This window comes from Electrophorus electricus, chromosome 8, assembly GCF_013358815.1.
Source record: "Electrophorus electricus isolate fEleEle1 chromosome 8, fEleEle1.pri, whole genome shotgun sequence".
Taxonomy (NCBI): domain Eukaryota; kingdom Metazoa; phylum Chordata; class Actinopteri; order Gymnotiformes; family Gymnotidae; genus Electrophorus; species Electrophorus electricus.
The window spans coordinates 4637561-4709649 of NC_049542.1; the positions used below are offsets into that span (position 1 = coordinate 4637561).

At 40.7% G+C, this 72089-nt stretch overlaps 2 protein-coding genes across 6 annotated transcripts; both read left to right on the forward strand.

The window, feature by feature from the left end:
* The first annotated feature begins 11335 nt into the window (after window positions 1-11335).
* Window positions 11336-39590, forward strand: LOC118241875 (polymeric immunoglobulin receptor-like). 5 transcript variants are annotated; one of them, XM_035529299.1, is made up of 9 exons: window positions 11357-11424; window positions 11867-11917; window positions 19393-19710; window positions 24154-24471; window positions 26097-26414; window positions 30732-31049; window positions 37137-37235; window positions 38992-39090; window positions 39170-39590. In XM_035529299.1, the coding sequence occupies exons 2-9, from the start codon at window positions 11872-11874 to the stop codon at window positions 39184-39186; spliced, it is 1533 nt and encodes a 510-aa protein (XP_035385192.1). In that variant the 5' UTR covers window positions 11357-11424; window positions 11867-11871; the 3' UTR covers window positions 39187-39590. The 5 variants fall into 5 exon arrangements, with proteins under 5 accessions (XP_035385193.1, XP_035385192.1, XP_035385191.1 ...); XM_035529298.1 differs by having other exon boundaries at window positions 39221-39590; XM_035529300.1 differs by lacking the exon at window positions 11867-11917 and having other exon boundaries at window positions 11336-11424; window positions 39221-39590.
* A 22916-nt stretch (window positions 39591-62506) lies between these two features.
* On the forward strand, window positions 62507-66764 carry LOC118241853 (cell surface A33 antigen-like). Its single transcript, XM_035529164.1, has 2 exons — window positions 62507-62944; window positions 66445-66764. The coding sequence occupies exons 1-2, from the start codon at window positions 62611-62613 to the stop codon at window positions 66762-66764; spliced, it is 654 nt and encodes a 217-aa protein (XP_035385057.1). The 5' UTR covers window positions 62507-62610.
* The last annotated feature ends 5325 nt before the right edge of the window (window positions 66765-72089 follow it).

Here is a 72089-nt window from a genome sequence, read left to right on the forward strand (position 1 = left end):
CTAAGTAATGAAACCAATACCCTGGGTACTGGGTAAGCAACCACGCTTTTAACAATGGTGGGCACATGTGCAGAACAGTTAGATCCTGGATCAGGTAAAACAAAAGGTAAATAACTAAACACCATTCTGAGCGTGGAAAAAGGGAGAACAAAGGACATGACAGGAAAAAATGGAAACCTCGATGCACTGAGGAAAACCAAACTAAAACTTCCCAAACAAAACCAGAAAACAGGGAGGAACTTGAATGGCTAAGGGAAGCCTTGGGAGAGAGACAGACTCCAGATGGAAAACTGGAGAGGGGAGGGGACACATAAAAACACAAACAACCTCACAGACAAGAAATGAGGTGTAGCACGAGGGCTCACAGACTTGAATACCCAAAGCTAGTGGCTAGGAGCTTGGATCAAAACTTTAGGAAATACCCAGCACTGAAAGACGGGGTCAAGGGGCTTTTATAAGGTCTAACCCAGCTGTTGGGTGTTAATCCTGATTAATGGCGTGGTTCATTTGAGGCCTCCCTCTGGTGGCCGGAGGGGGTCTTGGCCTGGTGCCAACCCTTACAGTATCCTATATGAAGTGAACTGCATTAAGAAATTAATTGTTGATGTCACTTACTATTATCATTGTTAGTAGTAGTAATATTTAGTGGGGAATCATTTTATGGTGTTGATTGGAGAATACTATTAAACAAATTAATCTTACCATCAGTAGTAGTTGATGAAATTAATAACTTATAACCATTTGGAGATGTCATTGTAGTAGTAGGTTTAGTTGAAGCTGTTGGACTTGATGTGTCAGTGTCCACTGGAGTAAGAGTTACAGGTTTATATGGAGCCTCTACAAGAATAGAAAAGTGTGGTCAGTTCTAAGTATGAACTCTGTTTCTGTACTGTTCACTCTCACTGGAGATCACTTCCCATGTGTTTCTGTTTGTGTTGTATTTATACCAGGTTAAACTCTCAGGTCTGGTCTTTATATCAGTGCAGGAACAGGGCAGCAGTACCGAGTCTCCTGCGTATACAGTGATCTCTGTGATTATGTGATGTTCCAGTGTACAGCCTTCAGCTACACCAGTTGAAGTCCTTCACTGTCAATGTCTTCAGCACATGTGTGTTTCAAATTAAAAATTCAACATTGATTTTCTTTTTGACATGGTTTAACTACCTCAAGCACACAGTGAATTGTTTTAAGCACATTATTATATGTAGAAAGCCTAATTATCTTTTACATACTTGTAAGTTACACTATACTGTTACTTCCTTTAACTAGTAGAGGGATTGTTGAGAGTAAGATTTACTCCATCACAGTATAACGATTGCTTTCTTTGCTCTATTATACTCTAGCCTGAGTGCTGCAGCTGATATGCATGAGATTTAAGTTCACCACAATAATACATTGATTTCAATATTTACGACCGATGGCAGTCTAAAAAGCAAATCGTAATTGTTCAAATTCTACCTTATATGTTCAGATAACATGGAGTGCCTCTTATACGTTATCAGAAATATATGACATGTCGCCTCTAACTGGACTCCTATTAGATGTTTCCAGTGTTTCTTATAAAGTAGCTACTGAGTAGATATTTGATGATCTACAGAAGTAGAGAGAAGGTAACACTCACCATCAGCAGTGTGGAGCACAAGGAGCAGATAAACACACACCTGCATTCGTACTGGGTTACACACACACTACACACAGCTACAGCAGGACTGATGATACACACTGTACACACAGTCAAAAATACAGTATACTGAATGTTCTGACAACTACAGTTACAGTGGAGATGAAGTGTATTCAAATGAAGCTTTGACAAACTTCTATCCCCAACATACACAACAAACATAGGGAGGCAGTAGGGTTTTATAAGTTTTTAAAAGTCATTTGGTGTGTCCTCTTTCTTCCTTAACAGCCTCACATCATAAGTGAGAATGTCCTCATTCTTACTTAAATTGGCTTGGTCCGTTGTCACAGAGATGTGGCGGCCCAGTGGGATGGACCCAAAATGACTCCCTAAGTGCTATTAGTTCAGTCCAGCACATCTGCCCCTTGTCATCTACTACCACAGTGCTGACTGCTTGCAACCCTAACGGCATTCATTACAACAAATGGTGCATTTGAGTAACATCTGGTTAAAGTACTGCTCTAAACACAGTTTAACACAGAAGGTCTGGAACAGTCAAAAGTTGTGGGTTCAGTCTAATGATGACAGTATCACTGTGCTTGATAGAGATTTAATGGTGAGTACGGTGTCTTTATATTCTCTCCATTTAAGATAACACCTTTACACTCCCCCATCCCCTTCAGTCAGGTGTGATATGAGGAGAGAGAGATTTCCTGGAGCATGAACAGTACCCAGCTGAACTCTGTTTCTGTACTGTTCACTCTCACTGGTGATTACGTCCCATGTTTGTCTTCTTGTGTTGTATTTTTGCCAGGTGAAACTCTCAGGTTTGGCGTGTGGGTCAGTACAGGAGCAGGGCAGCAGTACTGAGTCTCCTGTGTATGCAGTGATGTAGTCTGTCTTCTGATTATCTGCCAAACTGCAGCCTGCAGAAACACACAGAATAAAGGCCTTCACTATTAAATATGGCTGCACATGTACATGTAAAATGGTTATTATTATATATGACATACTCCATTATTATTATTAAATATGACATCATTAATTATTATTAAATATGACATACTCCATTATTATTATTATTATTATTATTATTATTATTATTATATATGACATACTTAACTATTATATATGACATACTTAATTGCTCCAGGTCCAGTCACCTGATGGTACTGATGGTACCAGCCAACTGATGATGGTACTGGAAATCACTAAGAGATTTCCCAATAGATGTTGGTATGATGGATGCATGACCATCAAGTTATAAGATGTAAATGTCTGATTATACTGATTATAGATTGTCTCCCTTCCCTCCCTCCATCTCTCTCCCTCCCTGCCTCCCTCCCTCTCACTCACTCACTCACTCACTCACTCTCCCTCTCTCCTCCCACTAAAGTTACTATTACCACTAACATTACCACTAAAGTTACTAATAACATGTGACTAATCTTGTTTGAAGCTTCAAACATCACAGATGCACAGGATGAGGTTGAGACTGTTTCATAAGTTTGGCACTGTCCTATAATTTGGAAGCTTTATCTTTTTACTGAAAAATTGGAAATGTGCAAATTATAGAACCCAAAAGGGAGAGTAAATGTTTCATAGCGTCAACCTGTTGTCTCCCAGTATAGTTTTGTACTGTTTTTAAATAAAAAGGGAAAAATTATTTTAAACAAATTATTGCAGAACTTTAATGTGTAAGCAGCATTACTGATCATCAAATAAATATTTCTTCTTCTTTTTTTATTAAATATGAAGGCGATGCAGTGTTGTATTGTTTATAGTGCTGCGCACTTTTGAATCTATGGCTGCTATAATTTCTGAGAACCACCAGGTGTCGCTGTTTTGTCACCAGCTTTCAATGCTCCAACGCTTCGAATCCTTTAGCAGTACAATAAGGAAGAACCTCAAACGCTTCACAGGATTTCGTCTGCACATCATTACCAAGAAGGAAGTTAAACAGTAAACACTAGAATAACGAGCAGGCTAATAACGTTACCAAACAACAATAAACTCACGGGAGGACGAGAGAGCGCACATTCAAAGACCCACAGCCAAGACGATAAAACAAGGGATATTTATATAAAGACTAACGAATGCAAACTAGACAAAGATGAAAACAGTGAAAACCAAACGAGGGGTCGAAACAGAAAAACCAAAACAAAGAAGCACCAGACACGAGCGAACAGAACCAGGAAGAACACCTAAACAAAGCACGCGGGAAAGAATCACCCAATTTAGATTACATCAAGGTTATGAAATAAGCTGTAAATCGGTCTATGTTGGTGCCCCACATTCCTGCATACGGTGTATCTATATAACTGATTACGTACAATAGCAGACAAAATGAAACACACTACACACAGCTACAGCAGTAACGCTGCTACACATCTTATACACTCTACAAAACTACAGTGTACTGAACACTCTGAAAACTGCAGCCCAGACTACAGTCTGGGAATCACCACACAACTATGACCTGGAACTCTACAACTCTCTCAGTAGAACTCCACTGAAATTCACCACCCACTAATATCCACAGTAGAGAGGAAGTGTGTTCAAGTGCAAAATAAATTATTCCTCCACTTCTTTCTCTCTCACATACAGACTAAATCTAACAGTGACACTGTCTTTCTAGTGTCATCACTTCCTCCTGAGCTTCCCAGTGTTCAGTCCCCATCCTCAGTAAAGTGATCCTGCAGTAAGAAGTAGTGCTACACAGTGATCCCCCTCAGCACTGTTTGGACACATCATTTCACTCCTGCACTTAGTGATCAGAGGACCAAACTGAATGTGTATCTTAGCAAATATTAGAGAGATCAGACAGGAAGAGCTCTAGACTACATGCTGATCAAAATAAACATTGATCATTTAATCAGGTAAACATGAGGATGGTCTGATAACATTCATATTATTCATAGAGTACAGGTGGAATGCAGCAGTCTATGATCATGTTGTAGTTTTCATACTATTGAGAAAAAAACTACTTAATTGAAGCTGTGAAATCCACCCACTGACACAGAACCACTAAAGGAGTCACCAAAGTAAAGACCACTTTGGATGTAGACAGTACAATGTCATCACAACCCAACAGTTATCACAGGAAGTAGAAACATTTTCTCTCCTTTTCTCTTTGTTACTTTGTTCTTTTTGTTGTTAAAGCTGTCAAAAGCTGTTTAACAACTGTTTGCTAAATGGTGAATATCTGTAAAGTAACTAATTGAGGCTGTAGGCTAGTGTGCACTGCACTGTAACAACAACAACAACAAATAAAAATTAAAAAGACAAACCCCCCCCCCCCAAAAAAAAAAGTTAAAATAGTAATAAAAAATGTATAAATATAAGAACTGAGAACAGCAATAGAGAGAGTGGGCTTCCTTGCCTAGTACCTCTATTCACATTTTGTGGTGTTATTACATTAATACTGACTGTGGCCTTAGGTGTGGTGTTAAAGATTTTATGCAATGTGAAGAGAAAAACTTCCAGTTTTCTTTACTGAAGGCCTTCTCTGCATAGCAGTTTCTAATATGTGGAGTGAGGTGTGACGTATTTGTCACGGTTGGCCGGGCAGCCAGAGGGAGGGACACGCCCACTCCTGCTAGGGATCACACTAAACACCTGCCTCATTCCCAGTCTCCTGCCTACTAATCACCTTCACCTGTTCCTTGTTCATTCTCTCTATTTAAACTCACAGGTCAAGAGAGAGTGCAGCACATTAGTGGCCCGTTGGACTGCTCACGCACAACGTGTACATCGCTACAAGGACTATTGGAACAGAGTAGTGTTTGTTAGTAGCGGTATCGTCACATATTGACAATGGAAAATAAAGAGAACTTTGGCGCAACCTTGCCTCTCGCTTCCTCTGAACTGCCACCGTCACAGTATTAGGTTAAGTAGTCTACCCTGTTAATGGCTGAGTGTCTCCTCTGATGAAACCAGTTTGATCAGGGTGTATCAGTGATGGAATAATATGTTCTAATCTAATGGCTAATGCTTTGCTATTTTTTTTTTTTTTCATTTTTTATTTCAATGTTTCCAAGAGATGATATAGAGTTTTACTTAGAGATGGGGTTTGTACTTAAAGATGTAGATTTAATTAAAAGGACCAAATGAGGACTTACTTTAGTAAAACATGTTTAGAGTTGTAGACCAATACCACAGACCAAATATCTTTCATCTCCAAGGCAGCGTGACTGATGTCCAAGATGCTCAACCTGCACCCTTCAGCCAGGTTCAGAACCTGTGCTGTACACAGCTGCCCTGTATATGGCTGCCCAGTGAGACCCAGACAGGAGCCCCTGGTGCTTCCTCAGCTGTAGCCACTCACCTTCCCATCTCACCAAATGGTCTTCAGAGGGCGCATATCCTACATTTTTCCTTTTTTTTATAGTTTGGTTTGGTGTCCTCTTATGTTTTTGCATTAGTGCACTTATAGTGGAGAGGAAGTGTATTCAAATGAAACTCTGATGAACTTCTATCTGCAACACATACACACTGCTGTGTGTGATGGCCAGAACCACATTTGAAGGACTTGGAGAAAGATATCATTTTACAAACATAGTAAATGTACAAAGTGATAAACCTGCAAAAGTCATACACCCCTGCCCACCCCAAAACACACACATGCACCCACACTCACAAATACATGCTCCCATACACACACACACGCACACGTCACTGATGTCACTGTGGAAACAGTTACCAGTTTACAGATGTGAGAGTTCCCAGCATACATCTCTTCCTCCTCACATATGTATTGCTAATCTGGGTACACTGGGTGCAATGTGTGAAATGTGCTTTACTTACTTACTTGCAACCCCACACTGACCATGATGCTGCATCTGTGAAACCATATAGGAGACACACATGCTCATTATAAAGCAAAGGGGGTGGAGTCTGATGTAGAGGAGAGAAACAAGCAGTATTATCCCGTCACTCTATTCTCAAACTCCTATTTCTAAGTTTATAGTTTTAAAATGTAGTTTACAGACATGCTTTTTGTTTGGTGATTTTTCAGTTTCTACTTCACAATAATTTGTGGACCATTGCTTATGTAGAAAGGTTCTTTAAGATTTTTTGTGAGTAATATGAAGTTCTGGATTTACTGAGTGAGTCGAAAACAAACAACAAAAACCTGCATTACTCACAATAAGAACCTATTTGAATTTTGATAAACTCTATTAATCACCCTTTGAACATAGACATGGTTTGGGTAGTACATGAGCAGTCCCTTTTCTCAGTGAAGTACTGACATCTCTCCTCACAGTACACAATATTCCCCAAATGATCAGTAACCATACCAGTCCTACTCATACTAAACCTGTTTTGTACTAAATTACAGTCAAACTGGACCTGCCATTGAGAACACATTGGAGCCTAGTCCTAGTTTTAGTCTGTGTTTCATCATCCTTTATCCCAATTTTACACTAGTATAGACCCAGCAGTCAGAGTTGTGCTGTTTTGATTATTAAACTACACATTACAGAATAAATGTAGTATTTTGTACTATTTCTAGCTAGAAACCACTGATAAGCCTGTCATGGTATAAGGCAAGAAATAGACTAGAACAAAATTGAGCTTGTGAGTGTGTGACCACAGCTTAGCTGCAGAGGTGCAGAAGCAGCATGGTTGTCACTTCTGGTCTAAAATGGGCTTTAGATTCTGCTCTGGTACCCACTGCCCACTGCTTGGAACTGTGAGAAATGAAACCACAGCAGACGTCAGACATCCTGAGCTCTCAGACCAGAACAGTCTCCTCCTTCTTCTGGGGCGTTCATAAGGTGTATGGAGAGCAAAATGTTTACTGATTTTAAAAACTGCACATATTCACATTAAGATGCCATACACTTATCAAATACATTTCTACCACGATTTAGTCCACAAACCATATTTTTCTCACACCACTAAAATTAAGAACACTGCTTGTATGTTATATTTGATGTATTCACTGAGCTGAGTTATTTCATGACACAAGTATTTACATGAAAGTAGGGTCATACACTGACCATGACTGCAGACTGCATTAGGATATTTATACAGCAGGAGACAAACAGGGAATATCTGGGAACAATTAGTGGGAGGGGTAAGAGACAAAACTCACATGAGACACATGTCAAGGGGCAGAGCAGGGGAGGAGCTACAAACTAAAACATACAAAAGCACATGGAGACAAAGACATACTAAAGCAATAACATGTAATTGTCTTCTACACTTTACTACAGTGTAGTCTATAGAAACGTATACCAGAAAATATAATATAATTATATTTTAACTATATTAAAAAGTACACAGACTTCATAAGATGGAATCATAAGATATGCAGAAATATTTAATAATTATTTGTTAAGTAAAATATTTTTCCAGTTCCCTGAAAAGTCAGCTTGCTTAAATAACATTTTTATATTAACAAATAAATGTACAATTTCATGCAATTCAGCATTAAAAGAGAATTTTACACTCACTTTCAGTGAAGAGAATACACAAACTCAGCAGCATTGTCACTATGGAAACACCACTAACCCCCCAGCACACACTGACAACTCTACACCCAGAACTCCACTACCACTGTGGACACACACTGACTCCAGAGATCAGTCCAGAACTCTCTCAGCAGTACTTCGCTGAAGTGCACAAGGACTTCACTACGTCCCCCACAGTAATGTGGTGTCTTGTGAGTCCTGAGAACACCTGAGGTCTGTTTTTTCATTGTGTAGTTTCACAGAGCCCACAGGGCCCCTGGTGCCGCTGTGAACCAGACATGCATGTTGTGGTTTCAGTGTGGGGGGGTCTGTAGGGGAAGAAAGACGAGGCTTGAGAAGCCACCTGAAGGCTGAAAAAGCCTCCTTGTTGACAACTTGCCGTTAAAGCAGCCATGTAACACAACCAGTCTACTGGTGGACAAAAACTGAATACACTACTTATAGTGTAGCCATAACACTTTATAAACATAAAATACATAAATACAGCAAACATCATACAGCATAAATACATAAAATCAGCAATAGAGTGGGTTGTTTTTTTGGTAATGAATGGTGTTTTAAACTATGGATGTCCCCTCCAGCACAAATCCTTTTTTCTTGTAATAAAGTGTAAATATTTGTATTATTCTATTTATTATGTATTTGAAAGACATTTGACAAGCCAGTTAAACAGAGCCTGGGTGATCAGTTATAATTAGACTCTGCCTTTGCTAGGAGCCGTTACACTTAATACTAAAAAGCGCTGGTTAAAACCACAAGGACCAAAACCACGACTAACAGCTCGCTCAGGCCACGTGTGTTTCTTTTTAAAAACAGCTCAGCTAGCACAGATGTTCTAAATCCAGTCATTGTGGTCCACAGAAACATCATTATTTCCCATGTTCCTGTGCCTCATACACATTCACTTGGGCCCAATCACATTTCACCCCTTGACCCTACCACTTAACCCTGGCCCTCCATATGCGGTGTTCATAAGTAAGGGTTGGGTGTCCGATAGAGGGCTAGGGTGCACTGTTAGTGCTAAATGGCCCTCCAAACTGAAGGTTTTCAGAGTCACACTCCAAATTGAGTGTGAAATGTCTCAGAATCCCTTGTGAATCATTGATAAATGGATGCAGAAGCAAGGGGGAAGATTTCAACCACTACCCTTTGTAACTCAGTCCCAAGGGGCAAGATGACACTTGAAAACAAGGGGTAGGAGGAAAAATGAGAGGGGATTGGGCCTTGGCAAAAATCTAAGCACTAAATCTAAGAATAAAATGGTTTAAAACATATTACATTTAATACGCATGGTTTTACCTAATCCTAGAGATATATAATAAAGTTATCTGTTACAGGACAAGGGGGTTTTCAGATCCAGTACAGACATTAAATCCTATAAGATCAAATACATTTGAAAAAAAGAACTAAAATTCTTACTCTCTAATTCACCATCTTAAAAAAATGAGATCCCCTCTAAAATCCTCAATGTCAGACCTAGCTACCATACATCGTACATTCTTTAAATTGAGAACAGCATTTTGAAGTCTGATTTCTGACTCAGTTACTGCTCAAATGGTCAAACCAGAACTGTATACATATTTTTACAATTATGGCCCCTCCACTTACTGGCTTAGTAGCAGTGTTACTGTGATTCTTATTACTTTATCTGACACCAAACCAGAGGTGATAAATCTGATTTTGAACGCTGACAGACTCAGAAGGGCCTGGATGTTGCACCAACTGCTGTGATCAGATCATCATAGTGAATCAACATACAAGACAACACACCGGGAATGCACACCTTGGGACAAGAACAGGACCTCTAGAAAGTTGGACTAGACATTAATTGCTTATTTTTTAATTTGTTACATTTATTTTTCTTTTTAAATTGTTATTATTGTGGTGACCATTGTTGAGCAGAGGAGGATGGGCCCCCCTTTTGAGTCTTGCTTCCTCTCAAAGTTTCTTCCCCTTATTTCTTCTTCTAGAGAGATTTGTCTAGAACTGTTGCCCTTGGCTTGCTCCCTGAGAGCTTGGACTTGATCATTTGTAAAGCTGTCTTGTGACAACATCTGTTGTAAAAAGCGTTATATAAATACACTTTGATTTGAAAGAACTCATTTATAAATGAGTCACAGGTAAGTCAGAGAGTTTCGAGGTTAATGTATATTTGTCACATTGCCACATTTGTTTTAGAATTACATAGTTTCCATAATTTAAGTAATATGTGTATGAAACAATGACAAATATCACCAACATGCCTAATGTTATAACTGCCCCTGATTTGTGTGTTAGAGACTGCTATGATTGGTCTGTCAAAACAAATGAAGACCGATTCAGGTCTCACTCAAATCCTTTATTACCATTCAGATGCCTGAGTTTGTTGACAGTAAACACAGCACCACCCAGGGCCCAGGGCATGGTAAACATTGTGCCACCAGGGCAGAGGGGACGGTAAACACAGTGCCATGTAGGCCCAGGGCACAGTAAGTCCTTACGATGACATTGTTTCTTAATGGTGAGGCCAAGGTTTCTGTCAGATAGTGTAGTGGACAACATACATTCTACATAGTGCAGCTTTCACTTTATTTGGAGAATTAAGTCCATGATTGTAGACATTTATTTAATAGTCTATAGACTGTCAAATTGGTTATTTTAGCTTTCATTTTAATTGGACAGTCCAGTCTGAAAGCAACAGTACATTTGTGGTGTGAGTAGAGTTCACATCTCTAGTGGTGGAGTGACATTCTTACAGAAGGAGGACCAGTTTTTTGGCCAACAAACACGTTACTCCTGCAAACAAATTCCATATCAAATTTGAAACTGAACCACACTAATCAAACTGAACATGTGCAATTAAAATACACCCTGACTTATGTTTCATGCACTGCATTATGTATAAATAAATAAAAAATAATGCTCTGAAATTAAATGCTCCTTTAAATATCTGTTCAAACTTTTTGAAAGTCTCAGGTAGCCAGCACTGTGGCTGCTGTAATTCCACATGCTCTTGTAACAGACACAGTTGTACTGCGTCTTTAAGAGGGAGCTTTATGGTAATGTGAATTGAGTAACTGAGAGAGTGTGTGTGTGTGTGTGTGTGTGTGTGTGTGTGTGTGTGTGTGTGTGTGTGTGTGTTTGTGTGAAGGGAGAACCGTCACCTTTCTGCTCGCCTTCTCTGTTTCCTTTACGTGTAAATACAATGAAGGTAGCCGTGTGACCTGGCTTGAAGTGGTCCAGGAGAGAAAAAAAGTCTTTCAGATTGTCCACACCAGTGTGTGTGTCACTCCATGTTAACTCCACGCATCGCGGTTACCCCGTAGCACCTGTTCCTCACTCCAGGTAAGAAGCGTTAGACTTTTTTCATTAATAAGCCTTTGAAGTACTTTGGGTGTCGTAGTGAAATGAACTGACCAAACAGCAGTGAGGGAAGTTATGTTGGGTCTCACCCCCTGAGCTTCTACATCGTTTCTCTGTGACAAAGGACGGAGCCACTTAACTAAGAACGAGACCGTCCTCACTGACAATGTGAGAATATCTGATAGATCACTGACTGATAAGGAAGAAAGAGGACGTACCATATGACATCTTACAAAACCTACCGCATCTCTATATTTGGTGTGTGTTGTGTTGAGCTTAGTTTGTCAGTTTCATCTGAATACACTTCCTCTCCACTTAAGTGTAGCTGTGAAGTCATTCAGTAGACTGTATTGAAGAGTGTGTATGGTGTGTATCAGCAGTCCTGCTGTAGCTGTGTGTGTGTGTGTGTGTGTGTGTAACTCAGTAAGAATGCAGGTGTGTGTTTATCTGCTCCTTGTGCTCCACGCTGCTGATGGTGAGTGTTACCTTCTCTCTACAGGTGTTGTCATCCTCATACATTCATTTGCACAAAGGTATTTATATCTGGGAGCAGCAGAGAGCAGCAGCTCACCACTTACCCCAGATTCTGTCTATCGACCAAGAAATGTTTGAAGTCCAAATTTTGCCTCTTTAGTTTAGAACAAAAGCTGTTAAATGCTAACATTGCTAACAAACACTGTAAGTCAACAGCAGCTCAAATATAGCCTTCGTAAATACATGCCCACAGACTTCTCTCAAGCCGGTCAAACCGCATCCAAGTGTTAATAAATGTCTCCCAGACTAGTCGGTGTGTCGTATAACTCACTGTGAACTAGACAAGTGAAGAAACACGTCACCGGGAAGCGACCTGGATGAGGTTTGAGGACATGTAGCTCGATATCTGACTTATTTACAAATCCTATTAGCTGTCGTTGCTGTTGGCTTCCAGTGTTTGTTAGCAATGTTAGCAGCTATTTGTTCTAATGGAGCGAAATATGGACTCCAAACATGTCTTGTCCACCCGGGTTAAGGGAAAATAAAGTAAATTTGTTGACTTTATTTGTTAAGTGGCACTGAAATCTGCGCTGTGGTTCGGTCCGGTAGAGAGGAACCGCTGCTAATTACTTGCTAATTGCTAATTAGTTACTTCAGACCAGCATAAGGTAGGAATTGTAGGGACATTACTAAGACTGATGAAATTAAGAAAAAGAGTATTGTGACTCTTACAAGCATCATTTTTCCCTATAAGTCTATACATTTACAAAAACAATTTATGTTTTGTTTTGTTTTTTATTATGGTGTGGTATGTGAAATGTGCTCACTTGTTTATTTCTGTGTGTGTTATTTATTCCTCTTGCTCATTCTGTGTATAATGCAGCTCTTGTCCACTACACACTTCTGTATCCAGCTGCCTGCGACAGAGGTCACACCTCATTGTGGTTGATTGAATATGTGGTACAGTCCTGTACATGTGGTGTGTGATGTATGTGTTTGGTGCTTCTGTGTGTTTGCCCAAGTGGGGAGTGTGGGTGGGTTTGGGGGAGAGACTAAAGAGAATTCTGATCTCATGAATTTTGACGTACCAATAATATCCCTTATTGAGCTAGCAATCAAACAATTTGGTATTACTCTATTTTACTGTGGAGACCAGAGGAGGAGCAGAGCTCACTACCTGCAGGTTAAAGAGTTGGACTGGTACTAAATAAATCCATTTCCATTAGGAGGTCTCAGCTATCAGGACTTCCCAGAGGGTTTTAGCCAGACAGCTGTCTCCCACTGTGAAGACAGTTTTTTACTTGTTATGGTTTAACAAGTAAAATGGTTTATTATGGTTTACCCCCGTGCTGCTCAGGGACACTGACTATAGTACTTGCTGACACTTCCTACAGTGTAGTGACTCCAATTAGGCTAGAGCTTTCCTGAAACACAACCCATGCTTAACGACATGGTCAACTAAAGTGGCCCAGATCTCATCCGTGATGGTTGCTCTTCCTCCCGCTCATCCTCTTCCTCATCCTCGCTCTCCAATACTGACCTCCATTGATATCCAATCAAGATATCGAGCCTGTGGCCTCTTTATAGTGCTCAGGTTCTGATTTCTAAGTGTCATTAGTAAAATTCGTCAAGTGTCTTCACCTATGAGTACTGGGTTTGGTTAATTGATAAATGGATGCATCAATTGCATTTGAGGGTTTTCCATAGGAAACACACATATTTCTGTTGAATGATGTGTCCAATATAGAGAATTGTGTTTAACGTATTGGAAAAAGAAATGTGTTTTAGAAATACAAAATGAGTGTAAATCAGAGAAGGTGCTTTTGGTTTAGTATAACAGGTCAGGAGTTGGGCTACATGAGTTAGTGGTTTCAATTATTGTGTCACATGTCCCTGTTTTTGTGTCTTGCAAAAAACTGTAATATCACAAAAACAGTACAGTTTCCCAGTAAGCACCTCTTCCTCCTAGCAAACTTGGAGCACTGTTTAACAATTTAACAATACATAACTAACTATCTCTCTCTCTCACTCACACACACACACACACACACACACACACACACACACACACACACACACACACACACACACACACACACACACACACAAACATGCACAGCTGCTGCAGGATGGCCAGATCCACATCTGAAGGACTTGGAGAAAGACAATTCTACACACACAGTAAATGTACATTCAAAGTGATACTTGTAGATGCAAAAACACCCCCTCCCCCACCCTGCCCTGCTCTCTCTCTCTCTCACACACACACTCATTCACTCACTCTCTCTCTCACTCTTCTTGTTGGGTGTTTGGGCTTCAAGTTCTCCTATGTTGTTCCTCTTATCTTAGATGCTTAGAAAAATTTACAAATAAAAAATGAACAAATGAGAAGAAAAAATAAAACCATAAAGACAGTACAATTTCCCAGCATGCATTTCTTCCTCCTCACATATATATTACTAAACTTGGTGCACTTTAGCAATACATAAATAACACACACACACACAAACACAGACATGCATATGTGCATGCTTCCTTTATGGGTTCGTGAGCTTAAAATGCTGCTGCGCTGTTCTCTGAGTGGTGTGTGAATGACATGTTTACTTCTTTCACTCACCCATGAAGACTGTCAAACAGTCTCCAAATCCTCTTCAGTGTCAGTTATCCAGTTCTAAACTTCAAGGTTTAATCAGTCAAACACTAACTGACTCTGGCAGCAGAAATTCACTCCAGTGACTCCAGTTTAAAGACTTTTCTTATTTAGTGCTAAGTTATTCTGTCACCATAGTCATAGCTACCAGTTTACAGATGTGAGAATTCCCAGCATGCACTGCTTCCTCCTCACATATGTATTGCTAATCTGGGTGCACTGGGTGCTACGTGTGAAATGTGCTCACTTGTTTATTTCTGTTTGTGTTATTTGTTCCTCATTTGTTCATCAATTGGTCATGAGGCTTGGACAGCCCATGCTGCTGCGCACACACACACACACACACACACACACACACACACACACACACACACACACACACACACACTGTTTCTGTTAGTACTATTTTTTCCTCAGTTGATCATTCTGTGTATGATGCAGCTCTTGTCCACTACCCACTTCTGTATCCAGCTGCCTGTGACAGAGGTCACACCTCATTGTGGTTGACTGTATATGTGGTACAGTCCTTTATGTGTGGTGTATGATGTAACTGTTTGGTGCTTCTGTGTGTTTCACTAAGTGGGGCATGGGGGTGGGTTTCAGGGAGAGGCTACAGTGAGTTCTGATCTCATGAATTTTGACATACTCATCAAATGCAAGACAATACTACTCTGTGTTACCATGGAGACCTGAGTAGTGGCAGAGCTCACTACCTACAGGATAAAGAGTTGGACTAGTGATGAATAAATACATTTGGCAAGACAAGTGAGGTATCCAGGTCCAGTTCTATGGTGGGTGTGAAGACCTATTGTGCAGAAAATGTAAAAATAAAAAAAGCAAATTCATTAGAATGGAAATATGTGCGCTACAGTTCCGAAATACAGAGCAACTTCAGAAATGCTGCAAACTCAGTCACAACATAACGGAACTGTTTTCGGAAGTTGCCTCGCATTTCCAAAATATAGCACACGTCATTTTGAATAAAGTGTTTTCTGAATTTGTATAAAGTTCAGGAATTTGCATCAAGTTTGTAAACTGTACCACATGTGTTTACCTTCTGTGTTCTTGAAAAGAAACAGTAAATCAAACATAATGTGGAATACAAGTGTAGCAACAAGAGTGAAGGTGAAGTAGGTGAGACACTGATTCAGAGATGGAACTGCACCTTAACAATCACAGAACCACAAAAGGTACCAAATACAAACAGTGCAGACTGACTCTGCTTATTGGTTTTGACAAAGTCATATCTGGGCCCATGTCCTTAAAGGGCCCCTACCATGGAAAACTGAATTTCACTCACTTTATTTAAATAAATAATTTTTAAGTAATATGTAAATATTGTTACATTTTAAAACACATTGTTTACTCTCCCATTTCTTACAGTCCATATATGGAATATAATCTGTAAAAATAGCCTGTTTTGAAATCACTGTTTCTCTGATGTCATGAGAACCAGCTCATTTACTTATCTCTGCCTCTTTGGCCTACAGCAGTTTAACCCCTAACACCTACATTGCAGTTCTCAGGCATATTTCAGCTCTTAGTGCTTTTTAAATGAAGCACAATACAGGGCAGCCAATCAGAACAGAGCTCATTTATCTTGCATCTCAAAGGCACAGCAACAGAAACTGCCTGTTTAATTCCAAGGGATAAAGAGAGGATGGAAAATAGTTGTGTAAAATTGAATTATGACTCTTTTTGAAAGATAACGCCACAAAAACATTGTAAGAAGACACCTAAGAAAACTATAAAATAAAGGAAACATGTAGGATATGTGACCTCTAAAGACCTTTTGGTGTATTTGGTGAGGTGGGAAGGTGAGTGGCTACAGCTACAGCTGAGGAAGCACCAGGGGCTTCTGTCTGGGTCTCACTGGGCAGCCATATGCAGGGCAGCTGTGTACAGCACAGGTTCTGAACTTGGCTGAAGGGTGCAGTTTCAGCACCTTGGACAGCAGTCAGGCTGCCTTGGAGGTGAAAGATGTTTGGTCTGTGGTATTGGTCTACAACTCTGAACACGTTTTACTAAAGTCCGTCCTTATTTGGTCCTTTTAATGAAATCTACATCTCTAAGTACAAACCCCATCTCTAAGTAAAACTCAATGTCATCTCTTGGAAACATTGAAATAAAAAATGAAAAAAAAAAAAAAGCAAAGCATTAGCCATTAGATTAGAACATATTATTCCATCACTGATACACCCTGATCAAACTGGTTTCATCAAAGGAGACACTCAGCCATTAACAGGGTAGACTACTTAACCTAATACTGTGACGGTGGCAGTTCAGAGGGAGCGAGAGGCAAGGTTGCGCCAAAGTGCTCTTTATTTTCCATTGTCAATATGTGACGATACCACTACTAATGACAAACACTACTCTGTTCCAGTAGTCCTTGTAGCGATGTACACGTTGGGAGTGAGCAGTCCGACGGGCCACTAATGTGCTACACTCTCTCTTGACCTGTGAGTTTAAATAGAGAGAACGAACAAGAACAGGTGAAGGTGATTAGTAGTCAGGAGACTGGGAATGAGGCAGGTGTTTAGTGTGATCCCTAGCAGGAGTGGGCGTGTCCCTCCCTCTGGCTGCCCGGCCAACCGTGACAAATACGTCACACCTCACTCCACATATTAGAAACAGCTATACAGAGAAGGCCTTCAGTAAAGAAAACCTGAAGTTTTTCTCCTCACATTGTGTAAAATCTTTAAAACCACACCTGAGGCCACAGTCAGTACTAATATAATACCATCACAAAATGTGCATAGAGGTACTAGGCAAGGAAGCCCACTCTCTCTATTGCTGTTCTCAGTTATTTTATATATACATTTATTTATTACTATTTTTGCTTTTTAGGGGGGTTGTCTCTGTACAGTTTTTATTTTATTTTGTTGTTGTTGTTACAGCGCAGTGCACACTAGCCTACAGCCTCAATTAGTTACTTTACAGATATTCAGCATTTAGCAAACAGTTAAACAGCTTTTGACAGCTTTAACAACAAAAAGAACAAAGTAACAAAGAGAAAAGGAGAGAAAATGTTTCTACTTCCTGTGATAACTGTTGGGTTGTGATGACATTGTACTGTCTACATCCAAAGTGGTCTTTACTTTGGTGACTCCTTTATTGGTTCTGTGTCAGTGGGTGGATTTCACAGCTTCTCTTAAGTAGTTTTTTCTTAATAGTATGAAAACTACAACATGATCATAGACTGCTGCCTCCACCTGTACTCTATGAATAATATGAATGTTATCAGACAATGCTCGTGTTTACCTGATTAAATGATCAATGTTTATTTTGATCAGCATGTAGTCTAGAGCTTTTCCTGTCTGATCTGTCTAATATTTGCTAAGCTACACATTCAGTTTGGCCCTCTGATCACTTTAAGTGCAGGAGTGAAATGATGTGTCCAAACAGTGCTGAGGGGGATCACTGTGTAGCACTACTTCTTACTGCAGGATCACTTTACTGAGGATGGGGACTGAACACTGGCAGCTCAGGAGGAAGTGATGACACTAGAAAGACACTGTTTCACTGTTAGATTTAGTCTGTATGTGAGAGAGAAAGAAGTGGAGGAATAATTTATTTTGCACTTGAACACACTTCCCCTCTACTGTGGATATTAGTGTGTGGAGAATTTCAGTGGAGTTCTACTGAGAGAGTTGTAGAGTTCCAGGTCATAGTCGTATGGTGGTTCCACTAGACAGACTGTAGTCTGGGCTACAGTTTTCAGTGTTCAGTACACTGTAGTTTTGTAGAGTGTATAAGATGTGTAGCAGCGTTACTGCTGTAGCTGTGTGTAGTGTGTTGTGGAATGCAACTGTGTTTTTATCTACAGATGTGTTTTTACTTTCTTTTTGGAAATGATGTGCAGACGAAGTCCTGTGAAGCGTTTGAGGTTCTGCCTTATTGTACTGCTGAATGATTCGAAGCATTGGAGCATTGAAAGCTGGTGACAAACAGCGACACCTGGTGGTTTTCAGAAATTATAGCAGGCATCGATTCAAAACTGCGCAGCATTATAAACAATACAACACTGCACCGCCATCATATTTCATTAAAAAAAAAAAGATGATCAGTAATGATGTTTAGTAATTATATTCTACAATAATTAGTTTAAAATCATTGTTTCCCTTTTTATGTGAAAACATAATACAAAACTGTACTGGGAGACAACAGGTTGATGTAATGAAACATTTACCCTCCCTTTTGGGTTCTATAATTTGCACATTTCCAATTTTTTAGTAAAAAGATAAAGCTTCCAAGTTATAGGACAGTGCCAAACTTATGAAACAGTCTCAATCTCATCCTGTGTATCTGTGATGTTTGAAGCTTCAAACAAGATTAGTCACGTTATTAGTAACTTTAGTGGTAATGTTAGTGGTAATAGTAACTTTAGTGGTAATGTTAGTGGTAATAGTAACTTTAGTGGGAAGGGAGAGGGAGAGAAGGAAGGAGGGAGGGAGTGAGTGAGTGAGTGAGTGAGTGAGTGAGTGAGTGAGAGGGAGGCAAAGACAATCTATAATCAATATAATCAGACATTTACATCTTATAACTTGATGGTCATGCATACATCATACTAACATCTATTGGGAAATCTCTTAGTGATTTCCAGTACCATCATCATTTGGCTGGTACCATCAGTACCATCAGGTGACTGGACCTGGAGCAATTAAGTATGTCATATATAATAATTAAGTATGTCATATATAATAATAATGGAGTATGTCATATATAATAATAATAATGGAGTATGTCATATGTAATAACAGCCATTTTACATGTACATGTGCAGCCATGTTTAATAGTGAAGGCCTTTATCTCGTGTGTTTCTGCAGGCTGCATGTTGGTAGGGAATCTGAGGACAGACGTCATCACTGCATACACAGGAGACTCAGTACAGCTGCCCTGCTCCTGTACTGAACCACACGCCAAACCTGAGAGTTTCACCTGGCAGAAATACAACACAAGAAGACAAACATGGGATGTGATCACCAGTGAGAGTGAACAGTACAGAAACAGAGTTCAGATGGGTACTGCTCACTCTCCAGGAAATCTCTCTCTACTCATATCACACCTGACTGAAGAGGATGAGGGAGAATACTGGTGTTATCTTAACCAGTGGAACTATAAATACATCAAACTCATCATTAAAGGTAAAACACGGTATTTGATCCAAATCCAACTGCAAATGATAAATCCAGCTTTAAGGTTTTCTTATGTATCCACACTAGCAAAGTCTTGGTTGTCTGAGTTACTTGTAGACTTTCTGCTGTTATATTTGCTGTTGTGCTGTCATCTGTGCACATTACCAGTAACGTTTAGTTCAGTGATGGTCAAATACTCCTTTAATTGTAACAAATATCTTGGGCAGTTCAAGTAAGAATGTCTCAGGTTTTTAACACACATGCTTCTTTGTTTTGGTTTTTCTGTCACTGTTTTCATCTTTGTCTAGTTTGCATTCGTTAATCTTTGTATAAATATCCCTTGTTTTATCATCTTGGTTGTGGGTATCTGAATGTGCGCTCTCTCGTCCTCCCGTGAGTTTATTGTTGTTTGGTAACGTTATTAGCCTGCTCGTTATTCTAGTGTTTACTGTTTAACTTCCTTCTTGGTAATGATGTGCAGACGAAGTCTTGTGAAGCGTTTGAGGTTCTTCCTTATTGTACTGCTGAAGGATTCGAAGCTTTGGAGCATTGAAAGCTGGTGACAAACAGCGACACCTGGTGGTTTTCAGAAATTATAGCAGCTAAAGATTCAAAACTGCGCAGCACTATAAACAATACAACACTGCACCGCCTTCATATGTCATTAAAAAAAAAAAAAGGATGATCAGTAATGATGTTTAATAATTAAATTCTGAAATAATTTGTGTAAAATCATTGTTTCCCTTTTATGTAAGTACAACAGGTTGGCGTTAGGAAATGTTTACTCTCACTTTTGACTTCTATAATTAGCACATTTCCAATTTTTTTTAGTAAAAAGATAAAGCTTCCAAGTTATAGGACAGTGCCAAACTTATGAAAGTCTCACCCTCATTCTGTGCTTCAGTGACGTCTGAAGCTTGGACCATCATTAGTCACGTGTTGTTAGTAACTTTAGTGGTAATATTAATGGTAATATTAACTTTAGTGGTAATAGTAACTGATACAAGCTTCGGTACACTGTGTGATACGAGCTTCGATGTCTTAGTATCAAATGTTACATCACAATTTTATTGTTTCTGCACAGTTCCTGTATCATTTTTCTCCCTTTTTGGTGTTCCATTTAGTCATTGCTTAGTTTGCATCATTTTGTTAATTTTGCCGTTGTGTCTACCTGTTTTGCAAATGAAGAACTTTCGTTTACACATGTGCGTCAAGTCCTGTCTGCCTCTGCGCTACATTATCGTTCTGAAAACTACACAGTGTGCAGATCATTAATGTTGGTGGACCAGCTGGATCAAAATCACTAATGTGTTCTTATTTTAGATTTTTGATTTAAAACATCTAAAATAAGAAGCAAGGCTTTACTATGACAAGTTGCAAATGGGCGTAAACAAACAGTCATAAAAGTTGATTTAGTCAATGTTGATGTCAGCTTGACATTACAAGTGACATATTTGGAGCTTGTTACTGTAATTATTTACCCCTGTCCCACTTACCTACAACCAAAGGCAGAGGTGCCGGCAAAGGTTTAATGCACATAAAATTACAAAATGTATCTGATTCCAAATTATTCCTGTAATTATAATTTATATTCTGAAGAGAATGCTCTACTGCATTGTCTAGCATGTGTTATGAGAATATACATAACCACCTTTCTGAAATTCCTGTCTTAATGCATCCTGCTTTTTCAGTGGTTCTGTCAGCCTAACATAGGATTTGACCTACTAAACTTATAGTGCAGAGATTGGATACTTTACAGGAAACTGGTGTCAGCACTCTAAATATATATAAAAATATAGCTGGCTCTTCACTCGGCCTCAATCTACCAGTGTAGAGAATTTTGACTACACCTTTGGATTTCCCCTCTCTTCATAAATTATCAGTGATTAACATCATCTGCGAGTGTCTGGAGTCCATCAGTCTCATTACAAATACTACGCGGAGAGCCGAGCTTCATAAGTTCAATGTAGCAAAGGGTTAAAGAAGGTGAAGTGGGTGGCCAGGCCGGGAACAGTAGAGCATGTCTGCTGGAGCATCGAGAGAGAGAGAGAGAGAGAGAGAGAGAGAGAACAAGCCCAAGGGAGAGATTTCTCCAAATGTACGTCTTCAGTCCACCAACTCTGCTCCAGCTCCACTCTCAGCTCTGCTCCAGCATTAACTCCATATGGTTCAGAATTTCTTTAGTCTGATCTTGATTGATCAACAGCCGAGTTTGTCCAACACTGACTAATCAAAGAGTGACCACATACGAGCAGCATCCCTGTCATAGCACATCTGAGAGGAACCCACAGCTGGTAGAGTGATTTACTGTCCTGAATAGCATTTGATGAATAACAATATCTCTGCAAGAGACCACAGATGACCACAGCAGTTGGGGCAAACAAGAACAAGACTTCATAGTTGAGAGTTTGGCCTACACATATAAATATGTTACAATTTTCTTGGTTGAAATGACATAGTATGCCATGACAAATGACGCTGTAGCTCAGTCTCTCTCAGTGTACACATATCTCAGCTACCTGTATGAGGGCATTATGGAATTTGTAGTTCATGAAGCATTTATGTATAAAGTCTTGTAATTTTGCTCTTTTTTTATCTTAATTTTGTAGCTGCTTGGGTTGAGGCTTTAGATTAGAATTTTCTGGAATGTCTATGGAAATAATGACCAATATGCTTCCAGATCCAAGACTGTTGAATAAATGTGTGATCACTGTTCTCCCTCTGACATATGCTGCCTGCTAAGGCATCTTATTTAGGTTCAATTTAAAGGCAGCATCAGACACTAAATCTGCAGTATAAATAATCTTTCACACCGAACACGAGAAAAATCTGCCTGGTGAAAAACCTCATTCACTTGAAGGGGCAAGAGCTTTACTTGCTTCTTTCTGAAAGAAAAGCAGCTGCTATTCTTATACTAATTATTAAAACAATGTCACAAGTAGTGTTAGCTGTTTTCTGAAGGACTACGTTCCCCAAAATTACACAATACCAAGACCGCCCATAATCCCCTCATTTTGCTCCACCCATGTGAAAACATGAGCGAGGTGGCAGTTAGATGTGACCGACGCTTAAGTCTTCATACATGATGGGAATGGAAATCTAATTAGAATGGGAATCTAACTGGATCATTTCTGTTACTCAGACCTTTGCCTGTACAGACAACACCAGACCCCTCACTAGACACACAGACAAACTCAGTGAGATCAGGTGGAAAACTGAACAAACATCAGCATTTCAAGAATCTGTAGCATTTGTTGTATGTGCCACTTGACTGCTGTAACAGCTGGAGAACCGCAGGGCGCGGAGCAGGACGCACAGACTCCCTCGACTTTGACACACATTTATTAACACGTAACGCTTACGACGACGGCACTCACACAACATAAACGGATAACATGAATACACGTAACACTGGCAGGAACATGACAGCAACATGAACATGTACGTTTAACATGAATACACGTAGGACTAGCAACACAAACAATGACCAACACTAATGCACACACCAACAGGGGTTTAAATACACACAGACACACACAACATTAAACCAGGGGCAGGTTTGTGCCATCATGGGGGCGTGGTTACAAAACAAAAAATCATTTCAACTGCACTCAGTGGGCTGTACTGCATATAGCGACTGGTCTGTACCAATAACTACTGTACTACATAAAACAAAAAATCTATCCAGCAGCAGGATCTGCAGTTCTACTTCTGTCTGTTTCTAGTTACATCTTCTGTTTGTATTTGTATTTCATGCCTGTAGTTAATGACTCTTGTCTTCTGTCCTTTTTAGGTTCTAGTCAGTTATATACCCATATTACACACAACTTGTTTAGTTTCCTTATTTAGTTACTACTGTTCTCATTTGCTCTAGAGAGAGGGGGAGAAAAAGAAAGAGGGAGAGAGAGAGGAGGGAAGGAGAGAGAGAGAGAAAGGAAGAAATAGAGAGAGAATGAGGGATAGAGAGAGAAGGAGAGAAGGAGGGAGGGAGGGAGCGAGGGTGGGCAGAGGGGGAGAGAGAGAAGGAGGGAGGGAGAGAGACAATATATAATCAGACGTTTACATCTTATAACTTGATGGTCATGTATCCATCATACCAACATCTATTGGGAAATCTCTTAGTGATTTCCAGTACCATCATCAGTTGGCTGGTACCATCAGTACCATCAGGTGACTGGACCTGGAGCAATTAAGTATGCCATATATAATAGTTAAGTATGTCATATATAATAATAATGGAGTATGTGATATACAATAATAATTAAGTATGTCATATATAATAATAATAACGGAGTATGTCATATATAATAATTAAGTATGTCATATATAATAATAATGGAGTATGTCATATATAATAATAATGGAGTATGTCATATGTAATAACAGCCATTTTACATGTACATGTGCAGCCATGTTTAATAGTGAAGGCCTTTATCCTGTGTGTTTCTGCAGGCTGCATGTTGGTAGGGAATCTGAGGACAGACGTCATCACTGCATACACAGGAGACTCAGTACTGCTGCCCTGCTCCTGTACTGACCCACACGCCAAACATGAGAGTTTCACCTGGAGGAAACGCAACACAAACAGAAACACATGGGACGTGATCACCAGTGAGAGTGAACAGTACAGAAACAGAGTTCAGATGGGTACTGTTCACTCTCCAGGAAATCTCTCTCTATTCATATCACACCTGACTGAAGAGGATGAGGGAGTCTACAGGTGTTATCCTAACCAGTGGAACTATAAAGCCATCAGACTCATCATTAAAGGTAAAACACTGTATTTGATCCAAATCCAACTGCAAATGATAAATCCAGCTTTAAGGTTTTCTTAGGTATCCACACTAGCAAAATCTTGGTTGTCTGAGTTACTTGTAGACTTTCTGCTGTCATATTTGTTGTTGTGCTGTCATCTTTGCACATTACCAGTAACCTTTAGTTCAGTGATGGTCAAATACTCTTTTAAACAATGTCACAAGTAGTGTTAGCTGTTTTCTGAATGACTACCTTCCCCAAAATTAAACAACATGAAGAGCAGCCATAATCACCTGATTTTGCTCAACCCATGTGAAAAAATTAAATCTTAAATTTTAAGTCTTCATACATGATGGGAATGTAATTAGAATGGGAATCTAACTGGATCATTTCTGTTACTCAGACCTTTGCCTGTACAGACAACACCAGACCCCTCACTAGACACACAGACAAACTCAGTGAGATCAGGTGGAAAACTGAACAAACATCAGCACTTCAAGAATCTGTAGCATTTGTTGTATGTGCCACTTGATTGCTGTAACAGCTGGAGTGCCGCAGGGCGCGGAGCAGGACGCACAGACTCCCTTGACTTTGACAGACATTTATTGATACATAACGCTTACGACGACGGCACTCACACAACATAAACGGATAACACGAATACACGTAACACTGCAGGAACACTAACGACGCAACACAAACATATACGTTTAACATGAATACACGTAGGACTAGCAACACAAACAATGACCAACACTAATGCACACACCAACAGGGGTTTAACTACACACAGACACACACAACATTAAACCAGGGGCAGGTGTGTGCCATCATGGGGGCGTGGTTACAAAACAAAAAATCATTTCAACTGCACTCAGTGGGCCGTACTGCATATAGCGACTGGTCTGTATCAATAACTACTGTACTACATAAAACAAAAAATCTATCCAGCAGCAGGATCTGCAGTTCTACTTCTGTCTGTTTCTAGTTACATCTTCTGTTTGTATTTGTATTTCATGCCTGTAGTTAATGACTCTTGTCTTCTGTCCTTTTTAGGTTCTAGTCAGTTATATACCCATATTACACACAACTTGTTTAGTTTCCTTATTTAGTTACTACTGTTCTCATTTATCTAGAGAGAGGGGGAGAAAAAGAAAGAGGGAGAGAGAGAGGAGGGAAGGAGAGAGAGAGAGAAAGGAAGAAATAGAGAGAGAATGAGGGATGGAGAGAGAAGGAGAGAAGGAGGGAGGGAGGGAGGGAGGGAGGGAGGGAGGGAGCGAGGGTGGGCAGAGGGGGAGAGAGAGAAGGAGGGAGGGAGAGAGACAATATATAATCAGACATTTACATCTTATAACTTGATGGTCATGTATCCATCATACCAACATCTATTGGGAAATCTCTTAGTGATTTCCAGTACCATCATCAGTTGGCTGGTACCATCAGTACCATCAGGTGACTGGACCTGGAGCAATTAAGTATGCCATATATAATAAAAATGGAGTATGTGATATACAATAACAATTAAGTATGTCATATATAATAATAATAACGGAGTATGTCATATATAATAATAACCATTTTACATGTAAATGTGCAGCTATGTTTAATAGTGAAGGCCTTTATCTCGTGTGTTTCTGCAGGCTGCATGTTGGTAGGGAATCTGAGGACAGACGTCATCACTGCATACACAGGAGACTCAGTACAGCTGCCCTGCTCCTGTACTGAACCACACGCCAAACCTGAGAGTTTCACCTGGCAGAAATACAACACAAGAAGACAAACATGGGATGTGATCACCAGTGAGAGTGAACAGTACAGAAACAGAGTTCAGATGGGTACTGCTCACTCTCCAGGAAATCTCTCTCTACTCATATCACACCTGACTGAAGAGGATGAGGGAGAATACTGGTGTTATCTTAACCAGTGGAACTATAAATACATCAAACTCATCATTAAAGGTAAAACACGGTATTTGATCCAAATCCAACTGCAAATGATAAATCCAGCTTTAAGGTTTTCTTATGTATCCACACTAGCAAAGTCTTGGTTGTCTGAGTTACTTGTAGACTTTCTGCTGTTATATTTGCTGTTGTGCTGTCATCTGTGCACATTACCAGTAACGTTTAGTTCAGTGATGGTCAAATACTCCTTTAATTGTAACAAATATCTTGGGCAGTTCAAGTAAGAATTTCTCAGGTTTTTAACACACATGCTTCTTTGTTTTGGTTTTTCTGTTCCGACCCCTCGTTTGGTTTTCCTGTCACTGTTTTCATCTTTGTCTAGTTTGCATTCGTTAATCTTTGTATAAATATCCCTTGTTTTATCGTCTTGGCTGTGGGTCTTTGAATGTGCGCTCTCTCGTCCTCCCGTGAGATTATTGTTGTTTGGTAACGTTATTAGCCTGCTCGTTATTCTAGTGTTTACTGTTTAACTTCCTTCTTGGTAATGATGTGCAGACGAAGTCTTGTGAAGCGTTTGAGGTTCTTCCTTATTGTACTGCTGAAGGATTCGAAGCTTTGGAGCATTGAAAGCTGGTGACAAACAGCGACACCTGGTGGTTTTCAGAAATTATAGCAGCTAAAGATTCAAAACTGCGCAGCACTATAAACAATACAACACTGCACCGCCTTCATATGTCATTAAAAAAAAAAAAAAGGATGATCAGTAATGATGTTTAATAATTAAATTCTGAAATAATTTGTGTAAAATCATTGTTTCCCTTTTATGTAAGTACAACAGGTTGGCGTTAGGAAATGTTTACTCTCACTTTTGACTTCTATAATTAGCACATTTCCAATTTTTTTTAGTAAAAAGATAAAGCTTCCAAGTTATAGGACAGTGCCAAACTTATGAAAGTCTCACCCTCATTCTGTGCTTCAGTGACGTCTGAAGCTTCGACCATCATTATTCACGTGTTGTTAGTAACTTTAGTGGTAATATTAATGGTAATATTAACTTTAGTGGTAATAGTAACTGATACAAGCTTCGGTACACTGTGTGATACGAGCTTCGATGTCTTAGTATCAAATGTTACATCACAATTTTATTGTTTCTGCACAGTTCCTGTATCATTTTTCTCCCTTTTTGGTGTTCCATTTAGTCATTGCTTAGTTTGCATCATTTTGTTAATTTTGCCGTTGTGTCTACCTGTTTTGCAAATGAAGAACTTTCGTTTACACATGTGCGTCAAGTCCTGTCTGCCTCTGCGTTACATTATCGTTCTGAAAACTACACAGTGTGCAGATCATTAATGTTGGTGGACCAGCTGGATCAAAATCACTAATGTGTTCTTATTTTAGATTTTTGATTTAAAACATCTAAAATAAGAAGCAAGGCTTTACTATGACAAGTTGCAAATGGGCGTAAACAAACAGTCATAAAAGTTGATTTAGTCAATGTTGATGTCAGCTTGACATTACAAGTGACATATTTGGAGCTTGTTACTGTAATTATTTACCCCTGTCCCACTTACCTACAACCAAAGGCAGAGGTGCCGGCAAAGGTTTAATGCACATAAAATTACAAAATGTATCTGATTCCAAATTATTCCTGTAATTATAATTTATATTCTGAAGAGAATGCTCTACTGCATTGTCTAGCATGTGTTATGAGAATATACATAACCACCTTTCTGAAATTCCTGTCTTAATGCATCCTGCTTTTTCAGTGGTTCTGTCAGCCTAACATAGGATTTGACCTACTAAACTTATAGTGCAGAGATTGGATACTTTACAGGAAACTGGTGTCAGCACTCTAAATATATATAAAAATATAGCTGGCTCTTCACTCGGCCTCAATCTACCAGTGTAGAGAATTTTGACTACACCTTTGGATTTCCCCTCTCTTCATAAATTATCAGTGATTAACATCATCTGCGAGTGTCTGGAGTCCATCAGTCTCATTACAAATACTACGCGGAGAGCCGAGCTTCATAAGTTCAATGTAGCAAAGGGTTAAAGAAGGTGAAGTGGGTGGCCAGGCCGGGAACAGTAGAGCATGTCTGCTGGAGCATCGAGAGAGAGAGAGAGAGAGAGAGAGAGAGAACAAGCCCAAGGGAGAGATTTCTCCAAATGTACGTCTTCAGTCCACCAAATATGCTCCAGCTCCACTCTCAGCTCTGCTCCAGCATTAACTCCATATGGTTCAGAATTTCTTTAGTCTGATCTTGATTGATCAACAGCCGAGTTTGTCCAACACTGACTAATCAAAGAGTGACCACATACGAGCAGCATCCCTGTCATAGCACATCTGAGAGGAACCCACAGCTGGTAGAGTGATTTACTGTCCTGAATAACAATTGATGAATAACAATATCTCTGCAAGAGACCACAGATGACCACAGCAGTTGGTGGCAAACAAGAACAAGACTTCATAGTTGAGAGTTTGGTGTACACATATAAATATGTTATGATTTTCTTGGTTGAAATGACATAGTATGCCATGACAAATGACGCTGTAGCTCAGTCTCTCTCAGTGTACACATATCTCAGCTACCTGTATGAGGGCATTATGGAATTTGTAGTTCATGAAGCATTTATGTACAAAGTCTTGTAATTTTGCTCTTTTTTTATCTTAATTTTGTAGCTGGTTGGGTTGAGGCTTTAAATTAGAATTTTCTGGAATGTCTATGGAAATACTGACCATTATGCTTCCAGATCCAAGACTGTTGAATAAATGTGTGATCACTCCCTCTGACATATGCTGCCTGCTAAGGCATCTTATTTAGGTTCAATTTAAAGGCAGCATCAGACACTAAATCTGCAGTATAAATAATCTTTCACACCGAACACGAGAAAAATCTGCCTGGTGAAAAACCTCATTCACTTGAAGGGGCAAGAGCTTTACTTGCTTCTTTCTGAAAGAAAAGCAGCTGCTATTCTTATACTAATTATTAAAACAATGTCACAAGTAGTGTTAGCTGTTTTCTGAAGGACTACGTTCCCCAAAATTACACAATACCAAGACCGCCCATAATCCCCTCATTTTGCTCCACCCATGTGAAAACATGAGCGAGGTGGCAGTTAGATGTGACCGACGCTTAAGTCTTCATACATGATGGGAATGGAAATCTAATTAGAATGGGAATCTAACTGGATCATTTCTGTTACTCAGACCTTTGCCTGTACAGACAACACCAGACCCCTCACTAGACACACAGACAAACTCAGTGAGATCAGGTGGAAAACTGAACAAACATCAGCACTTCAAGAATCTGTAGCATTTGATGTATGTACCACTTGATTGCTGTAACAGCTGGAGTGCCGCAGGGCGCGGAGCAGGACGCACAGACTCCCTCGACTTTGACGGACATTTATTAACACATAACACTTACGACGACGGCACTCACACAAAATAAACGGATAACACGAATACACGTAACACTGGCAGGAACATGACAGCAACATGAACATATACGTTTAACATGAATACACGTAGGACTAGCAACACAAACAATGACCAACACTAATGCACACACCAACAGGGGTTTAAATACACACAGACACACACAACATTAAACCAGGGGCAGGTTTGTGCCATCATGGGGGCGTGGTTACAAAACAAAAAGTGACTTCAACTGCAGGCGGTGGGCCATACTGCATATAGCGACTGGTCTGTACCAATAACTACTGTACTACATAAAACAAAAAATCTGTCCAGCAGCAGGATCTGCAGTTCTACTTCTGTCTGTTTCTAGTTACATCTTCTGTTTGTATTTGTATTTCATACCTGTAGTTAATGACTCTTGTCTTCTGTCCTGTTTAGGTTCTAGTCAGTTATATACCCATATTACACACGACTTGTTTAGTTTACTTATTTAGTTACTACTGTTCTCATTTGCTCTAGAGAGAGGGGGAGAGAAAGAAAGGGAGGGAGAGAGAGAGAAAGGAAGAAATAGAGAGAGAATGAGGGATGGAGAGAGAGAGAGAGAAAGAAGGAGGGAGGGAGAGAGAGAGACAATCTATAATCAATATAATCAGACATTTAAATCTTATAACTTGATGGTCATGCATCCATCATACCAGCATATATTGGGAAATCTCTTAATGATTTCCAGTACCATCATCAGTTGGCTGGTACCATCAGTACCATCAGGTGACTGGACCTGGAGCAATTAAGTATGTCATATATAATAATTAAGTATGTCATATTTAATAATAATAATGGAGTATGTCATATATAATAATAATAATGGAGTATGTCATATATAATCATTTTACATGTACATATGCAGCCATGTTTAATAGTGAAGGCCTTTATCCCGTGTGTTTCTGCAGGCTGTATGCTGCAAGGGAATCTGAGGAGAGACGTCATCACTGCATACACAGGAGACTCAGTACTGCTGCCCTGCTCCTGTACTGACCCACACGCCAAACCTGAGAGTTTCACCTGGAAGAAACGCAACACAAGCAGTAAAACATGGGACGTGATCACCAGTGAGAGTGAACAATACAGAAACAGAGTTCAGATGGGTACTGCTCACTCTCCAGGAAATCTCTTTCTACTCATATCACACCTGACTGAAGAGGATGAGGGAGTCTACAGGTGTTATCCTAACCAGTGGAACTATAAAGCCATCAGACTCACCATTAAAGGTAAAACACGGTATTTGATCCAAATCCAACTGTAAATGATAAATCCAGCTTTAAGGTTTTCTTATGTATCCACACTAGCAAAGTCTTGGTTGTCTGAGTTGCTTGTAGACTTTCTGCTGTCATATTTGTTGTTGTGCTGTCATCTGTGCCCATTACCAGTAACGTTTAGTTTAGTGATGGTCAAATACTCCTTTAATTGTAACAAATATCTTTGGCAGTTCAAGTAAGAATGTCTCAGGTTTTTAACACACATGCTTCTTTGTTTTGGTTTTTCTGTTCCGACCCCTCGTTTGGTTTTCCTGTCACTGTTTTCATCTTTGTCTAGTTTGCATTCGTTAATCTTTGTATAAATATCCCTTGTTTTATCGTCTTGGCTGTGGGTCTTTGAATGTGCGCTCTCTCGTCCTCCCGTGAGATTATTGTTGTTTGGTAACGTTATTAGCCTGCTTGTTATTCTAGTGTTTACTGTTTAACTTCCTTCTTGGTAATGATGTGCAGACGAAGTCCTGTGAAGCGTTTGAGGTTCTTCCTTATTGTACTGCTGAAGGATTCGAAGCATTGGAGCATTGAAAGCTGGTGACAAAACAGTGACACCTGGTAGTTCTCAGAAATTATAGCAGCCATATATTCAAAACTGCGCAGCATTAGAAACTATTACAACACTCCGCCGCCTTCATATGTCATTAAAAAAAATGGATGATCAGTAATGATGTTTAGTAATTAAATTCTGAAATTATTTGTCTAAAATCATTGTTTCCCTTTTATGTAAAAGACAACAGGTTGGCGTTATGAAACGTTTACTCTCACTTTTGACTTCTATAATTAGCATTTCCATTTGTTTTTTTTAGTAAAAAGAAAAAGCTTCCAAGTTACAGGACAGTGCCAAACTTATGAAACAGTCTCACCCTCATCCTGTGCTTCAAGGATGATCAGTAATGATGTTTAGTAATTAAATTCTGAAATAATTTGTGTAAAATCATTGTTTCCCTTTTATGTAAGTACAACAGGTTGGCGTTATGAAATGTTTACTCTCACTTTTGACTTCTATAATTAGCACATTTCCAATTTTTTTTAGTAAAAAGATAAAGCTTCCAAGTTATAGGACAGTGCCAAACTTATGAAAGTCTCACCCTCATTCTGTGCTTCAGTGACGTCTGAAGCTTCGACCATCATTAGTCACGTGTTGTTAGTAACTTTAGTGGTAATATTAATGGTAATATTAACTTTAGTGGTAATAGTAACTGATACAAGCTTCGGTACACTGTGTGATACGAGCTTCGATGTCTTAGTATCAAATGTTACATCACAATTTTATTGTTTCTGCACAGTTCCTGTATCATTTTTCTCCCTTTTTGGTGTTCCATTTAGTCAGTGCTTAGTTTGCATCATTTTGTTAATTTTGCCGTTGTGTCTACCTGTTTTGCAAATGAAGAACTTTCATTTACATGCATCAAGTCCTGTCTGCCTCTGCCTCTGCGTTACATTATCGTGTTGAAAACTGCACAGTGTGCAAATCAGTAATGTTGGTGGACCAGCTGGATCAAAATCACTAATGTGTTCTTATTTTAGATTTTTGATTTAAAACATCTAAAATAAGAAGCAAGGCTTTGCTATGACAAGTTGCAAATGGGCGTAAACAAACAGTCATAAAAGTTGATTTAGTCAATGTTGATGTTAGCTTGACATTACAAGTGACATATTTGGAGCTTCTGTTACTGTAATTATTTACCCCTGTCCCACTTACCTACAACCAAAGGCAGAGGTGCAGGCAAAGGTTTAATGCACATAAAACTACAAAATGTATCTGATTCCAAATTATTCCTGTAATTACAATTTATATTCTGAAGAGAATGCTCTACTGCATTGTCTAATGTGTTATGAGAATATGCATAACCACCTTTCTAAAATTCCTTTCTTAATACATCCTGCTTTGTCAGCGGTTCTGTCAACCTAACATAGGATTTGACCTACTAAATGTGCAGTGCAAAGATTGGATACTTTACAGGAAACTGGTGTCAGCAGTCTAAATATATAGAAAAATATAGCTGGCTCTTCACTCATTCTCAATCCACCAGTGCAGAGAATTTTGACTACAGCTTTGGACTTCCTCTCTCTTAATAAATTATCAAGTGATTAACATCATCTGCGAGTGTCTGGACTCCATCAGTCTCATTACAAATACGACACGGAGAGCCGAGCTTCATGAGTTCAATGTAGCAAGGGGTTAATTACCATAATAGAAGAGAAGTAGATACACAATAGAATAGAATAGATATTATAATGAAACCAATTAGAATAAAATAGATATTATAATGAAACCAATTAGAATAAAATAGATATTATAATGAAACTCTGTAAATAAGTTACAGAAATGTGGCACAGAAAATACTTTCTAAATGTTACCTAAGTGCCAGATTGAGAGAAAGACAACATGGACATTAAAGAAGGTGAAGTGGGTGGCCAGGCCAGGAACAGTAGAGCATGTCTGCTGGGGCATCCAGGCAGAAAAAAGAGAGCGAGAAGGAGAGACAGAAATAGAATGTGACTGAGAGAGAGCATGACAGAGAGAGAGAGGGAGAGAGAGAGAGCACAAGCCCAAGGGAGAGATTTCTCCAAATGTACGTCTTCAGTCCACCAACTCTGCTCCAGCTCCACTCTCAGCTCTGCTCCAGCATTAACTCCTTATGGTTCAGAATTTCTTTAGTCTTATCTTGATTGATCAACAGCAGAGTTTGTCCAACACTGACTAATCAAAGAGTGACCACATACGAGCAGCATCCCTGTCATAGCACATCCGAGAGGAACCCACAGCTGGTAGAGTGATTTACTGTCCTGAATAACAATTGATGAATAACAATATCTCTGCAAGAGACCACAGATGACCACAGCAGTTGGGGCAAACAAGAACAAGACTTCATAGTTGAGAGTTTGGCCTACACATATAAATATGTTATGATTTTCTTGGTTGAAATGACATAGTATGCCATGACAAATGACGCTGTAGCTCAGTCTCTCTCAGTGTACACATATCTCAGCTACCTGTATGAGGGCATTATGGAATTTGTAGTTCATGAAGCATTTATGTACAAAGTCTTGTAATTTTGCTCTTTTTTTATCTTAATTTTGTAGCTGCTTGGGTTGAGGCTTTAAATTAGAATTTTCTGGAATGTCTATGGAAATACTGACCAATATGCTTCCAGATCCAAGACTGTTGAATAAATGTGTGATCACTGTTCTCCCTCTGACATATGCTGCCTGCTAAGGCATCTTATTTAGGTTCAATTTAAAGGCAGCATCAGACACTAAATCTGCAGTATAAATAATCTTTCACACCGAACACGAGAAAAATCTGCCTGGTGAAAAACCTCATTCACTTGAAGGGGCAAGAGCTTTACTTGCTTCTTTCTGAAAGAAAAGCAGCTGCTATTCTTATACTAATTATTAAAACAATGTCACAAGTAGTGTTAGCTGTTTTCTGAAGGACTACGTTCCCCAAAATTACACAATACCAAGACCGCCCATAATCCCCTCATTTTGCTCCACCCATGTGAAAACATGAGCGAGGTGGCAGTTAGATGTGACCGACGCTTAAGTCTTCATACATGATGGGAATGGAAATCTAATTAGAATGGGAATCTAACTGGATCATTTCTGTTACTCAGACCTTTGCCTGTACAGACAACACCAGACCCCTCACTAGACACACAGACAAACTCTTTGAGATCCGTTGGAAAACTGAACAAACATCAGCACTTCAAGAATCTGTAGCATTTGTTGTATGTGCCACTTGATTGCTGTAACAGCTGGAGTGCCGCAGGGCGCGGAGCAGGACGCACAGACTCCCTCGACTTTGAAAGACATTTATTGATACTTAACGCTTACGACGACGGCACTCACACAACATAAACGGATAACACGAATAAACGTAACACTGCAGGAACACTAACGACGGCAACACAAACATATACGTTTAACATGAATACACGTAGGACTAGCAACACAAACAATGACCAACACTAATGCACACACCAACAGGGGTTTAACTACACACAGACACACACAACATTAAACCAGGGGCAGGTGTGTGCCATCATGGGGGCGTGATTACAGAACAAAAAGTGACTTCAACTGCAGGCGGTGGGCCGTACCACGTGACCAGTGGTGAGGGGAGCGTTCCGTGACAATTGCTGACTTAATATAAAGAATTCTAGTGAAGGCTTCCACACTGATGCGCTATCACAGAGTTACATATATTGTGTCTGACCTTTATTTAACTGTTAGTTTTATGGCATTACTTAAGACATTCACAATCATATAAACATCAAAATGGAACACTTTATTTCAGAACCAGGGCAAATGCATCACTTTCAGTACAAAGTAATTTACAACAGAGTCATATGGGAGTTTCATTTCAGCTTCATCACCCAGTTTCAAGAACAGGAAGGTACTACATGGTTTGAGGTGCTCACATCTGTTCAGATGTGTGAGGTATGAGTGGTTCAGGTACAGCAGTGTTACTGGATTCAGTGATACTGGTAGGCTGAGAGTGTTCTGACAGTGAAAGATATCCAGCCAGCAGTGTTTCAGTGGTCAGACACTGATCATGACTGGAGTTGGAGGATGGTTAACACTAACTGTGTAATAGACCAGATGGGCTAGAACCACTGACTCTACAAATACAAGATTTTTCTCAACCATTCATATTTATCAAATGTGATGGAGCATAAACTATTGCATAAAGAGAGAGAGAAGGAGGGAAGCAGAGAGAGAGAGAAGGAGGGAGGCAGAGAGGGAGAGAAAGAAAGGAAAAAAAAATAAGAGCAGAGAGAAGAGTCTCCTCTCACAGCTGGTGCTGACACTGAGTTCATTAACACACACTAACACTAACACATCAGGACCAGTCTGAAGTACAAACAATCAGACCAAACCAAATTATTACACTTCACAAACTAAACTACATCACCCACTGGAACACAAACACAAGCACAAAGCAAAATGCAACGTTATCTGGCCCTAAAACGTCAGTACACTGTAGCAGACGACCTGTACACAGTGACTGACATTAAACACAGAACCACGTTGACAAAGTCCAGACTCAGAGAACACAGCCTGGCCGTCCAGACCAGCCGATATAAATGTCATGGCTGCCCAGAGAACAGAGACTCTGTCAGCAATGTAAATATGATACTGTAGAGACAGAGCTGCACTTCCTCACTGAATGTGAAAAATTCATCCAAATACGGCAAATTTACTTTACAAAATTTGAGACGATCCACCCCAACTTTAAGTGTCTGTCTAACACTGACAAACTGCCCATCCTACTGGGCGAAAAGAAGGAAAGCAGCGCTTTAGCTGCGTGATACATATCTGCCTGCCATAAGATGAGGGACAATGATTAACCCACCCAAACACACACACACACACACAAACAGACTATATTACCCAGTTTATAAAAGTTACCTAACTATTTATTATTATTAACTATTTATTATTAACTATTTATTATTATTATTATTATTATTATTATTATTATTATTATTATTATTATTAACTATTTATTATTTTCCATCATTATTATTTATTCATTTTCCTTTCTTTTCACTTCTTCCCTTTTACTTCTAATTATTATTATTTCAGACCAATTACAGTTTCTCTTCAAGTTCTTTATCATAACAGAATTCTTAATTTCCATAATTGCAAAGGTTGTAATGTTGTGTAATGTTCATGTTATAATACTGCTTTGGCAATATTACAATACTATAGTTGTATATGCTCATGCCAATAAAACTTACTGAACTGAAATGCACTGAGAGAGAGAGAGAGAGAGAGAGAGAGAGAGAGACTTGACTCAGAAGTCCCTAATTCATTCATTCAGAAAATGACTGAAGGACACACTGCATCTACAGAGCCCTGCAGCTTCAGACGTAGCCAACGTATCACCACCACTGACACACAGAGGAGTGAACACGTCTGCTTGGCCAAACTGTACATACATCAGTTCTGTAGTACAAAATCTAAACATGTTAAATACATAACAGCCCTGAACCCTCATTACTTATAACTGATCACACTTTTCTAATCTTGCAGAGGCTCCATATAAACCTGTAAATTCTCCTCCAGTGGACACTGACACAACAAGTCCAACAGCTTCAACTAAACCTGCTACTACAATGACGTCTCCAACAGGTTAGAAGACATTCAGTCCATCCACTTCCAATGGAGGTAACACACATTGGTTTAACGAGTGTGGGGCAGGATGCAAGCGTGACTTAGCCTGGTTTGATGCATTTTTGTTTTTAATGAAAATGAAAGCACACATGAACTTACTGTGCTAATGTTGCATACACAAGGTAATACAAGCGATTAAGGCAAAATAACTGACATTAGTGGTTGTACAGGATTGGGCTTTATAGGGTAAATAATGAGGGTGAGACTAGACCCAGGTGACGGGGGAAAGTGAAAGGGGAAACACAGGACCCCTGTGTGAGGGCATGAACCACACAAAGCATGTGGAGGAACAAAAACAAACAAAGGAGCACATGGGGAGGAGGATGGTGGTGAGAGGTGTTACAGTAGCACCCACACCCCCCTTAACACGGGGCTCCTGTGTGATGGTGGTGAGGGGTGTTACAGTAGCACCCACACCCCCCTTAACACGGGGCTCCTGTGTGATGGTGGTGAGGGGTGTTACAGTAGCACCCACACCCCCCTTAACACGGGGCTCCTGTGTGATGGTGGTGAGGGGTGTTACAGTAGCACCCACACCCTCCTTAACACGGGGCTCCTGTGTGATGGTGGTGAGGGGTGTTACAGTAGCACCCACACCCTCCTTAACACGGGGCTCCTGTGTGATGGTGGTGAGGGGTGTTACAGTAGCACCCACACCCTCCTTAACACGGGGCTCCTGACGTGCATAACAGTTGACAAGGGAGCCCGAGCCCGGCATCACACAGCAGGGTCTGGAGAACCTGGACAAGGACAGGTGGGAAAGGAGGAAAAAAAGGGGCAAGTCCATCGGGTGAGGGGTGGAAACAGGACTTTGTACCACAACCAGAGACCTGACAGCAGGCTGGACAGGAGACGACTGGGTTCCAGCTTGGGCAGTGGGATGGACGGGAGCCCGGCTGAGAGTAGGAGCACTGGATACGGGATAACAGGAACCGAACCACAGCTGGGATTGGGACAGTTACAAAGATATGAATGGGAACAGACAAAGGCAGACACTGGGACTGGTAGGGTAACAATGAAAAGTCGTGTCAGTCCAAGCACAACAGAGATGTGACAGGAGGTAGCCAGGCCAGGAATGAGGGAGAATGTCTGCAGAGAGCGAAAGCGAGAGAGAGCGAGAGAGCGAGAGAGAGAGAGAGAGAGACCCCCCCCGGGACAGCTATTCTGCTCAGGTGAAGACTAATCCACTCCATGAGGACTTGACCCAGCAGTCCCTGTTTCATTCACTCACAGAAAATGACTGAAGGACACACTGCACCTACAGAACCTGTAACCTCACACTTAGCCATCCTATTAACCACCAGTAACACAGTGAACCGAATACTTTTGCTTTTACAAACTGTACATACATCAGTTTTGTAGTACAAAATATAAATGTAAACATGTAAAACGCATGAAAGCACAGAACCTTCAGTACTTTCAACTCATCATATTTTCTATTCTTGCAGAGGCCCCACATTCATTCTGTTCATCAACTACCACTGAATTTAAGATGCATTTGTTTAATAATATTCTCCCATCAACTCCATAAAATGATTCCCCACTATATACTACTACTACGAATACTAATAATAATAATAGTAGTAAACGACATTTAGTTTAACATTTAGTTTAAGAGGGAGTGTTTGGAAGAGTAAACAGTTCACAGCTGTGCTAAATAAATGTATTCTGCTGCTGTGTAAGACTGGGGTCAGTGTTTGTTGTGTTGTTACAGTCTCTCCTCAGACTCTGCCCTACATCCCCTTTGCTTTGGTCACTGTGATCTTCCTCCACATTATCGTGGCTGTGGTTTATTACACCAAAAGAAACAAAGGTAAAAATCTCATTAGCAAGCTGTTATAATCAGATTGTTTTCTCATTGTGTCCATTAACATCCATTTTACCATGTGCAGAGTCAGATCCTGAATGAACTGAGTTGTTCTTGTTCATGTGACCTGCTTCAGTGTCAGAAATGAGCAGAGTTCACTATAACACTGCTGGTGGAGATGAAACAGCTAGTCTGCAGTAGAGAAGAAAACCAAGAGAAATCAACAGACCAGCTACAGACCTACACACCTGTTTAACAGACCTGCCACACACATCTGATCAGCGTTAAGTGGCACTGAAATCTGCGTTGTGGTTCGGTCCGGTAGAGAGGAACCGGTGCTAATTACTTGCTAATTGCTAATTAGATACTAGCATAAAGTAGGACTTGTAGGGGCAGGACAATCTAGAACTAAATTCTGACTCCAACAAGCATCATTTTGCTTGTCTGTAAAAAATGTATTGCGTCTGTAAAAAATGTATTGCGTTTTATTATTACATTATCGTATTTTTCCCCAAAAATATTTTTTTCTGCATTTTATGTGTGTATTTCTATTGAAGGATTTTTTTAAATTTGAATTTTAAATAGCATCATATTTTTTTTTCTGTTCTTAATCATGTCTTTTAAAGTCAAATGCCAAACTGTTGGCTGTACGCATCACTTCCACTGTGTATCTATTGTTGTTTCATAAATAAAGAGCCAAAGCAGGACAGAGAGTTGTGGTTTCTGTTTACACCCACTGATAACCACACACATCATGAAGGTGTGTGTGGTGCAGTTTGACAGCAGAATGTGTGTAGAGTGCAGTTCACTGACAGCAGTTGGACATGCCACTATCTGTTGGACATCACTATCTGTGATGTGTCTAGCTGGGGGGAACTGGCACACACACATACATACACACACATAAAAACACATGCACACATTCATACAAACAAAAACATACACACACACACACACACACACACACACATACAGCTGCTTCAGGATGGCCAGACCCACATTTGAAGGACCTGGAGAAAAAAACATAATTTTACACACACACTAAATGTACAAAGTGATACACACCTACCCCCCCCCCCCCCCCACACACACACACACTCACAAATATATGCCTGCTCCCATACATGCGTATGTAGCTACCAGTTTACAGTTGTGAGAATTGTACTCACTTCTTTATTTCTGTTTGTGTTATTTATTCCTCACTTTTTTATTGTTTGTGATGCAGCTCTTTGGTCGCTACACACTTGGTCAAGAAGAAAGGACAGCCAATGCTGATGCACACAAACACATACACACATTCACGCCTACACTAACACATTCATGCATGCTTGCTCGCGCACACACACACACACAAACACACACAGACACAGACCCAGACACACATGTCCATGCTTCTTTTTTGGTTTTGTGGGCTTTAGGTTCTGCTGTGATCCAAATATCAACTTCATGTTTTAATCAGTCAATCACTAACTGACTGGCAGCATGGATTCTGTCACATTCACTCCAGTGACTCCAGTTTAAAGACTGGTTTTCTTAATTAGTCTTTTTTTGTTGTTTTTGTCTTTGTGCTCAAGGCAATTAGTTTACAAATGTGAAAATTCCCAAACTTCATGATTAAACCCCCATGTCATCTCTTGGAAAGATTGAAACAAAAACACTGAATGACTGATGGAAATTTAAAAAAAAAAATGTTATTCTCTATACATATGTCCCAGTCAAAAAGTCATCTGCACAGAATATAACACTACTACACAGTGTAGTAGAGTTTGTGGACAAGCATCATCCATCTCGGTTCTCCAAGTCAGTTTCTCCCACAGGATGGCAGTGCCGTCCTGGAGTGATAAAGGCAACATGAGTCAGAGGGAAACACCTGATAGCCAGAGTCCAGTCAGTGGGAGGAAGTGGACTGCAGTGTTTACACAGGTATGGTGGACACTCCCCCATCCTCCTCAGTGGGGGGTGATATGAGTAGAGAGATATTTCCTGGAGTATCTTTAAGATGCTGAACTCTGCCTGTGTAACCCTGAGTCTGGTCAGTGGGTACGATTTCTTTTTCTCTGAAGATTCGTTTAAGAGTGTGTGGTATGTGATGTTCAGTCTAGGAGCAGGTCAGTAGAACAGACCCTCCCACATGAACCTTTTGGTTCCCCAAATTAATGTGCAGTCTGTGAAAAACACCTGATGGAAACAGTTCAAATTTCCCAGGATGAGGACCTCTGCCATCCTTTTTGAGTATCAAACAGGCCTTGACCTCCATAGTAACCCACAGTAACATAAACACTCTTTAGAAACATAGTCTACTGAATGTTCTACACTTACAGTGGAGAGGAAATATATTCAAATGAACTTTTGACAAACATCTAACCCCAACACACACACCAAATATTTTTACCACCATGTGTGGTCAGTTCATTTTACTATCGGTTCAAAGGGATCTTTTCTTCTTATTAAAGAAAATAGCACATGCAATTAGAGCAGCTAAAGAATTGGCTACCTGAGACTTTTAAAAAGTGTTGAACGGATGTTAAGGAGCATTTTAAATTCAGAACATTCTTATTACCCGCAATGCAGTGTGTTAAGCATTTGGATGGTCAACCCTCAGTGAGGAGACCGGTTTCATCTTTGTGAACCTCAGGTGCCTGGAGAGAAGTCCTGAGTTGCACACAGGACACTGAGTCAGCAAGCACTCAGAAGTGCTCCAGCTTATTCTCACACAGGGCTTAGAATATATAGACAGCATGAGTGACAAAAAAGAGGAAGAATGTAGTTTTGGCAGACTGCTATCACAACAAACGTAGAAAACCTGCTTGGCAACAATATAAAGTGACTAAAACAACTATAGAATCTCTGCTTGGCAACAGAGCAAAGATAAATGATTTAAAAATAGCTATTATACTGTTTTTAAATGGAACCGTTTGTCAGAGGATATTTGAAGAGTGCTGACAACGGTGTGCAGCTTAGCATTGAAAAGTCATGGAAATACCAACCTGTTCATTGAACAGTTGTGGCATCCTCCAGTGTTGATAATTGAGGTGATGTTGGTTAAGTAACGTGTGGCTTACAACGCAAGTTCACGGCTACCAGAGGGAGGCCACAAGCCGGGAGCTAGTCAGGGTTGGTTAGCCTGATCTCCTTCAGGTGGCATCACCCTACATAACAGCTTCATAAAGGCCCCTCTTAGAAAATCTTGTTGTGACACACGTGTTACGTCTGTCAGGGTGCCTCACCCCTGATCAACCTGACAGTCACAGGTTACATATTGAAATTGTGATTGGTGGGTTGTGGGAGTTGTGCATGCAGACAAAACCAGACCGGGGCATGTGGTGCATTGCATTGCTCCTCCATGTTTTCCTCAGTGTCAGTTGGCAGTTGGTTTATGGGGCAGAGTTGGTGGCTCTTAATGAGGGTACAACCTAATCAGAGTGTGCCAAACAGCTAGCAGGAGGCCTGGTTGGCTCAAATGGTCTTCCCATCAAAACTTCGAAAGGGGCCACTTTTGTGGTTGCACTAGGAGTCATATGCATTTCACATAGAACTGCAGCTAGCAGTTTTTTGATCATGTAGTCTGTTCATTCCACTATGCCTGACGACCGAGGGTAATAGTGGATGTGAAACTTTGATGCTCAGATATTTACAGAGCTGATGAGTCATGCAAAACATCAAAGCACTCAAACAGGCAATGTTCAGGATGGTAGAGAAAAACAGAAGATGTCTTTATTGACACCAGTATGGTTTACAACAAAGGAGTTGCCTCAAGAACAACTGCAGACCTTACATTTGGGATCTTCTTTTATCCTTCTTGCTACACCACCCCACCAAAGTAGAGTGTCACCCTCCAAGAATGCCATTTCTTATTGTCTTATGTCTCAGTGAAATGTCGTCTCTCCAGTCTTAGCGCTCCATTAACTTTTCACACTTATCTGTACCATCTTTGCATTAGAAAAATCATCATTGTGTGTTAATATCTGCTTTGGTCATTATTTACATTCCAACATTGAGTCCATATGTGTCATATCACCCAATTCCTCATCACAGTACAGCACCCAGCAGGCTGTTTGTCACCCAACCCAGGACTCCACCAATCATGAACTTCACATCAGATCGTCATTACCGGAATATTGAACTCCCCTGTGTACTTGATTATTTAAGCCTGTCTCGAACATTAGGACACTGTGAAGTATTGCCTCTAGAGTCCTATGCATACCGAACGTGCTTTGGATTGTTTTCCTGTGTACCGAACCTTGACTTAATGTTTCCCGTTTCGGATTTTTGCCTGCTCCTTTTGGATTCTGATGCCTGGATTATTGGTTGGTCTTTATGATTTTTTGACACGGACTGTTTTCCCTACTTTCGAGTTACTAATTTATTTCTGTGACCGTTTCCACTACCTGTTACTACAATAAATCCCTATTTTTTTTATCTGCATGTGATTTTTGCCTGGCCCATACTTCACCTCCATGCAGATGGTGGACTCAGATGCTTTGAAGGAAGCTTTGAACAACCAGGGTCAACTAATCCACCAACAGCACCAGTTGCTTGAGGGTTTCACACAGTCAATGGATTATAGGCAAGCAACAAGCAGACCAACAAACTCAAATGTTGGAACTAGGACAAAGTCTCAGAGAACTTACATCCCAGCTACAAATGATGACTACTCCTTCTCAGTTCAGTCCCACACCTGCACCTACTACCGCCACAAGCAGTATCCAACCAACCCTCCCTCTGAGAAACCTGAAAAATATTATGGCTACCCAAGTGTCAACGTTTTTTGTTGCAATATTCATTGTATTTCAATAGTCTTCCAACCTGTTCCAATCAAGATAAAATTACCTTCATTACCTCTCGTCTAACTGACAAAGCTCTTAACTGGGCGACAGCCATTTGGGCTAACGTACAACTGGCGTCTTATGACGACTTTATTGAGCAATTCAAGGCTGTGTTCGATCACCCACATGAGGGAAGAACCTGTGTGGAGATACTTACCAAATTACACCAATGCAATCATTCTGTGGCCGACTACCCATGAGAATTCCGTACAGTCACTGCTGGCAGTGGATGAAATTAGGTGGCGTTGATCGTCACTTTCTGGAATGGTTTCAATGCAGAGATTTTACATGAACTGGCTTGCCGAGATGATAAGTTATATTTGAATCGGCTTATAGCTCTTTCTATACATCTGGATCACTTCATCCAGGAACGAAAACCACGTAGAACTAGTAGTTCTCACCATAGCTATCCCTCTCCCAGTTATAGACCAGTGGAACCAGTGCAATATGATTCTTCATGCTTCACTGAAGAGGAGAGGCAGCACCGATTCCAATATGGTCTCTGTTTTTACTATGGATCCTCAGAACATTTTATCAGTGGTTGTTGTCTTCGACCTAATCGAGCATCACTGAGCCATAGACAGATCAGGCCACCCATGTCAGAAAACAAGGTAGAGATCTTGCCAGAGAAAGAAAGATGATCACTAAGACATTTTAAAGTGTTTTTATTGGGTCTCTTACACCATCTTCTACATTTACAGCCTTAGTTGATTCAGGAGCTGAGGGACACTTCATACATGAATCTTTTATGGGAAATGGACATCCCAGCTATTAACCAAGTCTCTTCACCTGGCGGGTCTGGAAGGATCACCAGTAGGAGCCGGTTATATTACACTCCGCACTACACTCATAAAACTTACCACAAGCACACTCCACTCAGAGATCATCTAATTTCTCGCCATAGAAGATGCCTCATTACCAGTCATTTTAAGTCTACCTTGGCTAGAACAACATGACCCAATTATAACATGGTCACGTAAGGAAATCACTCAGTGGTCATCTCAATGCCTAAGAAATTGTTTGACATTACCAGTTGTCCAGTTATGTTCCACCACTGTTGAGAGCCCTGCTGATACACAAGCCTTTTCCCTCCCTCCGGAATATCAGGATCTCACTTTGGTCTTTAGTAAGAAAAAAGCAACCCTGTTACCTCCCCATCATCCCTACAACTGTGCTATTGAGCTCCTGGAAGTATCCGTGTTTCCCAAGGATCGTATTTATCCTCTCTCCCAAGAAGAAGAGAGGAATATATAGATGAAGTATTAAATCAAGGTTTTATTCAGCCATCCACTTCCCCCATGGGGAATACAGGAGGCACAGAAGTTGTGGGGTGGGCACTGGTGACACCTCCCCCTTGCCTCTACGAGACTTAGGTACCAGCGCATGAATTCCGGGGCTGTATGCCCTAGTGGAGGGAGTTTCCTCCTCGAACGAGGTCGCCCCTCTTTGTGCCGCACCGGATGGTTTGCTCGATCCCGAGTGGCACCTCCTAGGTGGAGCATTGGGCGGTATCTTAAGTGCTGGAGGCTCATCGCTCTCAGAGTCTGCAGACTCTACGTCACTGATGTTGGGACGATCCCCACCTCCATAGACAGGTCCTCCCCATAGTCGAATCCCAAGTCTGACTGTAGACTAACGTCGCTGCACTCCCCGTTGTTTCCATAATCCGCCTAACCCTCGTAGAAGTCCATCTAGGGGTTGTAGGACCCAGAGAAGTCCACTTCCGCATGCCAATCCTCAGAGTCCGGATGCGGTCTGTAGGACTCCGCAGAGTCCGATCCTGGACCACACTCAGGACCCCCCCAAAATTGTCCAATGTCATATATCAGACTCTATATATATCAGACAATGTCATATATCAGACTCTGACTTTCTATACTCTCTCATACGAGATAATTATACTCCGCACGTGTGTTTGCCCTCAAGCTCACAAACATTACACACATATGCACATGCATCCCCTGTAGCTACAGCAACACAATGAATTAGTCAATTGCAATTGTTGAAGCATGGATGAAACTTAAAAGGGGTAATTTATGAAAAACATTTTTTTTTAGATATATTTAATGACTTTAGCTTCATATATACTGCAGCCGAGTATGTGTAGGGCTAGGACACCATTCCTAATCACCTTTTTACTTTCATTATCTAACTGTTCCTTTGTTTTTACCCTAATGGCCAAAATGTGTATTCTGTTCTTCAGTCTCCTCCACTTCAACTTAGGAACATGGAACACAAACTTATGTAGGCCTATTCTTGGTTTAAACATTATTCATTTCCCATCACTCAGTTCTTCCGTAATCTTTTATTACTTTTCCATAATCAAGTCTGACTTCTTGATTTTATTCAAAAGTATTTTTTCTTTAATTAATTAAGTACTGTACTTTGTCTTTAATTACTTATTTTAGTTAAGAGTAATTTTAACCTAGGTTAGATAGTTCATAAGGCGAGACAAACAATAGTTAACTTATGATGTCACGCAACCAACCCCAGATGTCACATATGGCCTTTCTGGATTTCCATACAGTACTTTGGAATGATGTCATGGAACGCTCTCCTTCCTGCTGATCACGTGCTACGGCCCACTGTGTTCAGTGGGTGTTTCTCGTTTACTGTGACTTAACTTGTTTGTAACCACACCCATGTTGTTTAGCACACACCTGCACCTGATTTAGTGTCGTTATGTCAGTATGTATTTAAACCCCTGTTGGTGTGTGCTAAATGAATTCTACAAGACCAGCTGTTTGGCAAATGCTTTGACTCAGTCATCTTGCCATCTCAGTTTGGCCCATGTCACTCAGAGAACTGACTGTTCACTTGCTGCTTAAGTGACAGTCATATGTATTTTCATACTTAGCATTCATACCTAACATTCACACATAACATCCCCCCACCCTATTTTTTAAATATATTTTTTTATAGAACCAGTACTAACTGCAGGCTGGGAGCGCCACGCTCATATTAGACCACTCATGAGAACACTTGATGATTTGCAAATGTTTTATTATTTCAATATGCATAATCTTTTCTTCAGTTTTCCTGATTGAAGAAAATTAAAATCTCTGCCCAAATCCATATGGGGAACATTGTTTCTGAAAGCATCTTTGAACACAAGTATCTGAATAATAAGAATAATAATTAATTAATTACTAATTGAGATTGTGGCTTGGAAATTAAGCTATATCATGTGCTGGTAGGCATCCAGCCATGCCAGCTCCCACACATCCTCCAATCATGTGAAGTTAGTGTGACCATGAACAGCTGTGACTTATCATGGGTTTAGTAACAAATATCTTTCTTTCAGTAGCCAGTAACTTTAGTGTTTTCATGCTTGCTGGTACGTTTCTGGTTCAGATATAAATATTGGCTTGATATGAGCCAATTCATATGCCAATGAATGGCTATAGTATCTCCTATATATCAACATGCATCTTTATTCTTCAGACATCCTTTGCAGAAATGTTTTGCAAGACACATTAGGATACACAGAAAATGCTTTGCTTAGTTCTACAGAAATATGTGACTATTAGTAGCTTATAGTTAATAAAACTGTTTATTATGTTTCTTTCCTAATAGAGGGCCTTAACATTGGGGGCAGTAACGCCTGCTGTGGTAGAGTGGAGATCTACCGTAATGGTCAGTGGGGAACAGTGTGTGATGATCACTGGGACATGAAGAGGTGGTGTGCAGACATCTGCGATGTGGCCCAGCTCTCACTGCCCACTGTGGTCAGGGACAAGAACCAGCATGGCTGGAAGATGTTCAGTGTTTAGGAACTGAGAAATATATAAATCAGTGTTCACACAGAGGATTTGGGAAGGAGGACTGTGGGCATATCGTTATTAAATAAATCATAAATAGTATTGTTATTATATAAAATGTTTTACAAACATCTTAACTTATCTCTTTAACAGATGACATGCAGAGTGTTACATTGATCGAAATCTCATCATGCTCTGCTATCTCACCTGCAGTGGCAACTGCAGGCAGACATTTATTAAATAAGATGAAACATGGATTAACAATAAACACTAAAGGCACTCACGCATAACAAACAGGGCAGCGCGATATTAACACATAGACATAAACACAATTAATGACAGGATCAAATACTATGAACTCTGAAAATACGCATGAATATTAACACTAACAATGACCGACAACTAACTCTCAAACACAGGGGTTTAAATACATATATACATAAACGATGTGTGTAACAAGGATCAGGTGTGATGACTTATGATGAAATCAAGGTGGGTGTGGTTACAAACAAAGGCATTACTTTTGGCTGCTTCTTCTTTTGTGTAGCTCTGCAGACTGGACACCAGTGCTTTTTACCTACAGTTCACATATCGTCCCAACCATTCAATAGATGATGCAATTGCCCCCACTCTTCATCTGACCCTTATCCAGCTGAACAAAGACACATACGATAGAATTCTGTTCATAGACTGCAGCTCAGAATTCAACACCATCATTCCTCAGTGTCTGGTTGAAAAGAGACTGCTGGGTCTGAACTCCTCTCTCTGCAGCTGGATCCAGGACTTTCTTGGTGGGAAAGCCCCATCAGTCTAGATCAGGATCACTGTCTCCAGCACCACCACACTGAGCACTGAGCTTCCCCAGTGTTGTGTGCTCAGTCCACTGTTGTTCACATTGCTGACCCTAAATTGTGCAGCAATGCACAGCTTGAACCACATCAAATTCACTAATGGCAAGACTGTGGGGTCTCATCAGCAGTGATGATGAGTCAGCGTTCAGAGAGGATGTCTCAGAACCTGTCAGTCACTAAATGTGGAAAAAAACAAAAAAGATGGTGGTTGACTTCAGGAAAGTATGTAGTTTTCACTCTCCGATCAATATCGACAGCTCCTCTGTGAAAATCATTACAAGCACCAAGTTCTTTGGTGTCCACCTAGCAGAGAACCTCACCTGGACCCTCAATACCAGCTCTATAGCCAAGAAAGCCCAGCAGTAACTCCTACTTCTAGCTCATCCCCTGCCACTATCCTCACCATGTTCTACAATAGACAGCATCCTGAGCAGCTGCTTCACTGCCTGGTTTAGGAACTGACTCAGACCGCAAAACCCTGAGGAGAATAGTAAGAACAGCAGTTAGGTACTGTTACCTCAGTAACTGCTGTATACTATAAGCGTATTTGTTTATATGTCACAGTATGGTGCACTGGTTGAAGTTGCCTATATGTTAATATTTGTGCTGTATTTCATATTTATTGTTTACACATGTTCTCCTTTTGTGTTGCATCATGGTACTGTAGGAGCATTATTTAATTACCTGTTTATAGCTAGAAAGTTTCACGGTTGGTCAGCCAGTTAGCAGGGGAGACACACCCACCCCTGCTAAGGACTACTCATCGCACCTGCCCCGTTCACAATCCCCTGATTACTAATTATTTTCACCCATTCCACATTCACTCCCTGCTCTATTTTAACCCCCAGATCCGAGGAGACGGAGCTGCACATTAGTGGTCCTACTACGTTGAGTCGAACCATGCATGATCAATTGTCTAGAGGAAGACTAGCTCCTCTGTATTTGTATTTGAGGTTCCATGCTTCCATCACGGACAACCTATGGAGAATAAAGATTACCTCGCTGCTGACCCGCCTCTCGCTTCCATTCACCCGCCGCCGTCACAGAAAGACAATAAAAAGCCTCTTGACCACTCTTTTGACCTCTGTTTACCAGACTCTAGATCCTAAGTTATGGGCCACCCATTGTATTTCTTCTGTAACCAGGCCACATATTTGGTCTTTATCTCCTTCTGAAGATCTGTCAATTAGCTGACTTCAAGTTGGCTTTATATTGGTTTCAAGCCTCTGTTTCCAGGGGGCATAGTGGAAGTGGCCTGTTGCTTGCATTCTGTATGCTAGGATCTTGAGCTTAACTACTACAGTGGTATATACCAGTTTGTTGGTTTCAGTTATACAGGTTGTTGGTATTGTGCTTATTGCTGCATTTACATTTGTGAGCATACTGTCTGATGGTAGCTTACCACGAAGTTAGGTGAGCTTCAAGCAGTGGATGACAGTAGTTACCTTAGTCATGACCATCATCTGCATGGCCACAGCTGGACCACACAATGTCCACATTACAGTTTGGCTCTGGTGGATTCCTGATGTAGTCTGACCTTTCTTTCTCAGATGCAATATGTGTTCTGTCTGGGCAGTGATACTGACCCTTTATTTCATCCATCCTTATAGCATTATTATACTTTACATATATAACATATATAACATAGAATCATAGAAACATATTTATCTTTTATATACAGTGAATGTAAAGATTGTGGGGTGGGGCCTGGTGGGTGGGGCCTGGTGGTTGGGGTCTGCCATAAATGCTATTGAGCTCTTTCATTCTAAATAGTTTTGAAGGGCACCGATCTGCAAACTCCATCACAGTTTGGGCGTATGAAAATTACATGGAACGTAAAAAAAAAAATTATATTGTAAATCTGTCTAGTTTTATCTCTCTTACCAAATTTATTTCACTGTTTATATTATACAGTTTATATTGAACAGATTTTATGTTCTATGATTTTATTATCCAGGTTTTTATCATTGGTTTTTTTTTTATCTTGATTGTGTGTACTCTTATCTTGTACTATAATTTTAAAAAGTTGTATACAACTAAAGTTTACTATTATTATATTAGTACCACCAAATGGTTTAGTTTAATGGCTTTATTGAAGCTTCATGTTTTAAACCATGCCACATGATCATAATAATGATCTGAGTGTAGTCCTCTTCCTCCTCTTCATCACAGTGTCTCAGTGTCTCTTCCGTGATGCAGTGATGGGCACAGTGACGTGTTCACCGTTGCCACACTCACAGCAAGCATGAGATGGAGCTTTCAGCTGGGGGGGGGACGGTGAGTCTTGCAGCTGGCTGGAACAACCGTCTGTCCATCCTCATCTAAAATGGATGAAAGCAGAGAATGTTTGCACAGCGTTCATTTTAATTTAGTCAAAGAAATAACCTGCTAAACCTGCCTGTGTGGCGTTCACATTACTCTAATGCAGCATATTTACCATATGCCTTGTTTGTATGTTATATTGAACAGCAAAAACACAGGGCCTGCTATTCTCTTCAATTAATTCTCAAGTCTGCATCTTTATTTTTCTATTTAAAATGTACTTAATAATACATCTGGATTTTGGGAAATAAGGAACCACATGAGTGTAATGGTTGGGAGGCTGAGGGTGAACACATATACAAAGTAACAATGCCTCGGATGTGAGAGTGAACTGGAACAATGAGTATGCAAACCCTAATGAGAATGAGTAAACGAACAGACAGGATTAACAAATAAATAACAAGTTTAATATAAAAAAATGAACAAGAAAAACAACACAGAATAGAATGAGGGAAAGAATCAGAAGACTAAGCAGGCTAACAGGGCGAGGCTGATAACAAGGCAACTAAGGAAACTTAACACTAAGGAATGGCTAACAGGAGAACAACGATGAAGCACAGAACCAGGTTACTTATGCTAGACGAGACTGTAAACCATGGACAGGCACAGGAATTGGGACAGACTGAGGGAAAAGGAGTGGGACTGGCAACATGGCTAGAACAGGAGGCGAGCACAGAGACAGGAGAGGAGAAATACTGGGATAGCTGCGGGAACAGGGACAGGCACAGAAGCAAAGGCAGACGTAATTATGTTAAACAAAACTGAGACAGGCACAGCAACAAAATAAACAACAGGCATGAGTGCAGCTACTGGAACAGGTAAAGGAACACCGATGCCACAAGGCAGGGTAACAGGTTTTTACCAAGTTCACACAAACAGGTATAGATACATTATGTAGATGCAGTTACAGAAGTGTCGTAGGGCGTGGGCACCAGTGGAGCATGAGCTGAGCGTTCACGAACACGTCTGACGTGTCCTGAGCGTCCACCTGCATGTCCGATGTGGGTGCCGAGTCATGGTTGCGTTCAGCGATGGCAGGCTCAGGAGGTCTGGAGGTGCGGCTGCACTCAGCGATGGAAGGCGTGGGAGGTTTGCAGGCGCGGCTCTGCGAGGAGCGTAGGCAGGCAGGCCAGAGATTAAAAGGCTGGGGAGGCAGGCAGGCACGGAGGGAGGGAGGCTGGGGAGAGAAGGAGGCAGGGAGGCTGACAGGGAGGGAGGGAGTGAGGGAGGCTCAGGAGGCAGTGAGGCAGGTAGGCAGCCAGGGTGGGAGGGAGGGAGGCTGGGGATACATGAGGCCAGACAAGCAGCATGTGACCCATACTCCAGGGGAGGCTGGGAATACATGTGGCCACATGATTAGAATCGAGACCCAGACACCGAGGGGAGGCTGGGGCTACCCATGGCCGGTAGATCTGAATGGAGACGCAGACTCCTGGGGGAGGTTTGGAATACATTCTGTTCATCTGGCCACATGTAACCCCAGACTCCCTCCCTCCCTTCCTGCCTCCCTCCTTTCCTCCCCAGTGTACCCAGTGTTCTTGCTCTCTCCCTGCCTGCTTGCCTCCCCACCCTCCCTGCCTCCCTCCATCCAAGCCTGCTTGCCTGACTCCCCAGCCTCACTCCAGCCTCTCTGCCCACCCAGCTTGCCTGCCTGCCTACCTGCTTACCTCCAAAGCCTCCCTCCCTTCCTGCCTTCCCCACCTGCCTCCCCAGTGCCTCTCTCTCCCTCCCTGCCTGCCTGCCTCCCCAGCCTCTCTGCTTACCCTCCTGCCCACCCACTTGCCTGCCTGCCCAGCTTATGTGCCAGTCTGCCTCCCTCCCTGTTTGCCTGTCTCCCTCACTCCTCAGCCCCCTCCCTCCCTCCATCTCTCCCTGCTTGTCTGCCAGCCTGCTTGTCTTCCCAGACTCCCTCCCTCCCTCCCTCCCTCCCTCCCCAGCCTACCACCCTCCCTGCCTGCCTGCCTGTGCACCCTCCCTCCCTCCCTGCCTCCCTGCCTCCCCAGCCTCTCTGCTTACCCTGCCACCTGCCCACCTGCCTGCCCAGTTTACTTGCCTGTCTGCCTCCCTGCCTGCCTGTCTGGCACAGTGATGCATTCACCCCTGCTATGCTCACTCTCCATCACTGTGCAGCAAGCATGAGATGGAGCTTTCAGCTGGGGGCTGATGTTGAGTCTTCCAGCTGGCTGGAGCAACAGTCTGTCCATCCTCATCTAATATGCATGAAAGTAGAGGAGGTTTGTACAGTGTTCATTTTCATTTAATCAAAGAAATAACCTGCTAAGCCTGGCAGCATAGTGTTAACTTTATTCTAATGCAGCATATTTATCTGGGGGATGGGACATCCTGCTCGACTGGGAAGCAGCAGCACATGGTATTTCTGGAATGTTGGACCAAGTTGCATCGAAAGATGTTTCGACATACGTCTTGTGATTCCACTCTTACTTGAAATGGTCATATTCCAGACAATCCATGCACCTCTGTTATCTTTTTTTCATGAAAAGAAGCCACGCCTCTCCTCCATGACACCTTCTTGCATGTTTGTAAGAGATTGAAATCATGACACTCAGTGTTAGTTTTGCACAATGCCTAATTCAGAAAAATGCACAAGCAATGCTAAAAAGAAGTCTTCATCTCGGAGTCGTATAATTCTGATGGATCGGGCAATTTGGAACTGGTTCCTGATTCCCATCACTTTGCTTCATGAATGAAAAAGCTGATTGTGTGTTGAGGAAAACAGATGTTTTTATAAGTGGCTGTGAATGGATTTGCTTTTGCTATTAAAGTGTGTTATTCCTACTACCATATCTTCTCAGATTCACTATTCATTCGAGTTCTCTTAAGTTTATAGTCTGCTATAGACTGCTACCTGCATATCTAACACAAAAATTAGTGCTTCCCATTGCAGAGCCAAGATTATTCTGACATGTTAAGTCATTAAAATGACTTCATTCTGGTTACCATGATATTAAGAATGGAATGCTTTGAGAATACCAACTCCAGACAGATAAACAGAAAACCTATAGATGATGCATAAAATGAATGCTGGATGAAAATAGATACATTTACTCACATCTGCAGGAGAACCTGCCATGTCTCTCTCCTCCTTCAGTGTCTGCTGCTCCTCCCTCATCTTCCTCAGCCACTCTCCCATCATCTCCTCATCTGCCGCCTTGTGGTGTCCATGTGGAAAGGGGTGACACTGTGATGTGGGGGAATGGTGCCGATGTCTATGTCGTTGGTTATAAGGATGGATTCTGTTTCAGCGAAAATCCATGTTAGTTTAAAACCTGCGTAACATGGTACACCACAAAGTTAGTTTTCAGCTCATGAGGCACAGCATTGGAAATACCCGAGACAACTGCCAGATGCAATTTACCCTGTCCCCATCCATTTCTGAACTTACATTGTCCCCACTACTTCTTGAAAGTGTATTAAGAAAATATTAGTATTTTCTTCACAAGCTTCATTTTGCTCCATTTGATAAATATAATTTGATTAATTGTTGTTTTGATCTATAAATCTAATCATATTATGTTCTTAATGACAATCAGAACACATTCTTGCTGATATGTTGTTGAGACGATGGTGAAATAAACGCAGTACAACTGACGTTTCTTGAAATGCTGATTAATCAAAATCAATAGAAAACAACTGTACTTCAAATATATATTAAACCATAATGTTAGTTTTGAGAAGCAGGCAAGATGGGAGTCGCATGCCGCTAGAAATGTATGGCTTTACTGAGCAGAGTAAACACTGCAGGCAACAGCCTACAGTGATCACGTAAAGCTCATCATATTATTCCTAGAGAGTAACATTCTGTCCCTCAAAGGCAATGAAACAAGAAAACGTTGGTTTGTGGGATTGAATTTTGCATCCTAATGGGGAGAAGACAATTCAAGCCAGTTTTTAAACTATGCCTTTCAGGCACCAAAAAGGAGGAAATGCTGGATGGATCCAGAAGTCCCCTTGCTGTATGGTTTCTGTAGTGTAGTGGTTATCATGTTTGTTTTACAGGCAGAAAGTACCTAGTTCAATACCAGGCTGAAACACTTTTCTTGGTAAATGTGTAACTGCTGTCCTTACAGTTGAATGGAGGGCTGTTCTTCACAGAGCAAAGTCAGGCTCCTTAACAAATCGCCAAACTGATTAATTAAAACTCGTAGCATAATGTCTATGCTAATTCAAGACTTTCAAACATTAGTACAGGAAGTATAAACTTTAGTGAGTGTGTCCTTATTTTGTTTCCTAAAAAGGTTTATGCTAATTAGCTCAATTTTAAAAGTTACTTTCATCAAGTCTATGGCAAAGAAAAAATCCTTGCAAGGCAATGTCAAGCATACAGAATTTGTGCAATAGGTTATGCTCTAAATGCCAATGAGAGAACTACAGAGATAAAGTAAAACTCTTCATATTATGCCCAGTTAGCAACAGTCTGTTTCTCGAAGGGTAAGAAACAAGAGAACTTTGGTGGGGTTGTCTGAATTTTGCATCCTAATGCTTGAGAAGTCATACTGCTTAGCCAGATTTAAAACTATGATTTTCAAGCCCCAAAAATGAGCAAATGCTGGAAAGCAGCATTTTTTTCTGCAACTTTGAATCAGATATTTCTGAAAAATTAGAATTGTAAACCATTTAAATTTTAAGTACATCTGCTCGTAAAACCCATTTTAGGCTATCCAACATACCCACGAAATTTGCATAAAATGGCAGCTATTTGTGAACAGAGAGAGTAATGGTATTTACTAACCGTCAAAATGATTTATTGCTTGATTTGATTGGTTGATTTGACAGCTGTCAATCATCCTCGTCGTCCGAGTCATCTTAGAAAAGAAAGTTGATCCAATTATTCTAGTATAAATGCGATTAATAAACATGCTTTTAAAAATATACTTACGTGGAGATGGTGGCCTACAGGTTAGTGTGGTTGAACAGCGTGAATAGGCCTAGAATTATTTAGATGTATGTTATAAGCCACAGTGACCTCTGTATACGTTTCTGTAGACGTTGCCGGTTGTAACAGGTGAAATATTTGTGAGCTCCGCCAGAGGGCTCGATGAATAGTGGATGACAGTAGAGGGATTCACCCCCTCTGCCTGTGTGACAAATTAACGCACTGCATAAACTTTTAGACATAAAGCGATCTTTTATCATATGGTAGACGCACTCTAGAAAAGATTACCTTGTAACAACTCATTCAATATATGAACTGTTTCATCAGCTTGTTTCCTTATATCTGCAAATAAAAGTAACAAAAATGTAAACAAAATAAAATACATACAATTAAAATGTATAAAAGTTCACAAATAAGAAATTACCTTGGTCGGCAATTCTCTCCAGAGTCAAGGAAGTCGTGAACGTCGGAAACTATGGAAATACATAGAACAGAATTATAGACCATGAGTAGAAAAGATCACCATAATGATATCCTTTATACCAAAACCGCATTTATGTCAGGTCATGTACTGGTTAATTTAAGTAAATAGATTCACCCACTTCGAAGCTAAAGTTTTTCTATTTAGCTAGCCCTGAGAATAAGAATAGCCGTCGATCAAAAGAGTTTTAGTCGATCAAAATGTTTCACGTACTCTATGGCATAGCGGTCATATTACATATTGACCATTAATCATCAGAATAAAGACATTGACAATATCCTTTCCTAGATAGCTCGCAAAAGAATACTTACGATAGCTTGTAGATAATACGCATTGATTGTTAAAATGTATGTTTTATCTAGATCTGAAATTAATTACGACGCTAAGCCCCACTGAGTTAAATCATACAACGCACGATAAAGTATTTCATCCATTAGCTAAATAAATAGCTAAATACACGTCAGCCTTTTTTGGTAACTTATACTAATATAAGGTATAGCATGAATTAGTTAAGCATTACTGAATTGCTTACCTGTTGTGAACTAAAGGAGTGAAATACCGAAAACACGGCTTTAAGAAAAAGTCGGTGGGGATAGAAATGGTTTTCGGATAGAAGTTGTAAATTACGTCCCTCCCCCAACACCGCTCTCAGTTGTGGAATGCACTGAAAGTGGTAAGAGTACAACGTGTGATAACGGACAAAAACCTTGTGTGATAAAACTTATAGAGTAACCACAATGGTTAGAGATCAGACAAAAAATTAATTAATTAAAACTTTGTGATGTTTTCTGAAAAGTTTGCTTATTGCCTTGTTTGAATACATCTGGCAAATAAGATGTGAAGAGGTGTCGTGGGAGAGATGTGTGTGTGTGTGTGTGTGTGTGTGTGTGTGTGTGAGAGAGAGAGAGAGAGAGAGAGAGAGAGTCAATGACCTCTGACTGCAGAGTGTGTGTCAGAGAGGACACTGAACAGATAGAGAAAGTGGAGACAAACTGGTGTAGTATGAGACTAAAAAATGTTATTTTCTTTAATCACATTATTTCACTATTAAAGAATTATTTCAATGATTCCTACTCAAACATCTGGGGTACAACTAAATTTAAATGAGCGGGTACGAGGGTCTGGTTTTGTGGGAGGAGTTGCACGCTGCACGGGATTGGTCAGACCGGGTGGTTGGGTAGAAAGAAAAGGCGGCAAAATTGAGGAGTCAAATGAGGAGTGTATTTCTGACCCTGGGAGGAGGTTTTTTTTCCACCTTATATCATATTTTGTCAGAAAGTTTTTCCTGCATGATGGGGGGCGGGGGGGAGTGAGGAGGTGTAACCTCTAGAGAATCAACCAATGGGAGGGAGTGGGAGGGGTGAATGAGTGGGTGAGTGAGAGAGAGAGACACACACACACACACACACACACACACACACACACACACACACACACACACCCGAGACCCATACGCAAGTTTGAGTATGACTACATGACCGGCAGCGGAGCGGACATTAAAGACTGGGTGGTACGTATTCGTTTAAGACTCGGAAGTTTTATTTACTTTAATGAGGGTTCAGGGCTGTTATGTATTTTGTACATTTAGCTTTAGATTTTATACTACAGAACTGATGGATTTACAATTTGTACAAGCAGAAATGTTCAGTTTCCTGTGTGTCAGTTTGCTGTGTGTCAGTGTTGGTAATACAACAGCTTAGTCTGAGGCTACAGGGCTCTGTAGGTGCAGTGTTTCCTTTCTGAAGCAAGCAAATTGCCTTTTCTTTTAAATACAAATCAATCATTTTCTGTGAAAGAATCAAATAATTGCAGATATCAAAGAGGTGGGACTTAATACTGTGAATCATACACTACATGTCCAAAAAAAAAAAGGTCACCACCTGGATTTAACTAAGCAAATAGGTAAGAGCCTCCCATTGGATACTTACTGCATAGGTGATTATGTTTCAGCTGGAAACAAGTTATTTAACCCTAACTGATGCAGTGAGTACCTTCTCAGTTGTTAAACAACCATGTCGAAAGACACATCCTGTGGTCGTGGAAAAGATGTTAATCTGTTTCAGAAGTGTCAAATTATTGGCATACATCAAGCAGAGAAAACATCTAAGGAGATGCTGAAACTACTAGAATCAGGTTAAGAACTGGCCAATGCCTTATTAAAAAGTGGAAGGACAGCGGGGAAACATCATCTTCGAAGAAGGAATGTGGTCGGAAAGAAATCTTGAATGATCGTGCTCGGCGATCACTTAAACGTGTAGTGAAATCAAATCATAGAAAAACAACAGTAGAACTCATGGACATGTTTAATAGTGAAAGTAGGAGCATTTACACACGCACAATGTGAAGTGAACTCAAGGGATTGGGACTAAACAGCTGTGTAGCCTTAAGAAAACCACTTGTCAGTGAGGCTAACCGGCAAAAATGGCTTCAGTTTGCTAGGGAGCATAAATATTGGACTCTGGAGCAATGGAAGAAGGTCATTTGGTCTGATGAGTCTAGATTTACCCTGTTCCAGAGTGATGGGTGCATCAGGATAAGAAGAGAGGCGGCTGAAATGATGCATCCATCGTGCCTAGTGCCTACCGTACAAGCCTGTGGGGGCAGTGCTATGATCTGGGGTTGCTGCAGTTGGTCAGGTCTAGGTTCAACAACGTTATGTGCCCAAAGAATGAGGTCAGCTGACTATCTGAATATACTGAATGACCAGGTTATTCCATCAATGGATTTTTTTCTTCCCTGATGGCATGGGCATATTCCAAGATGACAATGCCAGGATTCATCAGGCTCAAATTGTAAAAGAGTGGTTCACCAGCATGAGACATCATTTTCACACATGGATTGGCCACCACAGAGTCCAGCCCTGAACCCCATTGAGAATTTTTGGGATGTGCTGGAGAAGACTTTGCACAGTGGTCCAAATCTCCCATCATCAATACAAGATCTTGGGGAAAAATTGATGCAACTCTGGACAGAAATAAATGTTGTGACTTGCTTGTGGAAATGATGTCACAGCGAACACATGCCGTAATCAAAGCTAAAGGCGGCCCAATGAAATATTAGAGTGTGTGACCTTTTTTTTGGTCAGGCAGTGTATTTTCTCAATGATTCTTGAAACTTGGTGCTCAAACAACCAGAAATCTAAATGTCTTTATATGCCTCATGTCACAATTCCAGGGTGTTTATACTCTAATAGAAACACCTAGTATGTCCACAGTTAGAAAGTACAGCCTATCTGTGGCCATGAATATTTTGTGTTAGAGATCCACTATTTTATCACTGGTCAGTTTCTGACCACATGACCCAGGCACCTTGGACTAAATATGGAGAGATTAAAATAAAGCACAAACAGAATGTCATATTTTATTTCTGAGTGTTTCAGGTCTGTGATCTATTAGTGTTGCATCAGTGGGTTCAGATTCATATTTTAGATGAGAATAGCATTCCATATTTGTCTAGTTGACTGCATTTTTATTCATAGTACGATAGTCATTGGTACAGACCAATCACTAAGGGTAGTCAACATTTCATGCATACTATAAATATACAAGAGGTTGGTTTACCTGTTACTTGGAGTTTGACCTCTATAAGATGATGACTGCTGATGCTACACCTGTACTGTCCCCTGTCCTCTTTAGTCAGACCAGATATGAATAGAGAGAAATTTCCTGGAGCAGCAACCAGCTGAATTCTATCAGTGTAACGGTTTGTCTGGTCAGTTGACTAGATGACTTTAGATTCTTTATAAAAATAAAATAAAAAAATTAAAAAACTCCATCTGACAGTCTTTGGCTCGGCCAGCGGTTCAGTTTAAGATCTTCATCAGTTTTATTAAAATATGAATGGATTATAAAAATCTTGTATTTGTATTTGCACATACTCATTCAAGGTTACCCAGCACTAAATCCTCCACTAGGTGGAGCTACTGAGAAAGAAATACAGGAGGGATACTGTGACGGTGGCATTTTGCGTCAGTGACAATGTGTATCCTTGTCAAACCTTCGCTGATTTATTACTTTTGTTTTTTAATGCCTTATCTTATTTTCACAAAACATTAAATGTATTACTGCACAAAATCACACCACCAATGAGCATTCATCTTTGACTTTTTGATATGAAGCATTATCTAGTGCTCGAGTCACCTGTTCTTGCACTGCTCTGTCACTGGGTTTTAACATCTTTTCCACGACCACAGGATGTGTCTTTCCACATGGTTGTTTAACAAATGAGAAGCTACTCACTGTCACGGTACGCTCGCCTCCCGCCACGTGCAGTGGGAGGACTTTCATTTGTGGCCACAATGAAAAGGATTTTTATGGTAGGCTCCACTGTAAGCCTCATTGTCAAGCATCCCAATAATAAGAGTTTTAGGGAGCAGTCCGAGGAAGAGGTTTTCTTGGGTGCACACACGACCCCCGGATGGTAAACTGAAGGTTGGTTTTCATACAAACTCTGTCGATGGGGTATTTGGCGGTGGCGCTTAAAAGAGCCAGTGCGTGACCTAATTTAACAGCTGGTGAAACGGACACTTTTTTTCACAAACAGAGAAGCCATGAGTATTTTTAGAACATAATCACCGGCTCCTTCTTTCATTAGACAAAACTCATCTTTACTCCACACCATTTTAATTTTCATATCAACGCCGTTCAGTAAAAGTTTATCCTGAAAAAATATGTCAGAATGAATGTGTCCGATAAATTCAAAGGTTTTACTTTCGGCGCTGAAAGCGTCTCTGGTCCTGAGTCCAAGGTTATGCCCCGTCGGGTCCGTAGCCTCCATATGTCCTTCTGTGTCTCTGTAAAACAACCCGGCAGAAAATTGTGTTTCCAGAGTGTCCCTACTATAATTCAAGACATTCAATGACGGCTATGTAGGGGTACGTGTTACTCGCTTGGCTGATGAAACGGTCACCCAACATAACATCCACTTGTGAAAACAGAGACGCTATAGGATAGTTTACCACGCCGACCTTAGCATCGTTAGCAATGTTACTCCCGTCGAGGTTTGTGATTTTACATCTTAGATGCAAAACGGTGTTATTCAACTCCAGATAATCATCACCATTGCCTGCCACATAAAATTCGATCGGAGAATTGTCGGAAATGGCTGAAAGCAGTGGGATTTCTACGTATGTGTACTTTTTGATACTTGTTTGGGTGTAAGGTAATGTGAAAATGTCCAGCTCCTTCAGCGAGTACCGTGTGTGGGTATTGTACCTCGGTGAGTGCGACCTCCCATCCCCCCACCAACTCTATAGGCTTCAGAAATTTGGTTGTGTAGCACGAAATCTTATTATCGGGGTAAATGTCTTTGGAGGCGTTGCTCAGTAGAGTCACGTAGAATCCGCTCTCTTCCATGGTGATTGGATTATAATTTCATTTTGATTTAGCACCCCACCTTTTAACCTTTCACAATGTTAAGGACGTCCTCGGCCGGAATCCAGGAGTTAAATTTATTGGGCCACCCAACCCACCTGATCAAGCACATCTTTTATCGGTTCCTAGTTTTTTCAGATATATTTTTTTCTATTTTAAAGGCTTTATCTTTTCCCACTAAAATATTTTGCAGCTCCTGTTCATAAAAGGTCCCATCTACATTTTCCCCATCGAAATTCCGTAATTTGATATGGGAGGGTCTTTCCTTAGACATTCAAAAACGGTAAAATATTCAAATATTCATCCGTAAAGTTCTGCTCGTACCCTTTCTCACAATGTCTTTTTAATCGTGAAATTCTGACGGTATCGCCGACTCTAAACTTTAATCTTTTTGTCCCGTCCCGGTAGCAAAGTGATTGACGTTATGTTTTTTTCATTAATGTTTTGAAGCTTTTATTAAAAATTATTTCCCTTCATCAGGCTGAAGTTTTTTAGGAACTCTGCCTTCTTTTAGAATCGATACAAAGGCTTTGGTAACCTCGGCACCTGTTTTGTTTTTCATCACGCGTACCCAAGCATACTTGGAAAGTTAGCACGTTAGCCTAACTTTCATGTTCCCGTTATGTTGGTCATGTCCAGCAAATCGGCCTGCCATTGTTCATCTATGTTTTTTTTTTACAATGACTCTGTTTCTTTTCAATTTTATACAGATTGGTTTATGTAGTGTGTATGCATCCTGATCTGCTAACCAGTTTTTTATTTCCTTATCACCAACCCGTTTACCGCTTTCATCCACCACGGACCTTTGCAGACTCTCGACCCCTCCATAAGATCCCGGGTTTGAAGGAGTGTAGTAAATATTTTTCAGCAGATGTTTATATTATATAATAATAACCATTAAAGTATGTCATATGTAATAATTATGTCATACATTATAATAATAGTTAAGCATGTCATATATAATAATAACCATTTGAGATTTACATGTGCAGCCATGTTTAATACTGAAGGCCTTTATCATGTGTGTTTCTGCAGGCTGCATGTTGGTAGAGAAAAAGAAGACAGACTACATCACTGCATGCACAGGAGACTCAGTACTGCTGCCCTGCTCCTGTACTGACGGACACACCAAACCTGAGAGTTTCACCTGGAAGAAACACAACACAAACAGAAACTCATGGGATGTGATCTCCAGTGAGAGTGAACAGTACAGAAACAGAGTTCAGCTGGGTACTGCTCACTCTCCAGGAAATCTCTCTCTACACATATCACACCTGACTGAAGAGGATGAGGGAGTCTACAGGTGTTATTTTAACCAGTGGAAATATAAAAACATCAAACTCACCATTAAAGGTGAAACACTTTTTATCCAAATCCAACTGTAATAATGGTTGTATGAATAAATGTATCTCAATAAATCCAGCTCTAGGGTTTTCTTAGATATACACTAGCAAAGTCTTGGTTGTCTGAGTTACTTGTAGACTTATTGCCAAGTCATGTTTGGCGTTACCAAATGGTAAAAATATCTTGTCCTGTGTAAGTAAGAGTTTCATTACTTTAACACACTTACTCTGTAAATTGTCGCCTAGGCAGGTTTCAGCTCATCATTCTGAAAACTGCACAGTGTGCAGATCATTAATGTAGGTGGACCAGCTGGATCAAAATCACTAATGTGTTTTATTTTAGATTTTTGATTTGAAAAGTAGGTAATGCTCTGCTATGACAAGTTGCAAATAGACATACACAAAAGTTTGACAGTCAACTCTGATGTCAAGTTGATATATGAAGTGACATATTTAGAGTTTTTGTTAATGTAATTATTTACTGCATCGTACTTAAAACCAAGGGCAGAGGTGAAGACAAAGGTTTAATGCACATAAAACTTAAAAAAAATGATCTGCTTTCAAATTAAGCCTGTAAATACAATTTATATTATGAAGAGCATCCTCTTATGCAAAGCCTAGCATGTGTTATGTTCAAATGTGTAACTAGGTTCCTTAGTCCTAATATATCCTGCTTTCTCACAGCTTTTCCATTCAGTCAGCCTAACTTTGGGTTTAACCTACTAAATGTGTGGTGCAGAGACTGGATACTTTATGTAACCCACCTTTTCTGTCTACATTGCATTCTGGCAGTGTTACGATCATGAGGCAAGAGGCAGTATTGGATCTTTTACTGTGATGACACATAAACATGTATCAATCAACTGTGTGTGTGACAGGCTTGACCCCCCCAGTTCTGTTGATAAAAACCTTTTTTTTTTAAATTTGGAACTCCAAGTTATAATATTGTATTTTATTGTAGGCGACTATTGTATTGTATTGTAATTGTTAACTTAGCACAACATTGTCCCATAACTAACATAAGTAGCCTAATGTAAAAATTAGATGGGTGATCATGAATGATCAAACATTAGAAACAGAATGTTAAAATATTCAAAACAACAAGCTGATTACAATAAACATTTAGACTTAACTGATGCTTCCATCCAAAGCAACTTACAACTATAACCAAGTACAACTTGAATAATTGAGTGCCTGGAGCCCAACAGTGGCTACTTAGCAGGGTGGGGTTTGAACCAACAACTTTCCAATTACATGTCAAGTACCTTAACCACCTATCTTATGTTACCTCCAAAATTACACAATATCAAGACCGCCCACAATCACCGGATTTTGCTCCACTCAGGCAAAAAAGGAGTGATGTGGCAGTTAGATGTGACAGACGCTTAAGTCTTCAAAAAGATGAGAATGGTGTAACGTTGAGCGGTAAGGAGGCGGACACATGTGCTAAGAGGGGCGAGATTTAATAGGGGAAAATCCAAAATCAGGGTCATTAAAGCAGTCCAGGGTCACAGAGCTGACATGGAGAGTACTGGGAAACATTACAAAACAAAAACACACAAAGGCTAACTAGGAACTAAAGCTAGGAAACACAAAGACACGGAGTACAAAGAAACAAGGATCAAACATTCAAACATTAATTCAAAATGAAACAAACAGTCAAACCTCTGAACAAACAAACAATAAACAACAACGACCAAGGCACACAGCAGGGTTTAAATACATGAACTTAGAAATGAGGGACAGGTGTACGCAATCACTGTGAGGACAAAATGAAACTATGGAACGGAACAAAACGACATGGAAAACACGGAACATGGAAGGGACTGATCATGACAAATGGGAATCTATATGGAATGGGAATCTAACTGGATCATCTCTACAAGTTTCCATTTCTGTTAAAATTGTTCCTACTCAGACCTTTGCCTGTATAGACACAATGGCAAACCCCTCACTAAACACACAGACAAACTCAGGGAGGCGAGGTGGAAAAGTGAACAAAGACGAGCACTTCAATAATGTGATCAGTATCATGTGTTGGATGTGGTACTTGATCAATGGCTTGAAATAAAGAATTCTAGTGCTTCCACACTGACGCTCTATCACAGAGTTATACATATATTGTCTGATCTTTCTTTGACTGGTAGACTGGCGTGGCATTAGAGATCAATCACCATTTTATTAGTAACAAAATAAAACACTCTATTTAAGGACCAGGCCAGAACACTTTCAACACAGTGTCATTGTCAAAGCGTTCATTTATAACAGAGTCATATGGTTTTTTATTTCAGCCTCCCAAGCCAGTGTCAAGAACAGGAAGGTACTACATGGTTTGAGGTGCTCACATCTGTTCAGGTTTCCTAGTAATCTCATGTACCGCAACCGCCCTCAGTCTGTGTTTGCAACTCCCTCATCACCAGTTTACTAGTGTTTCCTATGTCTCATCTTTGCTACACTATTTATTCTTTCTGGTTCCATTAATTCCCTGTCAAGTATTATCACTGTTCTATCGCATGTACTGAGCAATTCCCTGGTGTGTTTATATCTGGCTATTACCCTGCCTGTTTCACTTTACAATTGTTGCTTAATCCGCTACAAATAAAACTCGGCTGTCCGCAAGCATCTGGCCTGTTCTAAGATGTCACACCTCACTTGGTAAGCAACATCTGATCATTAATGTTATATGCTGGACATGCCTGAAATACACTGAGCTACAAAGTCAGCAGTTATAAAGTTATATGATATTTCAACCAGTTCTGCCTCCACGGTCTGATGCCGTGACGGTATTGGTCATCAGCCCCGATTTTCCTCTGGGGGTATTGGGGTGGTTATAGTGGCAGTACTCATTCTCAGCCGACTCTGTCTCCTGGGGGGGGTCTAGTTATGTTATTTTAACTGCAAACATATTTAAAACTTATGTAAAAAAAAACGAACAAAAAAAACCCCAACCTATAGTCCTTGAATGAAGTGTTATGTCAACTAACCAACTGACAGTATTGTGTTATAAAGAGACTGTATGACAGCTGTCTGACAGAATCAGCCTTTATTAATGTGTATTTAGTGTCACGGAACGCTCGCCTCCCGCGAGGCACGTGGTTTGGCCAGCCACGTGCAGTGGGAGGACTTTCATTTGTGGCCACGCCTACACACACCTGTACTTCGCTCCGTCTGTGTGTATTCAAACTCACGTCAGGGTGTGCGGCGTTGTTGATCATTGTCTATGTAACATGTTGATGTAATGTGTTAATGTTTCTTCGTCATTGTGAAAGCGTATGCGTGTTCATCGTGTTTGTTTAAATGTCACTCGTTTCATGTTCATATTATCGTTTGTAATACGTGTGAGTGCCGCTGTCATTTATGTAATAAATGTTTCTATAACTATCATTGTTATAAGGATAGTCAATGTCATTAGAACAATGCTAAAATCATATAATATTAAAGTAAATATTTATTAATCTAACAAGCAAATGTGGTGGAGTCTGACAGTGGGGTGTGTTTCTACAGGTTGAGTATTGGAACACAACAGGGAGACAAAACACATCACTGCACACACAGGAGACTCAGTACTGCTACCCTACAGCTGCACAGACCTACACGCCAAACCTGTAAATTTCACCTGGAAGAAATACAACCCAAACAGTAAAACATGGGAAGTGATCTCCAGTGAGAGTGAACAGTACAGAAACAGAGTTCAGCTGGGTATTGTTCACTCTCCAGGAAATCTCTCTCTACTCATATCACACCTGACTGAGGAAGATGAGGGAGATTACGATTGTATGCATAAGGAATATGAACAACTATACATCAGACTTACTTTTAAAGGTAAGTAATTTAGATCTGTATTCTTAGTGCATTGATAATCTCATAAACTTTAGCAAATTAGTGTTACATTATACCTGTAGCACCTGTTACACCTATAGAGCACTATTAGACTATCAAAGGCTATTATACTGGAGATAGGATGAATGCTACAAATCACTGGAGTAGTGTTTTCTCACTGATGTGGCTTGTTAGGTGTTTGTTTGCAAAAGCACAGCTAAAACAAGTCCAGGGTAAATATACATTTCATCCATTTTTATAGGGATGTATTTGTGGTTAAAGTGGTCTTGTACTTTAAAAATACTTGACTGGGATTTAAATTATAACTTAATCTTCTGGAAACAATCCATAATGTCACTGACCCTCATTTTGTCTTTCATGTTATTTCTAAAGTGCATAGTTGGACTATGACAGTATCAATAAACTGCCAGTGTAAAATTGTTTCCCAGCCACACTACATCTTATACACCCAAAGTGACAGAAATGTCCTGTTTTTGATTCATTGCTTAGTACTAGATGTGTTCAGTTGTCCAAATAACTATTTTATCTATTTTACCTCATAATGACATTTTTCTTAAAGAGTCATGCGTCCTAACTATGACCATCTACAAACAGTAAGTAGGAACTGTGTGAACTGAAACCTCAAACTACTGTGGTTGGGGAAATTCTATTTTGCACTGGCACTTTGATGTTGTCATAGTCAGGACATGTCAAAATTTATGAAAGATACAAATTTGATGTAAAATGTATTACTTCACAATACTTCACAAAATGACAGAAATCCACTGTTTTTGACTTAGCATCTTGTACTAGATGTGCTCCCAATTGTCCAAATACATATGTTTTACCTCAAAATTGTATTTTTTATTAACTTTCATAAGTCCAAAGTCATGTGTCCTAAGAAATTACCAGCATCAAACTATTTCTCAGTCACACTAGTATGACTAAAGGCTATACCCAAAATGACAGAAGTGATCTGTTTTTGAGTCATCTCACCCAGTATTAGATGTTTTACCTGAAAATGACATTTTTCTTCAAGTGTCCTGACTATGACACTGTCAATAAAGTGACAGTGCAAAACTGTATTTCCCAACCACAGAAGTCCAATTACAGGCTATATACCTAAATTGACAGCTTTTTGGTCAACATACAAAACAAATTTAAAATATATATTTTAAATACTTCTAATACTTCATTGGGAATTTTATTTTGACATAATTTGATTTGTTTTGTGGCCGTATCACAATGCTCAAGAGGGATAATTCCATTGCATTAGTGCTAACTCTATGATATAACACCATTACTTGGAAAGTCAACACTTCATTATAAAAATTAGTTTTTAAATAAACTTTTAAACATGCGCTGATGAGCTTGTTCACCTGCCCCCACTCAGGTGCAGTCACATGTCTACTAGTGTCATGAATGTAAACCACCCTGAATGTTCCTATACACATTTATAATGGGTCAGTACTGTAGCCAAACTTGCAAACACAAGTAGTACTAAAGCAGTACACCATCTTATGCTAACAAACACATCTCCCTCTCCAGGAATCTCAACTACAGAATTTACATCAAGATTTGATGGTAAAACAAGTGCAAAGGCTCCAGCTGACGCTTCCACTACTGACAGTGCAAAGACTCTGACTGACGGTAACATGCATTTACTGCATATCAACATGGTCTCCTAATATCTTAAAAAGCAATTAAAATACATGCTGTGTAAAAACACAAACACTAACACGCACACAAATACACATAACATTTGTATAACGTTTGCCTTCAGATGTCCAAAACCCTGCTGGTGATCTATTATATATTCTCATGACTACTGCTGTGGGAGCTGTCCTCCTCCTGCTGCTGGGTCTCGTGGGGGTCTTGTGCTGGAGATACAAAGGTACACACACACACATACACACACTGTGACAGCACTGTTCTGTTCTCACAGCCCTAATCCATTCGATGCGGCTCATCAGCTGATTATCCAGTGAAGTGGAGCCCGTCAACACTGGGAAAACTCTACACCATGCAGTCTCCCAGAATGCACTCCCAGGCCTCGGGGACACGAGGCGGAACGCCAAGGGAAGTTAGCGCTCACGCTTCACTGCGATTTCGACATCTGTCTGGGAGCGGAGATGAGAGCTTCCGGCCAAGAAGGTAACAGTCCTTCCCTGGATTTTGTTCCGGCCGTATGGATTAGCTAATTATCTCAAGCCGCGTGTAGAATGAATTAGCGGAATCAACTGGACGACGCAGAACTGCGGACATCCTTCTGAACCTGAACTCCCCTGCCCCTCTGGCCGGGCAAAGACGACTCTCATCGTTACCTTTGGAGTGGTCGGAAGGAGGGGGGGGCAACCCATGTATGCCTGACGTCTTCACGAAACCTCTCCCTCCCTGTCAGCGGAAACATTAGCAAACAAAAACCGACCAACCTGTCCACAACTGCTCGCTGTCGACACGTGAAACGCGTGGATGCCCCACCGCGGCTGCTGCGCCGTGCTCGTCTGAGGATCAGACCAGAGATGCTGGCGGCATGCAGACAGGCAGGCTCACTCTCTCTCCGCCCCTGGTGTGCCCGCCTATCCACACGCCGCCGGGTTCACTTGCCACGGAGAACTGGCAGAACAAACGTTCCTCCTATCAGCACATCAAACGCACTTTAATCAGTGTGTAGCACTTCGCGCACACACGCACACACGCACAAACACACACATCCAGAGTCTATATGGACTGTTATTTGGTAATAACATAAGATTACAGGCTGCAGGCTTTTTAAATAAAGGTAGGTGGTCTATCACTCTTTGAAATGAAACTAAATCCGTAACATTTCTCGGGCTTTTTGCTTGCAAGACAATGTGTTCAGTGAACTACAGTAGAATGACAACAAATCATAGGAACTAATCAAACCTGCCCAGTAGCACGTCTGCAGGAACTCTTGTGATATTTTGAAAGGTTCTGTGGTGGAAGTCCGTCTGCAAAATGACAGGAAATATGACCAATGAAATGGATGATTTTCACTAAGGGGCGGGCCTATAGCCCCAGTGACTACAAGTGAGACCGACACTGTGGCATTGTACCTAACTGACAAGTCTCCGAAGGCTACCCTTCGATGAAAATCTCACAATAATTCAGAGAGGCCATCCAACTCTGTCCGTAAACCTTTAGCCAGGAAGGAAACGGTTATGTACACAGTTTCTGTCAGATGAGCGATGCCTGGCTAACTGCTAGCCTGCAGCAGACACGCCGCTTCTTATTTGTGTCCACTGTGGATGAATTCCCAGGACTGCTGAGATATATATTTTCTGAGATATATACAATAATGTGATGTCATGCGTAATTTTATTTCTTTTTTTTGGCGGGGGTGGCCTGCAAAAGTCTAAAATTGGTAAATGTCATTTCACATAGCAGCGAGCGTTTTTACAAGGGGGGGGGGGGGGGGGTAAGTAATGAAAGCTAGAATTTGAAGTGAAATGAATTCCACGCCTTCCTGAGTCAGGGGAAAGTCGCATTTTTAAACACTGCTATGCAACTTTTAAAAATATATTTAGAAAGAGACAGCGATGAAAGCGACGTCCCGCGAGTTCTGTTCCGTTCGTGCGTGAGAGGTCGCGAGGCGTTTTCAGGCGCCGGCGTGTGAGGAATCTTCACGTTCCGTGGGCGCGTGCGTTCCCCGGTAGCCTCGCCTCCAGCACGGGCAGCCGTGATGGGTCTAATGAACCGACGGAAACGAGGAAGCGGGTAGAAAATTAGATATGCGCTCCAACACACACATATGCCATTTGCCACTGTTCGTTCAGGGTGTGTACACAACTCTCAATTAGAGACCTCCAACTCTCTCTGTCTGTCCACACATACACAACTAAATATCACTGTGCTTACACCTGAACCTAACCGTAACGTCAGCAGATCTTTTGACACTTTTTTTAAAGAGCAGACGGTGATGGATTTTTGTAATGAGGTGAAACCAAACAGACATATAGTGTGTAATAAACAGACGACACATGTCTCTTGATGCATGGTCAATTTAACCAGGAGTGGAGAGACCTGACTAACGCGTTTTTGCTTCTTCTTGCGTTTAGCGGTAAAGAGACAGATCCGTGCTGTTGTGACCTCGTTAACGGCACACGGAGATGCACTGAACACTTTCAAGCCCATTAGAAAATCGGAAGATTCCGGTTATCCAACGATCATGTGGGCTTTTATCCAGAAAATCGGAAGATTCAGGTTATCCAACGATATTGTGGGCTTTTATCCAGAAAATCGGAAGATTCAGGTTATCCAACGATATTGTGGGCTTTTAATCAACACGAGATATACCCCCCCCCCCCCCACACACACACACACACCATTTCACACCGCTCACTCAAACTTATACCCTTTAACCCACGTAAGTTTGACTTCAAATTCAGCAACTACACTGTGGCTCATGTCGGTTTATCTTTTGTGATCAAATTATATGACACTGTTGTTCTATGGGGAACTAAGCACCTGATTAAGACATAATGATTAAGTCAAAAAATATCTTCTCTCTCTCTCGAAATTTCCCTCAGTCGGCTGACCGGACTCGCCGACTCTCGCGGATCCGCTCCGAAAATCAGGACACGGGGGCGGGGGATGCTCCGTCTGCACGCGCTCGTGGGCTGTGGAAGGCATCGGCATCATCATATTTCACTTCTTTCTTTCGCGAAACCGGGACTTGCTGGACCGATAACAGGTCGCACGGTGAAAAATAACTGATGGCGTTCAGGTGTCAGCGCCGTTAACTTTCTGGCCGTGTGTTCGTCGCGCTGAACGTCTTGTCTGCAAGAACGCGCCTTGGTCCCCAAAGACGGACGTAAGCCATTAAAATGCCATGCTCACTGTTTGTCACGTTCTCGGCGGGTCCAGCCGGAGCGCGGACCCAGACCGAGATCTTTTTGCAAGGGATTCTCACAAGCGTGAGAGCGCGCGTCCTCATCCGTACGTGAGTACGCACACAATTCTACTGGAAACAGCATACCCGCAAAATGCACGGACAACTAGGTCAACCAGCGAACACTGAAGAGATTTTGGACTGCCATCTACACAAGTTAGGGAAAACTAAATAAATAAAATTATTAAAAGGGTAAATAAATAAAACTGTCAAATGTGAAGGCTTAATAAATAAACTGTACAGTGTATATACATCATTACAATTATAGTAAAAATGATGTAAACACATACACGTTCTCCCAGATTGTCCGAGTTATACTTTTTAAACCGAGCAATAGTGTCACAATTAGTCCCTCCGAATTTCCGTGTTCCATGTTTTCCCTGTCTTGTGTTTTTAGTTCAGTTCCATAGTTTCGTTTTCTCCG

Coding starts and splice junctions, on each gene's coding strand:
- LOC118241853 (XM_035529164.1), top strand. CDS start 62,611: ATGTGTGTTTCTGCAGGCTGCATGTTGGTAGAGAAAAAGAAGACAGAC. Junction 62,945..66,444: donor CATCAAACTCACCATTAAAG/GTGAAACACTTT, acceptor CTACAGGTTGAG/TATTGGAACACAACAGGGAG.
- LOC118241875 (XM_035529298.1), top strand. CDS start 11,872: ATGCAGGTGTGTGTTTATCTGCTCCTTGTGCTCCACGCTGCTGATG. Junction 11,918..19,392: donor TGTGCTCCACGCTGCTGATG/GTGAGTGTTACC, acceptor GTGTTTCTGCAG/GCTGCATGTTGGTAGGGAAT. Junction 39,091..39,220: donor TTACACCAAAAGAAACAAAG/GTAAAAATCTCA, acceptor GACCTGCTTCAG/TGTCAGAAATGAGCAGAGTT.